Below are 51470 nucleotides of genomic sequence, written 5' to 3' on the forward strand. Positions count from 1 at the left end.
CATGAATGGCAGCCCTGTAGTGCAATGTAAACAATGTAATAGCAGCATTAAAGTTAAAGTTATGAGGGGTAGTGGAATCAGTGGGGGACAGAGTTCAATAATGAAACAGCTCTGGGAAAAAAGCTGTTTCCTAGTCTGCTGGTTCTTGTCCGGAGGCACCTGAAGCGCCTACCGGAAGGCAGGAGAGTAAACAGTCTATGAGCGGGGTGAGAGGAGTCCTTGAGAATGCTGCGAGCTCGACGCAGACAGCGTTTCTTTTGGATGTCCTCAATGGAAGAGAGTGTAGTCCCTGTGATGCGCTGGGCTGTTTTCACCACCCGCTGCAGTGCCTTGCGCTCAGCAACAGAACAGTTCCCGTACCAGACTGTGACACAGTTGGTCAGGATGCTCTCTATCGTGCAGTGATACAGGCTTCGCTAAATATTTTTTCACACAGTTCAGATAAGTTTAGGAACATTATAAGTATAAAGCATACAATTAATATTAGTATACAAATAAGATCTATTTCCTCAACATGTTCATCAGCATCAGGATTGGCACCTTTATGTTTAACAGTGTGTTTATGTATTTATTTTCTATTACATATGTCCATTTATCTATATAACTGACCACCTACAATATTGCGTTTTTGGGGGTGTAGTCTACAACGTTCTCTTGCGTTAGTGTTGTGTTAGCACCTACCATGTGAGATTGTTTGTCCTCCTTGTGCTCCTCATGCTTACATTGACTAAATCTTAAGCATTACTAAAAATTGATTGATAGCGACGTGGGGCCACCCTCCCGTGGACCCACCACCTGCAGGAGGGACCGTAAGGGGCTGGTACAAAGTGGATCGGGCGGCAGTCGAAGGCGGGGGCCTCGACAACCCGATCCCTGGACGCGGAATCTAGATCTAGGGACATGGAACGTCACCTCTCTGACGGGGAAGGAGCCTGAGATTGTGCATGGGGTTCAGAGATTCTGACTAGAGATAGTCAGGATCACCTCTACACACAGCTTGGGCTCTGGAACCACACTCCTAGAGGGAGGATGGACTCTTCACCACTCTGGAGTTGCCCATGGTGAAAGGCGGCGGGCTGGGGTGGGTTTGCTTATAGCCCCCCAGCTCAGCCGCCATGTGTTGGAGTTTACCCCGGTGAACGAGAGGGTCGCTTCCCTGCGTCTTCGGGTCGGGGATAGGTCTCTCACTGTCGTGTGCGCCAAACGGCAGTGTAGAGTACCTGGCCTTCTAGGGGACTCTGGGAGGGGTGCTGGAAAGCTTCTGTGCTAGTTACAGCTTGGCCATAACGAACACCATGTTCAAGCATAAGGCTGTCCACCAGTGCACATGGCACCAGGACACCCTTGGCCGGAGGTCGATGATCGACTTTGTGGTTGTTTCATCTGACCTACGGCCGTATGTTTTGGACACTCGGGTGAAGAGAGGGGCGGAGCTGTCAACTGATCACCACCTGGTGGCGAGTTGGATCCGATGGCGGGGGAGGAAGCTGGACAGACTCGGTAGACCCAAACGTACTGTGAGGGTCTGTTGGGAACGCTTGGCCGAATCCCCTGTCAGAGAGATCTTCAACTGCCACCTCCGGCAGAGCTTCAAACAGATCCCAAGGGAGTCTGGAGATATTGAGTCCGAGTGGACCATGTTCTCCAGCTCCATTGTCAACGCGGCCACTCGGAACTGTGGCCGCAAGGTCTCCGGTGCCTGTCGAGGCGGCAATCCCCGAACCCGGTGCTGGTCACCGGAAGTAAGGGATGCCGTCAAGCTGAAGAAGGAGTCCTATCGGGCCTGGCTGGCTTGTGGGAGTCCCGAGGCAGCTGACAGGTACCAAAAGGCCAAGCGGACTGCAGCCCGGGTGGTCGGGGAGGCAAAAACTCTGGCCTGGGAGGAGTTCGGTGAGGCCATGGAGAAGGACTATCAGTCGGCTTCAAAGAGATTCTGGCAAACTGTCCTGTGCCTCAGGAGGAGGAAGCAGTGCCCTACCAACGCTGTTTACAGTGGAGGCGGACTCGTCAATCACCCGGGCTGAAGTCACCGAGGTAGTCAAGAAACTCCTCGGTGGCGGGGCACCAGGGGTGGATGAGATCCGCCCTGAGTACCTCAAGTCTCTGAATGTTGTGGGGCTGTCTTGGCTGACACACCTCTGCAGCACCACGTGGCGGTCGGGAACAGTGCCCTTGGACTGGCAGACCGGGGTGGTGGTCCCTCTTTTTAAGAAGGGGGACCGGAGGGTGTGCTCCAACTATCTGGGATCACATTTCTCAGCCTACCCGGGAAAGTCTGTGCCAGGGTACTGGAGAGGTGAAAAAGGAGCTGAACCGCAAGGCGAAGCTCTCGATCTACCAGTCAATCTTCAATCCTACTCTCACCTATGGTCATGAGCTGTGGGTCATGACCGAAAGGACAAGATCCCGGATACAGGCGGCCGAAATGAGCTTTCTCCGCAGGGTGGCTGGGCGATCCTTTAGAGATAGGGTGAGAAGCTCGGTCACTCGGGAGGAGCTCAGAGTAGATCCGCTCCTCCTCCACATCGAGATGGGCCAGCTGAGGTGGCTCGGGTATCTTTTCCGGATGCCCCCTGGAATCCTTCCAGGGAAGGTGATAGCTCAAAAAGATAGCTTTATGAATTAACTTATGTCAAATTAAAATTAGTGTTCAGAAAAAATAAATTCAACCATCCCTGGACAGAAATATTTATGTGTGCACAGTTTAGTGTATACCACTGACTTTTCTGACTAACGAAAGAGGAAGATCATACCTGTAACAACGGGAGAAAGACGAAGACGAACGGAGGAACACCAGGTAAAGTCCAAGCTTTTTAATAATAACATGAACATGAACGGGAACAGGAACAGGAAGACATTGGAGACACAACCGAGGTTTACGATACAATACTCAACCAGGGATACAATGAAGGGGAGAACTTAAATACACAGGGAAAACACTAAGGAAAAACAGAATCGGGTGCGGGACTAATTAACAATGACGAGGGACAGGTGAAAACAATGAATAAGTCAGAAACACATAGGGAACACAGGGTGAAGTGTTACAATACCGAATAGTTTTACTAATCCCACTAAATTGTTTGCAAATCTCTCTGGTGAAACAGCTGTCTAAACCCCATCGCATTCTTTCAAATCACAAAACTAACGACGGATTGTACAAATGATACGTTATGTAAATTGAGGTCCAAGGTATGCAAATGTTATGGTAAGCTAGACTGTAAACACACAAGGGCGGTGTAACAAGATTCAAGGTAGGGAAGGAAGGAGACGGGAACCGGAAGACATTTAAACATATAATCAAATAATAACAGAACAGAATCATTCACATTCACCGAAAAACAACCTGGAATCCCTTCCTCTTGGCCTCCCTTCCTTGATCACCATTAGCGTCAAAAAGGTACAGCCCAGAGTCACTGGTGGTAACATTATGACTAGCCAGGGGCGCTGCCTTTCCCAACTGTCCCATCAAAAGCTTTACATAACTCTAATTAAAGGCTTGCAACTGTCTTGCTTCTTGTAGTTCAATACTAGTACTAGGCTGGTGATTTGTACATGCATGCAAGTCTAGTATGCAGATCACTATTTGATACAAGATAAAAAGCAACCATAAAAACGTGCTGAAGGCCATTTCATTCTACAGTCTCAGTGTATCTGTATTGTGAAATTTGACAATGGAAAATTCTCTAAACAAAATTATTAAAATGTATTATTATAATTATTAAGGAAAGATTTAAAAAAGAAAAACGAACAAACTTAAATATATATTAACTTTTCAATCAAAATAAATTAAAATCATCCTCTCAAAACAATAAAAAGAGCGGATTTTTTTACTTAGCTGCACATATATTAATACAAATATCTTACTAAACGTTTCCCTGCTCTGATTAAATAGTGATTAAATGTAGGCTAACACTCACATCTAGTCTATTGAAGAGTGTAGAGTTCTTTTTGATTTGGTTCAGCTTCATCTCTCTGTAAATAAAAACTTGAACAGATTAATGTGTTGATAAATGTTATTGCAAACAGAAAATAACCTAATATTCATAATTTGATAATTTTTTTATTAATATGATATTACGATAAATGTTTCATCTTGTCAATAGTTATACAGAAGGTTACTACACGTGCACGCGCTCGTGGACTGCCATTAACTTCCTAGACACATTCACAAACAATAGAATGCCTGTAGATCATTTCTGATAACAAGCAGAAGAAACAGACAGGAAACGTTACTTGTTAAACTTGTCTCTCCAGAATTTTGAAGTTAGACTCCGATACCAAGCTCAACAGCTTGATATCAATGTACCATCTGCTTTAAATGCGACCAAACTACAGGACCAACTATTTTATTCAATAAAATAATAATATAAATGAATATAAAATATTATTTGGATTATTTGGATATAAGACACTAGCCAGACTGATAAACAAACATAGACCAGACGTTCACCTCAGTCCATGTTTGCGTATCATTTAAATATATAAATGACAAATTTGGCTTAAGCTATGAATAAATCTCTTTCTTGTGCATGCTCACACACACACACTAACCATTAAATCCTTTAAATGTTGTGTTGTGTTTTAGGCATCCTTCTACTGTTTTTTTTTTGTAGGAGGGCATCAAACAGTTGTCATGTTTGAAATGTCAAAGATTTGGTAAATCATATAATTTAATAAATGGTTGAAAGGGACAACACAAGTTGTGTTAAAAGTAACGTTAAATGTGTTTTCCCAGAAAAAACACAGAGATGTGTTCAGTTTAGACTGTGCTGATCGGCAAGAGTTAGAAGCTATGGTGGAAAAAATGAAAGAAACTCACCTGTTCTCATAAAGTTGTTTGAGAGCAGCACAGTTTTATGCTCTTTGCGTCTCTTCTTCTGTCTTCTTCATACTCTAATGGTTTTATTCTCATGAGTTCATCTTGATGCTGTTTGTCATGGTACATGTTAGCAGAACCCAGACGCAGGTAGGTAAATGTGACAAAGAGACTTTTATTAAATAAAACAAAACAAAACCCACGATGGGCCAAAATAGATACTTGTGTTACAAAACAGAAAACTTTTTACAAAACGGAAAGACAATAAAATGAACCGATGAGGTGTGAGGGGAAACAGAGATATTAAATAGGGACATGATAACGAGGGGAGATTGCGCATGGATGGAGAAGGGCAGGTGACAAGAACTAACACTAATGGGAAATCTGGCAGGAAGAAGAAGGAACAGGTGAGAGAGATAAAACACTAATGGGACACTAACGGAGAAACAAGGGGGCGGAGCTAAACGAAAAACAGGAGGACACGCGGCGAATTATCAAAACATACCGCCACGTGTCTCCACATAAAACAAAACATAGACACAAGACATGGTACTGTAACAACCCTGTCGCCAAGGCACGAAATCCAACAACAGAAAGGACAGGATCGTCACAGTACCCCTGCTCCAAGAGCCGATCACCGATTGGCACAAGGGTGAAAAAAAAATCAGCGGGACAAGATAGACAAGAACGAAGACAGACACCACACAGACAAAACACAACAAACTAGGGGCAGGGCCGACATAACTATGAAGGGATGGGGTTACACAATAAGATAAACATCAACGGGAAGGGAGGACTAGGGGGGAATAGGCAGACCAAACTTGGGAACGCTAGGCTTAGGTGGGACATGATGAGTGAACTTAGAAGGACCGGACGAGACCAATGGGGACTTACAAAAATCGGGCGAGGCCAGTGGAGACTTACAAAAAACAGGCGAAGCCGGTGGGAACTTGGGAGAGCTGGGGTGATGGGAGTGTCCAAACAAATAAGGCAAATTACAATGTCCCGGCTGGAACAGACTAGGGTCCGGCTGGAATGCTGGCTGCATCAACGGCTGAGTCACTGGCAGGTGACACCATAGTTTGATTATTGATTCTTGAGGTGAATATTCTCTGGATCTGTTCTGATTCTGCTTTGTCTTCCTCAGTCAGTGGTCCATCAGAGATAATGAAGAGAAAAACATGAACTCCAGGATGACAGATAGACACACAGTGCAGAGACTGACGCATCACTTCCTCTTCTGAGAGTCGAGGGTTAAACAGAGCTGGAAGATCCACCAGAGAGATGAGATGACCACACGCCTCTAACCTCACATACTCTGAGCTTCTGATCTCATGATCTTCTGTCTCTGATCTTCTCTCATTCTGATTCACAATCAGCTTTAATATGGAGGCTTTTAGTGTGCTGTCACTTCCACACAGAACAACATTCAATGATGGCAAAGTATATAATATAATATATAATATAAAAAACAGTCTGTTAAAAGGAATTCTTGATATCTTTAATCCCTTGCACTTTTAACCCATATGTCAATGAAGGGATTTTGGATTCTTCAACGAGTCCACCAGGCGTTTAACTTGTTCATATTGACTGAGTAAGGCCATGTCAATTGTTAAAGATTGAAATTGTATATATTACATATATTACTGAAATCATTTGGTACATTTGGGAAATTGGTTACCCGAATTTTTATATTATGCAGGCTTTAAACTTTGACAATTCTGTGATGAGAAACACTGCCAGCAGTCTTTATATGTGCTGCTATTCTTCTCTTGTTTCTGATTTTTCTGTTACAGATTTTATTATCATAGAGCCTACTTTGTTTCAGTTATTATTAAGCTGAGGTGCAGGTGTATTCTCTCTGGGAACTGTATTATATCATAAATATTTGTCCAATTCAGTTAAAATTTAATCTTTGAAAGATTGATCTCACTACTGCTGTTGTAGTCTACACCTGCATTAGCAGTTCATATTCCAGGAAGAACACACAGACCAATTCATCAAACTGGATGCACTGTAGGCGACTTTTGATAAATGCATCAGCCAAATGTATTAATGCAAATATTATACTTGCATCCTAAAATGATACCATTGAAAATGGTGTGTTAACAATGTTTTGTGGTAAACACTTGCTGTGGTAAGTTAAAAGCACATACTGTTAAAAACATTATAAAATGCATTAATAAACTGTATAGTAAAACGTCTATTTGGTAGAATTTCATTAAACTGGACCTTTAGTGTATTTATGTTTGGTGTTTGATTTGTTTACCGTAAATCGAAGCCATTTCATCCTCATCTCATTGTCTGTAAAAGAGAAAGAGAAACTAGTTTTGCAAAAGGTGGGTCGTTTAGTGTGAAGTGAGTACTTTAGTCATTCAGCTTTAAATAAAACATCTTAAGTTTGACTTTTTTTTCAACAACTGCACGGTTTCTGAATCTGAACACATAATGGAGCAAATCCCCAACATCACTCAGGTAAAGTCATGTCATTTTTATAATAAAATTGATCTGAGTTTCATTCCTGAACAGTGTTCAGTAGCCTAATTCAGCTTTAATTTAGCTCAAATAATATCATGGATGATTTATGTTTTGCATATGCAGATCCGTGGGCGTGGCTTGTTAGTTTTGACTAATCGGTGTTTTAAGTCTTACGAAACATTTAACCTAATCTTACCAAACTGTAACTATATAAACTACTAAAAATTGTTGAACTTTCCAAAAACACGGTTGCGTGTGACGTTAGACGCGAAACACTAATGAATATGTGAGAGGCGTAAATTGGTTTGACTTTGGATATTCGTGAATTTAGGGACCGTCTCTTAAGTAAAATACACATTAAAAATACCAACCATTGCTGTATTAAAGTGTAAAACGTGCATTTTACGTGAAAACGTGCACAAAACCATCGTTTTAATAAATGTTTTTACAATGTTTATTGACATATAATGTTGATAAATTGCTCTTTTAACATGCTTAGAAACTGAAAATGTTTTAATGTTGAGAGAAATTGTTCCCTTTCAGCTTAGAGGATACTTATCCCCTAAAGCTTTGATTTTCCATTGTCTACAGTCTTTTGGCTCCATCTGGTGGAGTGACATTGATTCATCACAAGCGTCTCTCACTCATAACAAAAGATTTGGTGTGTACTTACATGTTGCACTGTTTATTAAATCTGAAAATAAGTTTCTTGTTTTAATAGAATCATAATAAATATTAAGTAAAAATTAAAAAAGTAGTGAAAGTTCTTGATTAGTGCTTGAAAATAAAAAGGAATGCTTGTGTCTTCACATGGTTGTTGTTGCATCCCCAGGCGTGATCTAATAACGTTGGGATGCAACATTTAAAAGAATAAATACCTGCAGGTGTTTGTGTGATGGACAACAACAAAACCCGGAAATGTTAAAGTTAAGAAATTTATTGAATACAAAAAAAAAGAAGTGCAAAGGTGTTCAGGAAAGCAATCCTCTAGGACAGGTGATAGTTATAATAATAAGGAATATTAGTATAGTAAAGGTTACAATATTTACAGGACCCGAAAAAAACAAGACCACCGGAAAAGGTACAAGAGTGGTGCTAAAATAAAACAACCAAACACTATAAAACTTACACATTTGAATGCCCTCTACCCTAACTGATGAGTGAATAAAACAAGCAGGTCTTCTAAACTACACCAACTAGCCCAGCACAAAACATACATGGGGTGGCACTCGCTCATAGTCTATTGTATGCAATACAGAATAATTATAAAACCTAGGTGTGTAAAATGTATGTTGTGCCACTTTCTTGTCTTCCTGTGTACCGCGAAAAGCAGAGAGGCAAGTCACAAACAACATTAAACAAATGAAGACAATGACTGACATGAAAATAAGAATGTTGGTGACACACTGGTGGAACAAATAGTAAAAATATGACACAAAAGCCACACAATAACAAAAAGGCAGATCTCAAACTGTTCTAGCAAAGGGCAGCAATAAATGTGAATGACACCCGTGCACTCCGGCGTCCTTTTACAACTGAGTGATGTCCACGATTGGCAAAGCGATACGTGACGTCAGCTATAAAGCAGGGAGATTGACATCTCAGTGGGCCAATGGGATGGATTTGAGGAAAGGTGGAGAGAGATGCTGCGTCCTAATTCGCTTCATTATACTATGCACTAAAAGTAGTGTTTTTGTTATGAAAAAGTATATATATTTAAGTGTGTCGAAAAAAACTTTTGCACCCACTGGCACATACTAACAGGAAACAGAAGTGGCCATTATTGCCTATAGAGACAACATTGTACCCATTAACTGTAACACACATCAAAATACACCTCTTCTTTCCATTTAAGAATTTATTCATGTATTGTTTCATATGTAATGTTAACTTTATAGTTATAATTATTAATTGAAGGGATTGCATCAGTAATTTAATTTTATTAATGCAGTGGAGCAGCACTTAACTCCACCTACTCGCGGTGAGTTATGGGTAATTTCAGCTGTTAGAGTTTATATCATTCTGCACATCGAATTTCTTCCGGAAGTAGTAGACCATCCGGGAATCTTTGAAAAACTCTTTTCAACAAACTATGATTTGGGACATAATAATTCTACTTTCAAATATTATTTAGGACAGATAGTATGTGAATTGGGAGCTAAAGAGAAGCTAGAGAGAAGAAAAAACAAAGAAAACAGGCACACCCACACAGAAATAACAGCTGTCATAATCTTAGCAAATCTGCTGAAGTTTGGAGGTTAATTCCACCACCGACAGACGCAGATCAAAGGTTCTCATCAGCTTCATTATCACAGTCTGAAGTCTGGACAGAAGAATGACGTTTCTGCAACAGTAAAACAAATCAAGTGAAAGTGATGTATTTGAAAAGCTACAAGTATGTCCAGTGGTGTGAATTATTGGAACAAATGTAATTAGTTACTGTATTGAGCATCTTTTTGGCTGCTTTGTAGTTTTACTGGTTATCAAAGAAATTTGAAACTTTTACTCTCTACTTGACTTCTCCATAAAGATCTAGTGCAATTGCACATTACATATTGAATGGCATCTAACTTTATCTTCACAGAGCAAGCAATATTCCCATTTACAGGGTATTGAAGGTACTACATCTTTTGCATTTTGCCCTTACTTCCTGAAACTTGTCAACTTAACTTCATGTGAATGTGAATGTGAGTCCATTATCAGGTATTTCACATCGCTGGTGTTTCATATGTGAGATGATGAGATGACAGCAGCCATCAATGATGCAAAAACCAGCTTTGACTTTTATTTTAACTGAACATTGTTATATTTATCTATTATATTTGAGAGACCTTTTTGAAGGAAATTGGTTTAAATGGAGCACTTGAGCTTAACTGAGACTTGTTTTTTTTGTAATAGACGTGTTAGGCTATGGTAGGGGTGGACCCTGATTTGTAACACTTTAGAGGTGTTCAGTTTTATTATGATTTCAGAAAATGAATGTTATTACTCTCTTCACAAAAGAGTTTCTTGTTTTCACTGACATGTCTCAAGTGTTGAGGAATAGTGCTTCTTTGAGCTTCCATTCATTATGAGTAAAATAATCTGTTAAAATAAAATAAAATCAGAGACTTTTACTCAAGTCGTTTTGTAATTCGTGATTTGTCATTTGTAATGGAGTCTTTTTTTCATTGTAAGGTAGCAGTACTTTTACTCAAGTATGGTTTCAGGAACTCTTTACACCTCTGGGTATGTCTCTGCTCTCTGTCGGACAGTAAGTCATTACATTAAGTAATTTTTATAGATGCCGTATCCAAAGCTACTAACAAAGGTGGTGCAAATTTTGTTTTTTATATGATTGAGTCTATAAATTGCTCGATTCACAGAATGACAGAATTTGTCTCTTTAAGCAGCTCTTTAATAAACTGCACAAGGTTCAGCCAGTCAGTTATAACTGCAAAATATACAACAAAATAGTTACATTTTGAATTATAATCTACAAGTACATTTTAAATCAAATGCTTATCAAAAAGACAAATCATACACATGGTCTACTTCCTCAAAAAAAGAAAAATTAGATATAATGAAATTTTCTTGCAATAATACTTGCCTTTCTACAAAAGATGAAATAGACTGCAGTTCCAACCAGCACCAGCAGCAGCAGGAAAAGTATGGGTAGGAATATTCTTAGAAATAATGTTTTAAGGGAAGAGTTGTCTATGCCGCTCCTAGTTTCTAGAGATTTGGGGAAAACAAACAAGAACAAAAACTATTAGTACAATTGAATTGGATTCAATTTATTGTCATTACACATATAACGAGTAATGTGTAACGAAATGGATTTGTTATTGTACCTCCTCTACAACACCTAATAACAAACCATTTAAAACGGACCTTCAAACGTGTTTAGTGGCATAAAGTGAGTTTACTTGGTGTAGCTTGTGTATTTTGAATTGATTTTAGTATATTGCAACTGTGTCACAGATTGTTTACCCAAATGGCCCATATAAAAAGTCCCTTAGGTGAGCATTTCAGATCACAGGTTTTTCATGGGAAAGGTCCTTTCAGGTCATCCTCAGGTTAAATTCTCATGAGTTTCCTTTGGGGCTCATTGTGTAGTTTGCATCACAAATGTTGTTTGAAAATATTTATATCTGAATTTATGGACCTAAACATTTATTTTATAAAACAAATATTTTTCCTTCAGCAAAGGACAAAATGACCAGGGCCCCGTTTTAGAAAGGAGGTTTAGGTTAAACTGAGTATATTAAACCTGAATTGAGGGAGACTATGGGTTTTCCATTTCAAATGTGAGTTATCTCAAACCGGAGAAAGCGGGGTAACTCAGAGTCAGAGTTTGGTTAACCCAGTTTCTTTTCATCTCCTCCCCCTTTTAAAGTCCAAGTGGTGTACCTCATTTCTTAATACACACACAGAGACTATCTCAGTGACTTATATGTCATGCTTTTACAGAGGATTCAGTACGAAGAGGCTGCATTCATTCATAGGGATGTACATTGATTTCAGGAGTGCAATTTAGGACAGGAGTGGAATTTTGTCATTTCCCTGTGCATTTTTATGAGTTCACATTTAACTCTGTGTTGGTTGAACCTCCTTATTGAAACGGGCTCCAGAATAACCACTTAATGATTGATCATAATACTTTAGTTGAAAAAATAAAGAGCAAACAAGTTAATACACACACAAACACGCATTTCTATTAAATAATAATACAAATCAAAAATATTTTATAATTAAAACGTGTTTTTTTTTTTTTAAAGACGCTGAAATAAGGTAGTAGATAAATGCAAGCAAAATAGTAAATAATGTTAAATCCGTCTGCAAACCTGTAACCTATAGCCCTATCCAAAACACTAGGTCTTTACCAAAGAAAATGGCTTAAATGGCAAAGCTCGTCAAGCTGGCATTAGCTAGTGCAGACATCCCAAGTCTCCCGGAAGTTCCGGGAGTCTCCCGCATATTGATAGCGGCTCCCTGATGCCCGCAAATGAGTTAAAATATCCCGGAATCTAGAGCGAGTGATCAAGAGCGCGCATGCGAGACAGAGACTGTGCTTCAACACATGTAGCGCGCGCACGGCAGAAAGGTATGGCGCTCCTTTTGTGTCATTCCGTTACTGACCAAGCTCACATGCGTGTCGACGTGCGTGTAGACATGCGTTTGGAGAACGCGCGACGTGTTGACGTGCGTGTAAACATGCGTGTGGAGAACGCACGTGCGTCTTAACGTGTTTTTGACTATAATAATAAGTATAGGCTATTATGCTACTGTCACACTAGAAAGCAAAAATTGGAGAAATGCATGTTTAACCAAAGTCTGTGAATCAAAAGCAAAGCTTTACTACAGTAACCATGTGAGGCTATGTGTTTTATTCATTAAATAATTTTGACCACCTTTTGATTTTTGGATAAAAATCTGTCATTCTTTATTTTGGAATATTTTCTAATTATTCCCTAAATGTTAGATAGCCTATCTGTGGAAATTTGAGGTTATATCCCGTGCCTCTTCCTACGAATAGATGGTTCAGTGTGAACATTTTCTGATTTGTAATTGGAGCCATTCATAGTTTACTTCTAACTGTGACATGTTTGTTTCCGTTCCCTTTCGAGAGCGGTCACTTCGACATTGCGGAGACCGCATATGAAACTCCTCCTCTTTTTCACTTTTCCTGAAATCTTATAGGATAACGCCAGTAAAAAAAACTGGCCAATTGTCGCAAGAATGCAACCGTATGCAAATACTGACGAATCCAGACAGTATAAATACAGTGCATGTGACGACAATCCTCAGAATCTTCTTTTTCACGCTGCCATCGTTGAAGACGCAACTGGATATTTTTCACCGCATCCGATGGCTTCATACTGTCGTCTTTGCGCGGGTCCCATTGACCCGCAGGATACGCACGAGCACTGCATTGCCTGCCTGGGCCTGGCTCATGCGGAGGCTGCATTCTGCGAGTCCGATTGCGCGCACTGTGCGGACCTGCCGGCGCGTGTCTTGAGAACTCGCAGGAACATCGCTCGTGGAAATATAGGGTCAAGGCTCACTGCCACCAACGAGTCGCTGGTGAGTCTACCCGCTCCAAGGGGGAGCGGCGACGACACGGCTCCGGGCCGCTGTCCTCTGCCGTCACCCCATTCCCCAGTCCTCTACGCCGACGAGAGTCTTCGTCCCCCGCCTTCCGTCTTGGGCGCCGTTTCCTTCGGCGCTGAGGAGGACGACGACTCCATGTCCATCTCGGCTTCAGACAAGGACTGGGCAGGGTCGGAGCGGCATCGCCCCGACCTAGAGAGCACCCCGGACCTCCACGAGGAGTTCATGAGGGTCCTCGAGAAGGCCGTCAGCGAGCTCGACATCACCTGGAGTTCACCTGAGGAGCCGGCAAAAAGTAAGCTCGACTCGTGGTACCTTCAGGCGGGCCGCCGTCAGGCCACATCAAAGAGGAGTGCGCCATTCTTTCCAGATGTCCACGAGCACGTGGTGAAATCGTGGTCTGCTCCTCAGTCGGCGCGCGTTCACGCCGCTACGCAATCCATGTTCGCCCACGTGGTCGGAGCGGAGGCCCACGGTTACGTGCGCATGCCACCCGTCGAGGAGACCCTCGCCGCTCATTTGTGCCCTTCTACCACCTCGCTGGGCTCGGACCCAGGCCTGCCGTCGAAGCCGTGCAGGTTTACCGCTCATCTCGCCGGTAAGGCTTACGCATCCGCCGGAGAAGCCGCTTCCGCTTTGCACGCAATGGCGGTGCTGCAGGTGTTCCAGGCTAAGATCCTTCAGTCGCTGGATAGCGGCAGCCTGGAGGCGGACGCCACGAGGGATCTGAGGGCAGCGACCGACTTCGCTCTGATGGCAACGAAGCGGACCGCACAAGCTATCGGCCGATCCATGGGGTTCATGGTCGTCCTACACCGTCATCTCTGGCTTACGTTGGCGGACCTGAAAGACGCTGACCGTAAGTCTCTCCTCAACGCCCCGATCACTCCCTCCGGCCTCTTTGGTGACGTCGTGGAGTCGGTGGTGGAGCGCTTCGGGGAGACGCAAAAGCGCGCCAAGGCCATGAGTCACGTGCTCCCGCGACGCTCTTATCAACCGTCTCCTAGAGCCCGTTCTTCATCCGCGTCGCACTCCGCGCAGAGGCCGACCAAACAGCACGCTGCTTCCGCCCAGGCTTCTCGAGGTCGTGAGCCGGATGCACGGCCTAAACAATGGTCGGGCCCGCCTAAGAAGAGGTACGGGCCGAAGGGAGGACCGCAGAGAGGACCGTCGCGCCACGACGGCGGAGCGTCATCGTCTGCCAAGCCGTCATCCTGACGGACCTATAAAGAGGAGGAGAGAGTTTGTGAGCGTTCCGGTGGCCCCCAAACGCCGCTGTTTGCATCAGTTTTCCCCCGCGGTTGCGGGCGAACATTGCAATGTTGTAAATGTCTGTGTAAATGCAATAAAAACACATACCTGTTCACAAAAAGAGCTCTTTCCCCCTCACACGACCAATGCTGCGTTCCTTGCCCTGCCACGGTGCAGCGCGAAGCCGCAGTTAATCCCGACTATAACCAGCCTTCCCTCGTCCACGGTCTTTCCCGTGGGCGAGAGACGGCTGGAGTCTCACGCACGGGCTATTTCCCCGCCAGTGCAATTAGCCTCGCTGCACCAGCGTGCTTCCCTAAACAGTCCGCTGACGGTAACGCCCGAAGAGATTCGGCCATTATGTCTGTTTCTGGACGCGTGGAAGGCCATTCCGGACATTTCTCATTGGCTACTAAATGTGATAGAACACGGGTACACCCTGCAGTTCAGACGAAGACCTCCCCGCTTCAGCGGTGTGGTTCCGTCGCTTACGTCAGCGCAAAATGCGCCTGTGTTGAGGCAGGAAATCGGCAGCCTGCTCGCGAAAGGAGCGATCGAGCGTGTCCCTCCGAACGAGCGAGAAAGCGGGTTTTACAGCCGGTACTTTGTAGTGCCCAAGAGAGATGGTGGTCTGCGTCCGATTCTGGACTTGAGACCCGTCAACCGAGCCCTTCACAAGCGAGCGTTCAGAATGACAACTCTAAAACAGATCCTGGCACAAGTGCGTCCCGGGGACTGGTTTGCATCCGTGGATCTGAAGGATGCGTACTTTCATGTTCAGATAGCCAAGCGCCACCGAAAGTTTCTGCGATTCGCTTTCGCGGGTTCAGCGTACCAATTTGCCGTACTCCCGTTCGGACTGGCATTAGCACCGCGCACATTCTCGAAGTGCGTGGACGCGGCGCTTTCCCCTCTCAGAGCGAGCGGTATGCGCATTCTGAATTATCTGGACGACTGGTTAATTTTAGCCCACTCACGGGAGGCGCTATCCGGTCATACGCAAATGCTGCTTCGTCACTTGACATCCCTGGGGCTACGCGTGAACATGCAGAAAAGCAAGCTCACTCCGAGTCAGTCAATAACGTATCTGGGGGTATGTTTCGACTCAGTGGAGATGCGCGCTCGCCTCTCTCAAGAGCGGACGGAGTCCATCTCTTCAGCTCTACATCTGCTCAGGCCGGGTCGGTCTGTTCCACTGAGGGAGTTTCAGAGGCTTTTGGGTCTCATGGCGTCAGCCTCGGCGGTCTGCCACCTGGGTCTTCTGCACATGCGACCGCTACAGTTTTGGCTGAAGGCTCGGGTTCCATGGAAAGCATGGTCCTCGGGTCGAGTGCGAGTCCCGGTTACACTCAGTTGCCTCAGTGCCCTGAGCCCATGGCGCGACCCAAGCATGTTCAGTCGGGGAGTTCCCCTGGGGCTGGTTACGAGACGCATAGTCGTTACGACGGATGCGTCGTCCTCGGGATGGGGTGCAGTGTGCGAGGGCATGCCGGCATCCGGCCTTTGGACACAGTCACAGAGAAAATGGCATATAAATTGCTTGGAGCTGATGGCGGTGTCTCTAGCTCTCCATACTTTCCAGTCGAGACTGGAGAAGAAACATGTCCTGATTCGCACCGACAACATGTCCGTGGTTTCGTACATAAATCGCCAGGGAGGAGTCCGCTCAGGAACTCTTTTCAAACAGGCTGCGAGTCTCCTACTGTGGGCAGATCGGCATCTACTCTCTGTCAGGGCAGCGCATATCCCCGGTCGTCTGAACTGCGGAGCGGACATGCTTTCGAGGGAGGGTCTTCCGCACGGAGAATGGAGGCTTCATCCAGACTCAGTGCGGTCAATTTGGGAGCGCTTTGGGACGGCGGAAGTGGATTTATTCGCGACGAGCGAGAACGCGCACTGCCCGCTGTATTTCTCGCTGACCCATTCCCCCATGGGGAGCGACGCTCTGACGGTGCGATGGCCGAACGTTCGGCTTTACGCGTTTCCTCCGGTGAAGATTTTGCCCCTGGTGCTGTGCAAAATCAGAGTGGAGACGGCGACGGTGATCCTCGTCGCTCCGTTTTGGCCGAATCAACCGTGGTTTCCGGACCTAAGCGAATTGTTAACGGCACCGCCGTGGCGGATTCCCCTCAGGAGAGACCTGTTGTCCCAAGCGAACGGCACGATATTTCACCCCAGCCCGCAGCTGTGGAGTCTTCATGCCTGGCCTCTTCGGGGGTTTTAAATGCACTTCCTCAGCGTGTACTTGACACTATTTCGGAGTGTCGAGCGCCTTCCACCAGGCGTTTATACGCTCTCAAATGGGGGGTGTTTGTTAAATGGTGCAGTAGTAACAATATCGACCCGATGTCCTGCCCCGTGTCTGATATTTTATGCTTCCTGCAGCACAGGCTGGACAGCGGCGGACTCCCGTCAACACTGAAGGTTTATGTGGCTGCTATCGCCTCGTTTCGTTCCCCGGTTGATGGGCAATCCATTGGAAGGCACATGCTGGTAGTCAGATTCCTCAGAGGAGCGAGGAGACTTTTTCCACCGCGATCCCCTTCGGTGCCGCCTTGGGACTTAGCGCTGGTGTTGAAGGCTCTCTCCTTTCCCCCATTCGAGCCTCTGGACGCGGCTTCCCTAAGAGAGCTCACTCTAAAAACCGTTCTCCTTCTTGCCCTTGCTTCGGCTAAGCGCATAGGGGATTTACAAGCGCTCTCAGTCGGCGCTGATTTCATTCGTTTTGGAACCGGCGACTGCAATGTCACTCTCCGGCCGAAATCGGGTTATGTGCCAAAGTCTATGTCTACCCCATTTAGAGCACAGGTCATTTCTTTGCCCGCTTTGTTTTCCGAGTCGTCAGACTCGCAGAATTCAAACGCTCCGAGAGCGGTCTGCCCGGTAAGGGTTTTGCGGGCTTACATTGATCGCACGGCCGGTTTTCGGCAGTCTGAACAGCTCTTCGTCTGCTATGGTGGGGGAACTAAAGGTCGGGCTGTATCAAAGCAGAGGCTCTCTCACTGGGTGGTGGACGCTATTACCTTAGCGTATGAGAGTCAGGGACAGAACTGCCCATTCGGTATCAGAGCTCATTCGACTAGGGCTATCGCCTCTTCGTGGGCTTGGTCTAGGGGCACATCTATTCAGGACATATGCTGTGCGGCTGGCTGGTCTTCGCAGAACACTTTCGCCAGGTTCTACAGATTGGACGTGTCCTCTTTGTCGTCTCAAGTCCTCTCGGTGAGTGCTGATGACTCTTTATCTTCTACTTTATAATCGCTTATGCTACACAGTGGTTGCCGCGTTGCTGTTTATGCTGTGCTTGGTGTACTTTTATATCTCTGTTATATCCGCCCGGGATACCGTGCTGGCTCTTACTGTTGTGGTGTCTGCCCTGTTTCAGCGCAGCCCGCTGCATTGGTTGGGTTTGGATATGCAAATTTGGCAGGAGCCCGATATAGCAGTTCATTGGCCGGTTCAGTGATTTAGCAGTTTATTGGCCGATTTAAGCCAATCAGCTGTTGACGCTTAGCGACCTCGTGAATGGTTAAAATAGTATGCTTCCCATGCTTGTGTGTTTTAACCCAGTTTTCTGGCTGATTTTGCAAGCTCTCACGGCGGGATTGTACTACCGTTCCATATGCGGTCTCCGCAATGTCGAAGTGACCGCTCTCGAAAGGGAACGTCTCCGGTTACTTTCGTAACCTCGGTTCCCTGAGAAGCGGGAACGAGACATTGCGGAGAACGCCGTGTTCGCCGCTTATCACCGTGCAGGCGTTCTCTCGTAGATTCTGAGGATTGTCGTCACATGCACTGTATTTATACTGTCTGGATTCGTCAGTATTTGCATACGGTTGCATTCTTGCGACAATTGGCCAGTTTTTTTTACTGGCGTTATCCTATAAGATTTCAGGAAAAGTGAAAAAGAGGAGGAGTTTCATATGCGGTCTCCGCAATGTCTCGTTCCCGCTTCTCAGGGAACCGAGGTTACGAAAGTAACCGGAGACGTTTTGTTATGTATGTCCATTACCATAACCAGCGAGGATACAGGGGCGGAGCCAGCCGATTTTGCCGGGGCTTCAGCCCCGGATGTTTTGAGTGTAGCCCCGATTCCCGAACGAGAAAAAAAAAAAAAAAAAAACGTTTTTTTTTTTTTTTTTGAGCCTATGTAAACCCGCGAAATCATAAGTTGTCCTATTTGCGCTTTGGCTTTGCACGTACTGCATAGTGCATACAGCCTGTAAAAATAGACCTTAAAAATAATCTAGCCTAGAGTATAGGCTACATTTCTTTGCTGTCGTTTCTTCCTGTTGAATATGCAGCAGGTAGGGGAGGAGCTAGCAGCAAAGTCAAGTGTCTGAGAGAGTGTTGTTAATAACGACAGACAGCGGGCAGGAAAAATGAAGCAAACGAGACTTTGGGGATTTTTTGGAAAGAAGTCAGTGGGTAAGAATTCATTTTTTTTAATCCTTTAAATCTAAAGATCATCATCTGGATGTCTTCTTTCACTGTATGTCTATTTGTTTAACTAGCTATTAGGGTACTAGCATCACTTGTATGCAGGGGCGGAGCCAGCCGATTTTGCCGGGGCTTCAGCCCCGGATGTTTTGAGTGTAGCCCCGATTCCCGAACGAGAAAAAAAAAAAAAACCTTTTTTTTTTTTTTTTTTTGAGCCTATGTAAACCCGCGAAATCATAAGTTGTCCTATTTGCGCTTTGGCTTTGCACGTACTGCATAGTGCATACAGCCTGTAAAAATAGACCTTAAAAATAATCTAGCCTAGAGTATAGGCTACATTTCTTTGCTGTCGTTTCTTCCTGTTGAATATGCAGCAGGTAGGGGAGGAGCTAGCAGCAAAGTCAAGTGTCTGAGAGAGTGTTGTTAATAACGACAGACAGCGGGCAGGAAAAATGAAGCAAACGAGACTTTGGGGATTTTTTGGAAAGAAGTCAGTGGGTAAGAATTCATTTTTTTTAATCCTTTAAATCTAAAGATCATCATCTGGATGTCTTCTTTCACTGTATGTCTATTTGTTTAACTAGCTATTAGGGTACTAGCATCACTTGTATGTTACTAGCATCTGATAGAAGTTAGTAGGGGTGTGTGCCAAAAAATCGATTCACAGAAGAATCTAGATTCTCATTTGCAACGATTCAGAATCGATCTGAAATGTCCAATAATCGATTTAATAAATTAATTAGGGCTGGGCAAATTAACGCGTTAACGCGGGCGATTCATATTTTCAGCTTAACGCATTAAAAATATTTAACGCAAATAACGCAGCGTCCGTTTTTATATCCATTTTGCTTAGCGTTACATGATCATCACGCTTATTCATGTAAATACTTCCAAGCGTGACAAGACACAAGAGAACGCGCTGTATGCCAATGTCCTGTGTGTGTGTGTGTGCGTCTTATGTCAGCTAATCAAGGGACACACACACACACACACACACACACACTCCACGCACAGACAGACTCGCGTCAGTTTCCTGCTCACAGTTGCTCACCTGCTCGAGTTCTCTTTTGCTCTTGAACAAACAATAACATAGAGGATTTTGAGTATTCTCATATCAGGAGTCATAATTAGTTAAATAACGTCTTAAATGAACTTAAAGAGTTGTGAGGAAATGAGATGCGCGGGACATCGCGTGAGATGCGCGGCTGTTCTTAAAGTGACAGGAGCACTTGATGCCTGTCATTAATGTTCATCACAGAACAACGGGAACAGAGAAAATTGAAGCTTTAATGATGATTTATCTATATTTAATTACTAATAATACTAATCATTACTACTAATGAGTAGCAATTGAGAACCAGACTGTTTTTGATAAAAGGCACTTTCCTGAGAATTGAACTTAATAAATGTGAAAAAGACACTTTAATGTCTTCGTTTGTCATTCTGTATAGCAAAGCAGATGAGAGTAGATCATGATCAGAAACCCGATTAGAAATCATTATGGATAAAATCGAATCGTTTTGAATCGAAAATCTTTTTGAATCGAAAATCGATTATGAATCGAATTGTGGCCTCAAGAATCGGAATCGAATTGAATCGTGAGATGGTAAAAGATTCCCACCCCTAGAAGTTAGTGATACTAGCAAGTGATAGAAGATTGCTCAATCCATGCTCAATCAAATATAAAATAATGTGATCATCATCAATTATTAAACAGTGTGTAAATCAAAAGTAAAAAATAAAATAAAACGCTTAATATTACCAGATGAAATGAAGGGTAAGTTAACCCACAAATAGCCTAGAAAACTACTGTCTGTGAAGGTTTGGACTTTGGACTCGATCTACTCCATCTGTGTTTTTATTATTATTCTGAATCCGTTCTGAATCTGATCAAGGTGTAGTCTTCAACTTTTTTTTGTTTAAAATGTTGCCTTTCTTTATGAAACTTACCAACAATCAAGTGTTGATAAAAAATGCAACATTAAGCTAATGTCATGTTTTTAAAATTAAGGTACAGTTAAAGTTTTTTTTTTTTTTATATAAAAAAATATCTACATTTAAACACAATAGTATACTGTGCAAGTGCAAACATAATACAACAATAGTGAACTATAAGTAAAGGCAAAACTTGCAAGTATACTTGCAGTATACACTACTAAACTAATAGTTTACTGAGAGTACACTTCAGTGTGTACTTTCATAAACAAAAAATACTACTTGTATTAAAATAGTAAACTACTACTTAAGAGTTAACTTGTAGTACAGATGCATTAAAAATGAGACACCTACCTAGCCTAGTTTACTACTCTTACACTTATAACTTAAACATATACTTTTATAAAAGTGGGCCAATTTAGTCCCAAGCTGTATTGAAATAGTACACATTGATATTGGTATACTTAAATATACTTCAACATTACTTAAGTATACTTCTTCATAAAATTAACTTGAAGTATACTTCTTTTTCATAAGGGTAGCTTACGAAAAAGTTTTATCCCTAGTTTTATCCCACTCTACTGAATACTTTCCTTGTTTATCAGATGTTGTTTTCTCTAAGGATATAACCAATAAGCGTTAACATAAAATGTATGTGTGACTTATGTGTTATTAGTTTGTAGTAAATATACACTTATACACATGGTTTTGTAGAGGGTAGCAAAGATGAGCTGCAGACTGAGGAGGAGCCAGCAGCAGCAGCAGCTGCAGCAGCAGCTGTGCCAGGATCAGACATGGAAACTGGTTAGTGGTAACAATAAATCAATTTTACTTTGGAGAAAGTTAAAAGTGAAACATTGATATACAGTTCGATGCCATGGTGTGTCAATGAACTTTGACTGAAGTCATTCATGTATTGCTTTAACTTAGTTGTTGTTTGAAGCTGAAGTTGTTTGAAACTGATTGGCAATTAGTTATGTGTTGTATCTGTTCTTTTGCATCACAGATGATTCAGGGAGGAGAGAGGCTGAGTTAGTTGAGGTCGCTAGTACTGTAGTGGAAGATTTAGGGACTGTAGAAACAGGCCCAGCCAGAGCAAAACTAAAAGAATACCCTCTCACAACCTTTGGACTACAGAGAAGGTCCTTCCAGCAAAAATGGTTTGAGACATTTGACTGGTTAGAGTACTCTGCTAGCCGAAATGCAGCCTTCTGCTTTGCATGCAGGCTCTTTGGGAAACAAGTGTCTAGAGTTAACAAAGATGTGATAACCAGCTCTGTTGGATTTTCTAACTGGAAACGAGCCTTGGACAGCTTTAGAGAGCACGATAGTAGCTCAGGACACAAAGCTTCAATGCTTGCATTTTATCCAGTTTATCACATGGCAGTGTAGTTGAGCGAATGCATGTGGCCAATGTTGACCAGATAATTGAAAGAAGAGAATACCTTCGTCGTATCACTGCTGTCGTTAGCTTTTTGGGAAAGCAAGGCCTCACATTCCGTGGCCATGATGAGAAAGAGTCCTCTGACAATCAGGGAAATTTCTTAGAAATGATGAAATTTCTAGAGGAATTCGACCCCTTTCTCCAAAGCTACACACCTCCCGCCCATTCCACATATCTCTCTTCAGGCTCACAGAATGAGATGATTCAATGTTGTGCAGAGGAAGTTACTGCATCCATCATTAAAGAGATGAAGCATTCAAAAATGTATGCAGTGATGGCTGATGAGGCTCGAGATGGTCATGTGGAACAGCTTGCTGTGTGTGTTCGTTATGTGGGATATGAGAACACTGTCAAAGAAAGTTTTCTGGAACTTACAAGTCTGAAGTCTTTCGATGCACATTCCATTACAGAGGCCATTGAAGAAGTTCTCAAATCAAAAGGCCTGGAAGACCTGCAATGTGTTGCTCAGGCTTACGATGGGGCCTCCGTCATGAAAGGTGCTGTTCGGGGTGTTCAGGCTCAATTCCGTGTGAAGCATCCAGAAGCAGTGTATGTGCACTGCTATGCCCATGAACTGAATTTGGTGCTTTGTCACACTTGCAGGGCTGTGCCAGAAGCCATTGATTTCTTCGACACACTGGAGAGTGTGTACTGTTTCTTCAGTGTGTCTTTAGTTAATCATCAGTCTTTCTCTGACATGCAAAAAGCCTTGGGCTTAGAGAAGAGTGAGCTTGTTCAGCTCTCGAAGACACGGTGGGCATGCCAGCTCAAATCAGTCACTGCCGTGATTGCAAATCTGCCAGCATTGTTGAAGTCCCTCACAGAATTGACCAGTACCACCACAGCAATTGGACTGCTTTCCAAACTTTCAAGACTTTCAAATGTCTATATGCTTGTGATGTTCAAAGCTTTGCTGTCCACTACAGAGGGACTTCACAAGTACCTTCAAAAAGAGGATGTAGACTTAGCACAAGCTACATGGTATAAAGATGCGGTCCTTGAAACACTTAGGTCCATGCGGACAGAGGAAATGGCAGAGAAATTCTATAATCAGGCCAAAGAAATTCTTGAGGCCAACCATCTGTCAGAGACCCCAGCTCCAGGAGGTTCTCAAAAACGCAAGCAGAAGCGATTAGATGACTATGTGGTAGAGTCCACCAATGGCACAAGGGCTTATGTGAGCACTTTGGATAAGATAAGAAATCACATATTTTACCCATGCCTTGACAGAATGGTGAGTGAGCTGGAGGGGAGATTTTGTGGTGTTGGTGCAGAGCTAATGAAAGGCATCAAAGCTTGACATCCAGCAGCAAATGACTTCCTGTGTGAAGAATCATTAGAGCTGATTGCCAAACATTATAACATGAAGGTCAGTAAAGAAGAGGTTGCAGTGGCTAGACAGTTCCTGATCAAAAGAAGAGATGAAGGTGTCATTTCAGATATGGCAAGTGTATACAAGCTCCTTGACCCTGACATGTTCCCAAGCCTGAGATCAGTCTTTCAAGCAGCACTAACGATTCCTGTCAGCAGCTGCAGTTGCGAAAGATCATTCAGTGCTCTGCGTCGCCTACACACATGGTTGAGAAGAACCATGGGTCAGCAGAGGCTCAATTACCTGGCAGTGATGTCTATTGAGAGGGGACTTGTGTGTGTCACAGACCATAACAGTGTCATGAACCGATTTGCAATGCTCAAACCAAGAAAATACCCTTTAATGATACCCAGCAAAGCAAGTGAAAAAGCAAGTGATGAGAGAAAGACTACAGCAGGTGATGAGAAAGACTAGCAAGTGGATGAGAGACTACAGCAGGTGATGAGAAAGACTAGCAAGTGGACGAGAGACTACAGCAGGTGATGAGAAAGACTAGCAAGTGATGAGAGACTACAGCAGGTGATGAGAAAGACTAGCAAGTGATGAAAGACTACAGCAGGTGATGAGAAAGACTACAGCAAGTGATGAAAGACTACAGCAGGTGATGAGAAAGACTACAGCAAGTGATGAAAGACTACAGCAGGTGATGAGAAAGACTAGCAAGTGGATGAGAGACTACAGAAGGTGATGAGAGACTACAGCAAGTGATGAGAAAGACTAGCAAGTGGATGAGAGACTACAGCAAGTGATGAGAAAGACTAGCAAGTGGATGAGAGACTACAGCAGGTGATGAGAGACTACAGCAGGTGATGAGAAAGACTAGCAAGTGGATGAGAGACTACAGAAGGTGATGAGAGACTACAGCAAGTGATGAGAAAGACTAGCAAGTGGATGAGAGACTACAACAGGTGATGAGAGACTACAGCAGGTGATGAGAGACTACAGCAGGTGATGAGAAAGACTAGCAAGTGGATGAGAGACTACAGAAGGTGATGAAAGACTACAGCAGGTGATGAGAAAGACTACAGCAAGTGATGAAAGACTACAGCAGGTGATGAGAAAGACTAGCAAGTGGATGAGAGACTACAGAAGGTGATGAGAGACTACAGCAAGTGATGAGAAAGACTAGCAAGTGGATGAGAGACTACAGCAGGTGATGAGAAAGACTAGCAAGTGGATGAGAGACTACAGAAGGTGATGAGAGACTACAGCAAGTGATGAGAAAGACTAGCAAGTGGATGAGAGACTACAGAAGGTGATGAGAGACTACAGCAAGTGATGAGAAAGACTAGCAAGTGGATGAGAGACTACAGAAGGTGATGAGAGACTACAGCAAGTGATGAGAAAGACTAGCAAGTGGATGAGAGACTACAGCAAGTGATGAGAAAGACTAGCAAGTGGATGAGAGACTACAGCAGGTGATGAGAAAGACTAGCAAGTGGATGAGAGACTACAGCAGGTGATGAAAGACTACAGCAGGTGATGAGAGACTACAGCAGGTGATGAGAAAGACTAGCAAGTGGATGAGAGACTACAGCAGGTGATGAGAAAGACTAGCAGGTGATGAAAGACTACAGCAGGTGATGAGAGACTACAGCAGGTGATGAGAAAGACTAGCAAGTGGATGAGAGACTACAGCAGGTGATGAGAAAGACTAGCAAGTGATGAAAGACTACAGCAGGTGATGAGAAAGACTAGCAAGTGGATGAGAGACTACAGCAGGTGATGAAAGACTACAGCAGGTGATGAGAAAGACTACAGCAGGTGATGAGAGAGAAATATAACTAATATAGAAGGACATACCAGATAGACAGCAAGAGGTGAATAGTGTATGTTGTATGTTGACTCTGTGTATATGTATTGAGCATAATGTTAAAGATGTATAATGTTATCATGCTCAGTTGAGCAATGGTTATGCTCTTCATATCCAAAAAAAAGATTGTGCTCAGTTGAGCACTGAGAGGATGTTAGCCTGCCTTGAAGATAATGTTAAAGATGTATTTTGACTGAAAGTAAAGTGTTACTGACTGTAATAAAAAAAAAAAACCTCTTCGAGTGATCCCTGTATTTGCATTAAATGTTCTGGGCTAAGCCCCGGATGTCCTTCAATGCTGGAAACGCCCCTGCTGGAACCGTGTCCTGTGGTCTGACGAGACCAGGATAAACTTATTTGGTTCAGATGGTGTGAAGCGTGTGGCGGCAACCAGGTGAGGAGTATAAAGACAAGTGTGTCTTGCCTACAGTCAAGCACGGTGGTGGGTGTGTCATAGTCTGGGTCTGCATGAGTGCTGCCGGCACTGTGGAGTTACAGTTCATTGAGGGAACCATAATTCCCATCATGTACTGTGAGTAACAGTTTAGGGAACCATGAATGCCATCATGTATTGTGACTGTCTGAAGCAGAGCACGATCCCCTCCTTTTAGAGACTGGGCCGCAGGGCAGTTTTCCAGCATGATAATGACCCCAAACACACCTCCAAGATGGCCACTGCCTTGCTTAAGAAGCGGTGGGTAAAGGTGATGGACTGGGAAAGAATGTCTCCAGACCTAAACCCTATTGAGCTTCTGTGGGGCATCCTCAACGGTGGAGGAGCACAAGGTCTCTAGTATCCAACAACATGTGGAAGAGGACTTCAGCGGCAACCTGTGAAGCTCTGGTGAACTCCATGCCCAAGAGGTTTAAGGCAGTACTGGTCAATAATAGTGGCCACACAATATATTGACACTTTGGGCCCAATTTGGACATTTTCACTTGGGGGTGTACTCACTTTTGTTGCCAACAGTTTAGACATTAATGGCTGTGTGTTGAGTTATTTTGACGGGACAGCAAATGTACACTGATATACAAGCTGTACACGCACTACTTTACAGTGTAGCAAAGTGTCATTTCTCCATTGTTGTCACATGAAAATATATTATAAAACATTTACTAAAATGTGAGGGGTGTACTCACTTCTATGAGATATACTGTATATGTTTGCTTTAGTTGGACTCTTGAGTGTTGAGCTGTTAAAAAGTTGATAAATAATACAAAATAGAGTTGATGAACTGATTTGAGTGTTCTCGTTCACAACGCTACTGTGCCAAATTAAACCAAGTTTAAAACAAGTTTTTCCTGACATCAACACTCATCATACAAACCTTAACAATGGTGACAATCATCAAAATAATTCAGTTGAACAGATGAAATGTTACCCAGTATGCTTGCAACATGCTTTCTTTAGTTGATTGTCACTTTTGCTGAGTATCACACACTGATACTTGATGTCTGATAGATTCGCTGATTAACTTTTTTTTGTTGTTGTATTTTCTTACAATTCAAAGAAGTATAATAAGCCATACCACTGCTTTAATCTCACACTGTAGCATCAGACAAAACTTATAATTTAATAACACGATGCACTCATCAGCAAATATATTTAGGCAACTGCACAAAGACTACAATCATTATTAGCTTATCACAATGGATCTTCATAGCCTGAACAATTGTATTTTAGCACACTATCATAAGAGACAATAAAACCTTATGTTAAAACGCAAGAATCAAGAACCCAACTAAAGCAAATAGTGATCAGAATGATGATGATTTTTTGAAACTTCTACATTTTTCCAACATTATTTGCGGTTGATAATGTGATGTTTATTCAATGCAGTTAACACTGACAAGTCAACAAGCTGAGTATGGGCATTCAGCCCAGAATGTAATTGTTACAATGCAATAAAAAGACTGAAAATCTGAAGTTGCACTTCGGCTTCATGTGACTTTGTTGAAATTGTTACACCTAAAGTAAATAAAATGACTTAATTTGATCCGCTTTTTATCATTACAAATAAAGATTGTGGTCTTGAAGAAGTTTCTGTCTCTGTCTTGACCGTCTCATTTGACTAAACTCTTAAAGTCTTCCCTGAACAGACCAGAAGTACATGTGTTCAAGCAGAAACACAACAGTAGCAAGTCCCACCAGAGCAGACAGAATCAAGCGGATCAGAACTTCAACATCTCCACAATGCTTCAGACAGTCTGTAGATGAAAAGATTCTGCTGGAGTCATTCTTATACACATTCTCTTTACCAGGAAACAGTTTGTCTGTGTGAAGTGGCACAAATGTGGTTGTGGTAGGAAGAGACTTCCTGATGTACGTCTGTGTTATTTTACCTTCATAATGTGGACAGAGGTGTTTCATGTGTAGACGGATGCTTTTATGGCTCACTGGGTTTGCAGCGGTGCAGCTGTATGATTCTGTATCATTATAATGAAGTTTTAAAGGTAAACTGAGATTAATGCTGAGATCAGAACTACTGCTGTGATTCACTATTTCATCTCCTTTATACCATGAGATGAAGACGTCTCGATCATTTTTCACAGAGCAGACAACAGAGCAGAATTCATACTTCTCCTGTGATGTACCTGTGACGTTCATTCATCAGTTATTCTTCACGCAAATCTCTGTAAATGTAAAAAACATGAATTTAACTTCAGAAACTGCAGGACAATGGCACTCACCTTGAGTCTGGGTGTCTGTAAATGAGTTGCTAACAGCCGGAAGAGAAACTGATGCTTTAACACAAGAAACATCAGTTATTCAGAATACTCTGTTTTTAAACATCTCTGTTCAATTATACAGCTGATACTCACCATAAACATCAACTTTGATCTTCTTCCTTGTGACAAATCCATTAATGGTGAGTGATGCTGTGTAGAGTCCAGATTCAGTGGTGCTGATGTTATAGATGCTCAAAGATCCTGTATGTGGATCCATCTCCACTCGGTCTGTTAGACTCTTATCATAAAAGGGTGAAAATCCTTGATACATCTGTGCAATACGGAAAGTTCGGTCACCTCTTTCAAACAGCCACATCACGTCTTCAAGACTCCTGGGTTCAGTTTTTCCTGTTGGTAGATTAAGAACGTCTCCCTCCATCACAGTTTTCATCTCGTGCCAGTCACCAGTCACTGTATGAAAATAAAATCATGTGGGTTACATTTAACAAACTGCTATTCCAAACCTTTATCACTACACACAATCTATTTAAAAACAGCATACACATGTGTGATGTCAGTAAAAATCTTTTTCAGCACCTCTGAAGCAATCTGATGTTTTTTAGATGTTCTGAACTTCAGGAAGTTATCTGTAACCCACACATCAGCACCAGTGTTTTAACAGATGAGATCAGCGTCATCACAATGTGGTTTTGTTAGGAAGGCACGATGGCTGAGGGGACATGAAACTACAGAACTACTTTCACCTTCACAACTAAACTGCTGTCAGAACCCGCTCCAATCTCTAATCTAAAATTCACATTTAAATGAACGTTCTGTTTACATATACTACTGTATTGTACTATACATATATTTTTCAGCCGTTAATTTCAGAATAAATTCAATCTATGACATGGCCTTTCTCAGTCAACATGAAAGACATCAAGATTACATTTTGACAGAAAGTTCCTTAAATATGTTATGGCATGTTTAAATTACATATTACAGATTTTTATTCAGAATCTACTTGTGTGAGTGAAACTGCTCTTATGACAACATAAGTAGTTTTTCAGAAATCTAATTTAGCTTGAAACAACTATAAATGTACAGTGTAACATTAAACCTATCTTATGATTTAAAGTGTGTGTATGTATCTGTGATATTACTTATTGAACAGATGACATGGTACCTGTATTATATTACACATTTTCAATATCATTGGCTGAGTTCACATTTCATAAACACTAAATATATGTAAAGACACTTTAAATGTTTTATTGTTTGAAGCAGTTCTGAGTATGATTTATGAAAGCATGCTTTGACTAACAAGTTGTTTTATCAAGCCACTTGATCACAAACACAAAACAAAAGTGTGCTAAAGAAAGAAAGGAATTAGTTTTAAATATCTTACCCTTCACACTGATGAACAACACAGTGAAAACACATGAGCTGAAGATCATTATTAAGGATTTCAGGTGTTTCTGAGTTTGTCTTGTTGAAGCGCAACTTGTTTGAGCAGGAAGAATCAATACTGAAGATGTCTGTCTCTGTCACAAGGAAGAGACGCTTGTGATGAATCAGTGTCACTCCACCAGATGGAACCAAAAGACTGTTTCACAACCCTTTCATGAAGTAAAGAAAATACATCCAGTTTGTTGTTTTATATATTGTTATATTTCACTTCTAATATACTTTTCTCTTTTCGTCTAATGATGTGAGGAAAAACTCTGGACTTTTAGTAGTTTCTAGGATAAAATAATCTCCAAAAGAAGGTAGACCTTTCTAAGGAAAGCCTTCCTGACCCTGTTCGGGGGTCAGACTTACTCTCCCAGTTTACTAAAAGCACGTCTCTTCAGCCAATTGCATTTTGTAATTTTGCATCCCAGTTTAATTATTATATAGATGAATTGTTATCAATTGTTCTTTGCGTAAAATGATATGTATAGCAGCTATGCTAATTATTCCTTCATCTGCTCTCTACACCAGCTCCAGTCGGGTTCCAGCCTCCCACAAAGCCGTATGATGACCCAAAACCTGTGGAAAGATGTTTTTTTTTAATCTAGTCATTTAGCAGACGCATTTATCCAAAGCAATTTACAGAGAGTTCAGGGAGCACTTAGCGATATGTCGTAATAGCAGTAATAGTTGCTAATACCAAGTAACTATTCAACAAAAGCTAGACCACTACCTGTTGAGAGAAAGAGAGAGGGTTAGGGGTTTTTATTTAGTTTATTTTCCATTTAGCTGTCAAGTATTCTCAGAAGAGATGAGTTTAAATCAGATTTTTGAACATTGTGAGGGATGTGATTGACCGGACTGAGTTAGGAAGAATTCCACCATGAAGGAGTTGTGAAGCAGATATAGTGGGAAAGTGATTACTGTAAGAGAAGCCAATACAAGATGCTGCTTGTGTCCGACAAACACGTGCAAGGGCCTCAGAGGATACAGTAGAGAACCAGAGCGAACCTTGGATGCTTTTTAGCATATCAGCCACTAGGCGGCGTTTAGCGCCATTTTGGGTTGAAATGCCAACTGGACAACAGATTTACAGAATAGTGCAAAATAAAATGATCAAATTAAGTCATCAGCAAATTTTATGATACATACAGCTCATTTTGGATGGTCAAGTTTTATTCTATCACTTTTGAAATCCAACCATTAAGTAGCCTACACATTTGAGGTATAGTTCTAGCTTACATGCTACTTTATTGAGTTTTTCCATTTTATGCATCTTTACCTTTACTATTATTAGTTACTATTACTATACTAGGTCGGAAATATATATATTGTACATTTTATTACTTTTATATAAGACCAGGCCTACTGAAAAAAAGGAATAGAACCCTGCTCAAAAAACAATAGAAAATAATGGAATTAATGGTTGTGATGTCAACTCCAAATGCTGTTAAATCCTATTGGAATAATACTCAAAAAACTCAGGAGTTAATTAATTAAATAAATTAATTTAAGTAACAAAGTAATTTTGTTAAGTAATTTTGGAGACAAGACATTTTTTATACGTGCAGAGTTTTTTTTTAAAGTGTATATAGTGTTATTTCCTCTGTTTTAATATCTAATCAACCATCAAAAACTAAGCATAATTTGAAAGTTACACTTAACACTTAACATTCAATTTAGGAGCATGTTCTTGCAATCAATACAATACTCAGATATGGAGGGTTTATAAGTGTTTATCATGATAATAACTGATAACTGACATTTTGGGCTTTTGTCATCATGTATTATAATCATTCAGGGTGAATTTCAGTTTGAATATTTTTTAAGGTAGCTGATATTGCCATGACAGCAGCAACAAGTTATATGGGACTACCAAATCACTTTCACCGCAAAAAAGGAGGAAGGACTGGGCTGCTGTTGGGCACTGGTGTTACAGAAAAATGTTCTATTGAGTCTTGCCGTTTGGTATCTAAATTCTAAGAATATCTGGCTTTATTGTTTATAATGTTTAAATAAATACTATTTAAATAAATACTATTTAAACTAGCTTGCGATCTGAGAGAACAAAGATTTGGGAACACATAGCCTACAAGTGATTTTTAAAATTTCTGTATATCACAAAGTCATTAGAGATGAAGTGGAGAACCGTTAAATTACACAATTTCAATGAGGTCTTCTGTAGCTGTAACTTTTTATTCTTTTGAAAAATTGTAAAAATCGTTATTTTATTGTTGAATAATTATTAAAATTCAGGGAGTGTAACAATTACTAGTTTTAAAACTTTAGATTAAACCAAAAATCATAATTACTTTACTCTTACTCTAAAAAAACATGTTTAATTGTCACAAGATATAGGTTGTCCAGGCGTTTAGGCAGACGCACGTTCTCCAGGCGTTTTGGCAGACGCACGTTCTCTGTGCATATATCTCAAAGACGTAATCTACACGTTAATTTCTTACGTGACGTCTGTATAGACGTAAACTACACGTTGATTTCTTACGTGACGTCTGTATAGATCAACAGCCACACGTTACTAACGTGTCTACGTGACGTGATATATGCGTGTACGTCTCCATATAAAACAAATGGAGACGTACACGCACGCTTACACTTGTGTTATAAGTCGTGCTTGTGAGTCTCGTTTGCTAATGATACAATCCGAGCGCCATAATGATACAATCCGAGCGCCATAGACACTGCAGCTGCCGTGACGGCCCGACCACAGCGTGAGGACGGTTGGTGTTATTACCATTCCAGGTTTGGGGCCAAAGCCAAGCAGTGTCGCCAACCTTGCAGTTTCAGAGCCCAGGGAAAAGCCAGGGCTGGCGCTCATTAACAGCTATGGGCGCTGGCCGTGACTGCAAGCTGTTATTCATCACTGACACCTTGTCTGGCCGGCGGCTGCTGGTTGATTCAGGGGCTCAACGCAGCATCCTGCCCGCGACAGCTGTGGACACTATGGTTGGCGGGCACGGCCCCCCGATGGACGCTGCCAACGGCACACCCATTCGTACCTATGGTACAAGGTATGTGGAAGTGTGTTTCGGCGGGCGGCGTTTTGGCTGGGATTTTGTAATGGCCGCCGTGTCTACGTCACTCCTGGGGGCAGATTTCCTTTGCGCTTACAGACTGTTGGTGGATGTTACAAACTGCCGCCTAATCGACGCCCTGTCTTTTGCTTCATACCCCTGCACGCTTGGAGGGGTGGGGGCACTTTGTCTGTCGAACACGCTTGCCACCGGGGACTTGTATCAACGCCTGCTATCTGAGTTCCCTGATATCACCACGCCCACTTTTTCATCGGCGGTGGCTAAGCATGGCGTGGAGCACTACATCACCACTGTTGGCCCCCCAGTCTATGCACGGGCCCGGCGCCTCGACTCTGCCAAGCTTGCGATAGCCAGGGAGGAGTTCGCTACCATGGAGCACCTCGGCATCGTGCGCCGCTCTAACAGCCCATGGGCCTCCCCCCTACACATGGTGACCAAGGCTGATGGCGGTTGGCGTCCCTGTGGTGATTTCCGTCGCCTGAACAACGCCACCACTCCCGACCGGTACCCAGTGCCGCACATACAGGATTTCTCCGCTCACCTAGCTGGTGCCACCGTCTTTTCCAAGGTGGACCTGGTGCGTGGTTACCACCAGGTGCCTGTCCATCCACAGGATGTCCCAAAGACAGCAGTCATCACACCCTTTGGCCTTTTTGAATTCCTTCGGATGCCTTTCGGCCTCAAGGGTGCAGCGCAGACGTTTCAGCGCCTCATGGACTCTGTGTTGAGGGACATGCCATTCCTTTTTGTTTATTTGGACGATATTCTTGTGGCCAGCGCGTCCACAGACGACCACCTGACACATCTCAGGCAGCTTTTCGGCCGGCTCAATGAGCACGGTCTCATTCTCAACCCGGCTAAGTGTGAGTTTGGCCGGTCGTCCATCACTTTCCTCGGCCACCACGTCACCCCACAGGGGGCTGTTCCCCTCCCTGCAAAGGTGGACACCGTCGCCAGTTTCCCACGCCCACGCACTGTGAAGTCCTTGCAGGAGTTCCTGGGTATGGTAAACTTCTACAACCGTTTCCTCCCCCATGCGGCCCAACTCATGCGACCCTTATACGACGCCTTGCGGGGTGGGAGGCCGGCGGACATGTTGGATTGGTCCCAAGAGATGACTGATGCTTTTGAGGCTGCTAAAGCCGCACTGGCCAACGCTGCTCTGCTGGCGCACCCCTCTCCGACCGCCCCTGTTGCTCTTACTTCGGACGCTTCTGATTATGCCGTGGGGGCGGTGTGTGAACAGTGGGTGGGTGGAGCTTGGCAGCCGCTTGCCTTTTTCAGCAGGAAGCTCCGTGACAACGAGAGGAAATACAGCGCTTTCGACAGGGAGCTCCTGGGTCTTTTCCTCGCCACCCGTCATTTCCGGTTTCTGTTAGAGGGACGGCGTTTCACGGCTTTCGTTGACCACAAACCGCTGACGTTCGCTATGGCCAAGGCTTCGGAACCATGGTCTGGTCGACAGCAGCGTCAGCTCTCTGCCATCTCAGAGTTCACAACTGACATTCAGCATGTGGCAGGTAAAGACAATTTCGTCGCAGACTGCCTTTCCCGGGCTGTTGCTGGGTCTGTCCATTTAGGCCTCGACTACGCTACGATGGCTGTGGATCAGACCGCGGACGCTGAGGTGCAAGCCTACAGGACGGCCCCCACGGCGTTGCTCATGGAGGATGTGGTTTTCGATACGGCCAACGCTACACTCCTCTGCGATGTCTCCACTGGACAACCGCGCCCTATGGTACCTGCTGGCTGGAGGCGTAAGGTTTTTGACGCCATCCACAGCCTTTCCCACCCAGGGGTGAAGGCCTCTACAAAACTGGTGGGGGCCAAGTTTGTCTGGCCAGGCTTGCGGAGGGACGTCAGGGCCTGGGCTGCTGCCTGTGTGGCGTGCCAGCGAGCAAAGGTGACCCGGCATACCAAGGCCCCTTTGGCACCGTTCAAAGTGCCAGAGAGACGTTTTGATCATGTGAATGTGGACCTGGTGGGCCCACTTCCCCCCTCCCGTGGTTACACCTACCTCCTCACCATGGTGGACAGGACCACCAGATGGCCTGAAGTGGTTCCCCTGTCTTCAATTACTTCAGCTGATGTGGCCCGGGCGTTCATTATGGCTTGGGTGGCCCGTTTTGGCACACCATCCGACCTCTCCTCGGACCGAGGTCCACAGTTCACATCGGAGCTTTGGACTGCGGTCGCCGAGGTCCTGGGGGTGAAGGTCCACCGTACCACGGCCTATAACCCACAGAGCAATGGACTTTGTGAGCGGTTTCATCGCGACATGAAGGCCGCGCTAAGGGCCAGCCTTACGAGCTGCGACTGGGCTGACCGCCTCCCATGGGTCATGCTTGGCCTTCGCTCTGCCCCAAAAGAAGATCTTCAAGCCTCATCTGCCGAGCTGGTGTACGGACAGCCTTTGCGCGTTCCGGGGGAATTTCTTCCTGATGCCGCGGCCCGGTGGTCGGTGGCCTCTCATCATGCTGGGTCCCGGGACATTGCTGATGCTTTTGTCCCTATTCCCACATCTCACCATGGCCTCCCAAAGTCCTACGTGCCCAAGGATTTACTGTCGGCCAAGTATGTGTTCATCCGCCACGATGGCCATCGTACCCCGCTGCAGCCCCCCTACGATGGACCCTTCCGTGTCCTGGTGGGGGGGTCTAAGAACTTCGTTGTGGATATGGGGGGCAGGCCTGAGCGGGTGGCGATAGACCGTCTCAAGCCTGCTCATCTGGATATTGGTGCACCACTTCAGCTGGCCCAGCCCCCACGGCGAGGGCGCCCCCCTTCGGCAGCCTCGGCCCCTGCCCTGGCCCTTCGCCCTTCTCCTGTTAAGCGAAGCCGTTATGGCCGCCTTATTCGCCCTACTGTACGTTGACTTTCCTAAAAACTGTCAAATCTGTTCTGTGTTGTTATTATGTATAGAGTCCTATTTTTTATTAGGGGTGAATTCTGGGGGGGCCTGTGTGGCGAACCACAAGTATTATGTTTAATATGAGACATTCACCAGGGTACTATACCTTTAAGGGAGGGAGGAGTTAGAGCAGAGTTGTTCCGGTTTTTACGTGTGTTGTTGTTTTTGATCTCACTCGCTGTTCAGAGTGAGAGATATTAAAGTGGATACTAAGCGGACTCGACGCAACTTCGTCTCTAGTCTCCTCATTTCTTGTACTCCACACCATAACATATTTAAGGAACTTTCTGTCAAAATGTAATCTTGATGTCTTTCATGTTGACTGAGAAAGGCCATGTCATAGATTGAATTTATTCTGAAATTAACGGCTGAAAAATATATGTATAGTACAATACAGTAGTATATGTAAACAGAACGTTCATTTAAATGTGAATTTTAGATTAGAGATTGGAGCGGGTTCTGACAGCAGTTTAGTTGTGAAGGTGAAAGTAGTTCTGTAGTTTCATGTCCCCTCAGCCATCGTGCCTTCCTAACAAAACCACATTGTGATGACGCTGATCTCATCTGTTAAAACACTGGTGCTGATGTGTGGGTTACAGATAACTTCCTGAAGTTCAGAACATCTAAAAAACATCAGATTGCTTCAGAGGTGCTGAAAAAGATTTTTACTGACATCACACATGTGTATGCTGTTTTTAAATAGATTGTGTGTAGTGATAAAGGTTTGGAATAGCAGTTTGTTAAATGTAACCCACATGATTTTATTTTCATACAGTGACTGGTGACTGGCACGAGATGAAAACTGTGATGGAGGGAGACGTTCTTAATCTACCAACAGGAAAAACTGAACCCAGGAGTCTTGAAGACGTGATGTGGCTGTTTGAAAGAGGTGACCGAACTTTCCGTATTGCACAGATGTATCAAGGATTTTCACCCTTTTATGATAAGAGTCTAACAGACCGAGTGGAGATGGATCCACATACAGGATCTTTGAGCATCTATAACATCAGCACCACTGAATCTGGACTCTACACAGCATCACTCACCATTAATGGATTTGTCACAAGGAAGAAGATCAAAGTTGATGTTTATGGTGAGTATCAGCTGTATAATTGAACAGAGATGTTTAAAAACAGAGTATTCTGAATAACTGATGTTTCTTGTGTTAAAGCATCAGTTTCTCTTCCGGCTGTTAGCAACTCATTTACAGACACCCAGACTCAAGGTGAGTGCCATTGTCCTGCAGTTTCTGAAGTTAAATTCATGTTTTTTACATTTACAGAGATTTGCGTGAAGAATAACTGATGAATGAACGTCACAGGTACATCACAGGAGAAGTATGAATTCTGCTCTGTTGTCTGCTCTGTGAAAAATGATCGAGACGTCTTCATCTCATGGTATAAAGGAGATGAAATAGTGAATCACAGCAGTAGTTCTGATCTCAGCATTAATCTCAGTTTACCTTTAAAACTTCATTATAATGATACAGAATCATACAGCTGCACCGCTGCAAACCCAGTGAGCCATAAAAGCATCCGTCTACACATGAAACACCTCTGTCCACATTATGAAGGTAAAATAACACAGACGTACATCAGGAAGTCTCTTCCTACCACAACCACATTTGTGCCACTTCACACAGACAAACTGTTTCCTGGTAAAGAGAATGTGTATAAGAATGACTCCAGCAGAATCTTTTCATCTACAGACTGTCTGAAGCATTGTGGAGATGTTGAAGTTCTGATCCGCTTGATTCTGTCTGCTCTGGTGGGACTTGCTACTGTTGTGTTTCTGCTTGAACACATGTACTTCTGGTCTGTTCAGGGAAGACTTTAAGAGTTTAGTCAAATGAGACGGTCAAGACAGAGACAGAAACTTCTTCAAGACCACAATCTTTATTTGTAATGATAAAAAGCGGATCAAATTAAGTCATTTTATTTACTTTAGGTGTAGCAATTTCAACAAAGTCACATGAAGCCGAAGTGCAACTTCAGATTTTCAGTCTTTTTATTGCATTGTAACAATTACATTCTGGGCTGAATGCCCATACTCAGCTTGTTGACTTGTCAGTGTTAACTGCATTGAATAAACATCACATTATCAACCGCAAATAATGTTGGAAAAATGTAGAAGTTTCAAAAAATCATCATCATTCTGATCAGTATTTGCTTTAGTTGGGTTCTTGATTCTTGCGTTTTAACATAAGGTTTTATTGTCTCTTATGATAGTGTGCTAAAATACAATTGTTCAGGCTATGAAGATCCATTGTGATAAGCTAATAATGATTGTAGTCTTTGTGCAGTTGCCTAAATATATTTGCTGATGAGTGCATCGTGTTATTAAATTATAAGTTTTGTCTGATGCTACAGTGTGAGATTAAAGCAGTGGTATGGCTTATTATACTTCTTTGAATTGTAAGAAAATACAACAACAAAAAAAAGTTAATCAGCGAATCTATCAGACATCAAGTATCAGTGTGTGATACTCAGCAAAAGTGACAATCAACTAAAGAAAGCATGTTGCAAGCATACTGGGTAACATTTCATCTGTTCAACTGAATTATTTTGATGATTGTCACCATTGTTAAGGTTTGTATGATGAGTGTTGATGTCAGGAAAAACTTGTTTTAAACTTGGTTTAATTTGGCACAGTAGCGTTGTGAACGAGAACACTCAAATCAGTTCATCAACTCTTTTGTATTATTTATCAACTTTTTAACAGCTCAACACTCAAGAGTCCAACTAAAGCAAACATATACAGTATATCTCATAGAAGTGAGTACACCCCTCACATTTTAGTAAATGTTTTATAATATATTTTCATGTGACAACAATGGAGAAATGACACTTTGCTACACTGTAAAGTAGTGCGTGTACAGCTTGTATATCAGTGTACATTTGCTGTCCCGTCAAAATAACTCAACACACAGCCATTAATGTCTAAACTGTTGGCAACAAAAGTGAGTACACCCCCAAGTGAAAATGTCCAAATTGGGCCCAAAGTGTCAATATATTGTGTGGCCACTATTATTGACCAGTACTGCCTTAAACCTCTTGGGCATGGAGTTCACCAGAGCTTCACAGGTTGCCGCTGAAGTCCTTTTCCACATGTTGTTGGATACTAGAGACCTTGTGCTCCTCCACCGTTGAGGATGCCCCACAGAAGCTCAATAGGGTTTAGGTCTGGAGACATTCTTTCCCAGTCCATCACCTTTACCCACCGCTTCTTAATCAAGGCAGTGGTCATCTTGGAGGTGTGTTTGGGGTCATTATCATGCTGGAATACTGCCCTGCGGCCCAGTCTCTAAAAGGAGGGGATCGTGCTCTGCTTCAGACAGTCACAATACATGATGGCATTCATGGTTCCCTAAACTGTTACTCACAGTACATGATGGGATTCATGGTTCCCTCAATGAACTGTAACTCCACAGTGCCGGCAGCACTCATGCAGCCCCAGACTATGACACACCCACCACCGTGCTTGACTGTAGGCAAGACACACTTGTCTTTATACTCCTCACCTGGTTGCCGCCACACGCTTCACACCATCTGAACCAAATAAGTTTATCCTGGTCTCATCAGACCACAGGACATGGTTCCAGTAATCCCCTTGGCAATCTTCTTATAGCCTAGGCCATCTTTATGTAGGGCAACAATTCTTTTTTTTATCCTAAGAGAGTTCCTTGTCATGAGGTGCCATGTTCAACTTGCAGTGACCAGAATGAGAGAGTGAGAGCCATAACACCAAATTTAACACACCTGCTCCACATGCACACCTGAGACCTTGTAATACTAACGGATCACATGACACCAGGGAGGGAAAATGGCTAATTGGGCCCAATTTTTGACATTTACACTTGGGGAGGCTCTGTTTTTGCAAGCAGTTATGACACCAATGGCTGTGTGTTGAGTTATTTTTAGGGGACAGCAAATTTGCACTGTTAAACAAGTTGTTCACTCCCTTCTATACATTGTAGAAAAGTGTCAATTCTTCAGTGTTGTCACATAAAAATATATAATAAAATACTGTATTTACAAAAATGTGAGGGGTGTACTCACTTCTGTGAGATATTGTATACTTCATAAATGTTTCTTCGTTGGAATGAGAGTAAAATCATCGGACTCGGTCGAGACCAACTTGATCAAGTCCGAGTGCAGATACCAGAAAAATGTCTTGAGTCCGGACTCAAGAATTACACCACTGCATTATGGTTATATCTTATTCCGTGTGTGGGCAGTGTTGTTTTTCTTGGTTTAGCTTTTCTTGTCCAGCCGTGTTGCAAATTGTGAAAAGCGCTTCATAAATAAACTGAGTTTAATTGACTTGCTTTCTTGTGTCCATGTATTTCTCAATCCCTGTAAACATTGAGCTGTGTTCAGTCATTGGTTCATTTTGTGCACTGTTGATGAAAAAAAAATGAAAAAAAACCCCTCTAACTTAGCTCTGTATACTGTGTTAGGTTATATGACGCCAGTCTTCTTTTTTGATTGCACTTATGCTTTTGTTGTTCTTATGCCGACCCAATTGCTAACCCCACCTGTAAATCGCTTTGGATAAAAGCGTCCGCTAAATGACTAACTGTAAATGTAAATGTAATGCGAAAGAGGGATACACATAGTATAACAGAGACATGGGCATAGACACAATGCGTTTATACAAAAGACTAAAAGTTCAAGTTCAGATGGTTGAGCAATAAGGGTTAGTAACTGAAAATCTGTCCAATTACATACCACCACTGTGTTCTTGAATGAGCCACAGAATCAATAAAATAAATAAGTAATGTGTAAAAGAAAGGCCATCATTTTTGGCGAAAGAAATTCAAGCCGTTGAGGTGAATTTCAGGCTTTTACCCTGTGCCAATATAGTTTTAACTAAACTGAAAAACATCATAAAAGATAACAGATTCCACATATTATAATCATATCTTGTGTGTATGTGTCGGAAAAATGTGCTTGTTTATAGTTTGGTTTAACCATTTCTTTAGCTTTAAGGGGATTTATAGTAGGAATAGAATGTGTTATCTAAACTTCAACAAACATAAATAATTAATATTGATGAAGCCTTAGATCCCAGTATTATTTTATAGTGATTTTAAAGTCTTTAATTCAATGAAAACAAGTTGTAAGTCCTGTGTATAAAATATCTGCTCAGAGGAGTGACCAGGCTGAGCTATCTCTTGTCTGTGTTGCTCCTTGCAAGAAAAAAACTTTTGAACATTACCCTGAATCTTTTCAAGTGATTTGTATGTGACATCAAATTTGCTGAATTATAGTTATGCCCACGTTTAGGCTCCTGATAAAAAAAAAAAAACACTGGAGAGATTTTTTATGTTGAAATAGTTTTTATAGAATATATTACTTTATATAAAATATTTATGCATATACAAAATATAACATACAAAATTATTTATGTATATACAAAAATATAAATATTGATGACCCAGTGAAGGGCTCTCCTGTCTGCCCCAGCAACTGTTATAAAACACAGAAATGAAGTACACCAGAAGACTGTTGTAGGAATAATGATAGATTCTCTCTTCAGTCCATTTTGACTGAAGATCCTCATGTACCTACTTAGCAATTGAGGTGGTGTTGATAGGCCATGAGAGATACAAATAAATATGTAAGTCTCAAAACATTTCATAATGACTGGTGTAAGTGCATATAATTGTTCTAAGGCTACAAATAACTTCGTTTTAGCAAAAGAATAATTGTGGCATAATTCAGACAAAATGAAATTGTGGATATACACTGGAATTGAAGATAAAAATAGCGGAGTTTGGTGGTCTGTCTTCAGATGTGTCTTGAAGGTTGTGATGCACTCAGCAGACTGTGATGTCGTCAGGACCTGAGGTATTTACATCACTGGCAACAGAGGTTGATGGTTCTGGGGACTTTCATTGTCTATGGTTATGACAGAATCCGTAGATGTTTCGTCACGTTCTGAAGAGTTGGCAGACATGCCACAGTGTGTTTCCTGTACCCTTTTAAACCAGTTTTTGATTTTCTAGAGTGCAAGAAGGAAAGAAGAACAAGATCCAAAGAAAATTATTTAATAATTAAACAGAAGTGTTGAAATCTAATTATTTCTAACCCAATATAGAAGATTATAAATCATTTTTTTTACAAAGTTAAGATTAAAACATATTCTTGTACTTGCCTCTTTATTTTTGTACATTAAATAAATCAGCAGCAGCAGGACAACAGCTAATATGGATAAACGTATGGCAAGTGCTTCGCTAGTTGAAGAGGTGTTTGGTGATTCAGTTTCTGTTCTTGGGGTGGAATTTTCTGTAACAAACAAGCAATAACGCAAACCAGTTAAAACTTACCTACAACTCCAAACATTAACAACAAAGCACTACATAGAGATATTTAAACAGATTAAATGTCAGGTATCTTCATGAATCCAGCTTTAACAAACAAAGTTAGTTGGATTACTAACAGTTTGTGAAAATTGCATAAAACGGTTTTACTTTCGGCCAAGAAAACAAACACAGAATTGAGTAAATGCCTGTTACTAGACCTTCATGTGTCTGAACATTATGTGTTGTGCAGCTACTCCTGCTTATCCAAAGAATCTAAACAGCGATTTAGATTTAAGATGAAATAGACACAACATACATTGTCAAGTTTACAGCGGTACAGTCATGACATAAGATATAAGAATGCTTACCGACAATAACATTGAACGGTTCTTCCTTGTCACCGGCAAATTGAAAAACATAGCTCCCAGCGTCACTCTCCGTCACATTATGAAGAACTATAACGTATTTGTCATTGACCGTCAGGACAGAGAATCGAGGAGATGTCGAGTAGTTTCCACATCCTCTACTCTCTTCCTCAGGAGAACACCATCTTAAGACAACACTCCCGTTTTTTTCTAATGTCCACCTGCCATCGGGTTTTATCTTAGAGATGTTTCTAAGATGAGCCTCTTGCTCGCCTTCCTTTAACGTCACCGATCCATTGACAACATCACCTGTTAATGTAAATACTGTTGTTTACCGAATAACTTTCATAGTGTGAAGTATTTGATTTAATCATGTCATCAATTTAAAAACGCGTTTTATAGGAGAACAAAACACGAAACAAAAGCACGATGACCATTGCAATACGTACCCTTAACTTTGATGTAAAGAAGAAATATCACGGCTACGTATTGGCCCACGCGCATTTTTAATGTTTTTATGACTTTAAATGCGCAGCGATCAAACACGTGGAGACATGTAGCGGCCGGCGGAGATGTTCCTCGCGCGAGCCCGTAATACAAGAAGAGTTTACATCACACGCCCACCATGTGACCATGCGCAGGTAGGCTACATCAGGTTAATGCTAGTATTTACCCACCCCGGAAAACAACTACCTTTTATTAAATGTGAATTATAATTCTTAATCTTTATCGTTTATTTTGTTTTTAGACAACAAACCAACTGCTTTGCAAATAAAACGGGTTTAAACACCAGTGGTGACATCATCTGGTCCGAGGCCTAAGACACTTCTGGAATGTTCCGTCAGTCTATGCCACCCGAACCGGTTCGAACCAGCTATTAATGGGTCCGTTGGTTCACCGCTATGCTCCTTTATGTGTTTTAGCTCTAATGTGTTTTTTTAAATGTTTTTATTTCATATGATTGAGTTTAATAGCAACTAGCAGTAGCGGTTTGTTTGTTTATAGGCTAACCTGAAAGTAATGAGAATTCGGTATTTCATCATTATTTTGTTTTGTATATCGTGTATTTAGGTGTTTAACTGTTCAGCGATGATGAAACATTGAATAAATGTGTTTAACATAATTTTTTTTAGCTTCTGTTGTGTATGGTTTTCTGTGCTGTATAACTGTGATACTTCACATTGACGCTTGTTTACAAGTGAAGCTTGTCTAGTTTTAAAGCTAATGTACAGTACACATATATAACTGACCCCACAACAAGCTGTAATTGAGTAAAGAATTTGTACACAAACTATTACAAAGAGAATGAATTTATTTATTCTGCTATTAAAGTCAATTAATTGATGCATTTTGAAGAGACAGAATGTAAGCTGTTCAAGTGTTTATGGAACAAACACAAGATAGAGAATAATAATCATATATTTCTCATCACCTGTGTGTGGGTCAAAGGGATGTGCAGATTTATATAAAAATTAAATACATGTTTGTCTACTATGATGTTTTAAATATCGTAGTGAAATATAATGTAAATATATTGGTGACACAATGTTTCTAACTATAAATTGTAATTCAGGGTCATCCATTGTAAACAGTATAACATCCATGTTGTTAAACTTCATAAATATTCACATATATTAGTATTTTAATGCATTTCTGTATATGCATATATAAATTTTAGAGACCACAGTTGCTAGTTGCCCTTTGAATATAAAGCATTCACTCCAAACAAAATGCTTATGGCAAAATGCAGTTACAGTGTATGGTAAAAAAAAAAAAACAGTAAACATACAGTGATCATCAACTTCCACCATTTGAAACAGATTTTAATGTCAAATTGACTGTTGAGTTTGATTGCATTGAGATTGATGCTTGCAGAAACAATGCTATGAATTCCATTGTAAAACCGAAAGCTGAATTCAAAGAGTATAGAGTGCAAAAGTCAATGTATCCTCGATCAAGCCATGAACTCAATAAACAATCTTTTGTAAAAGACTATATTCAAGCAGGTTAAAGTGACAATGTTGTTTTTCCTTGTACCAATTGATAGATATGATCGATTATACTATCTTGTCATTGATCCAAATGATACCATGCTGTCGTTCCATATTGTACGCCACATAAAAAACAAACACAAAATGTATGCCTGTACTCTTGTTCAAAATGTCATCGTCCTAAGAAAATACAAAATTGTTTTGCACAAATTTATAGAATATAATGCATATTTGAATACAATGTATATACAAAATGCACAGAATTTATAAATATACCTAAATATACCTATACCTATTTATAAATATACCTATACCAACTAGGTTGCCTTTTTACAAATATAAATACACCTGTTTACATTTACTCATTAGGCTTTTAAATAACTGAGGAATATTGTACGCATAACCCTTACAGAATAGTAAAGAAGCTACAGCCAAAGTAAAAATTCAGAGAAAATAGAGAAAGTGTTTATGGAGGTCTACACACATGTGTCTTGAATGATGTGATGGTCTCAGCAGATTGTGATGTAAGGAAGCCTGGAGGTTCATTCCACCACTGAGCAACAAAGATCGAAGGGTCTTTACAGTTTTATTGTCAGCTGTTGTGATGGAATCAGCAGACGCTTCATCTACAGCACTGGTTTTCAATCCTGAGTACCTGAGCCTGGGGACCCACCACTCTACACATTTTGTATATCTCTTTTAAATGACACAGCTAGTTCAATTCATGGATGTCTCACTTAATGAGCTGATGATTTGAGTCAGGTGTGTTAGATAAGGGAGACATTCAAAATGTGCAGAGTGGTGGGTCCCCAGGCTCAGGTATGAAAACCACTGATCTAAAGGACAGGTGATTACTATAGAAAACTAAATGACTGTGGTCCAGCAGCCGCTGCATCACGCAAACAATTCCAGCAGGTGGTGAGAATGTACCACGTGTCACAAAAAAAGAAAACACGCAGAGAAAGAGCAGCTCATGCTTTGAAAAGCAGTAAGTGTTGTGATGTTGTTGTTTGTTAATTTCATCATGAATGTGATTCTAATTTAATTTTTGTTTGTTGTTCGATCAGAGTATTTTTTTTCTCACTTATGGCCTGTCATCTGTCAACAAGGCAGACTTATTCACTGCCTTCGCCAGTGTGTCAAACCTCAATCTTTAAGCACTGACTGAAACATGGATCTGTAGAGAGAACACTGCTACTCCATCGGCCCTCTTCACCAACTTCACCCACACTCCCGTCATTCTGGGCGAGGTAACACCTGGAAATTCACTCTTCTTATCTCTGCAATAACTCCTTATTCAAATATCATGCTATTACCATCAGTAATGCATCAGACATGTATAGTGTTGTCATCTATCACCCTCCAGGTCAACTGCAACTTCTTAGAGGAGCTTGACATGCTGTTGTCCTCAATCCCCGAAGATGGCACCTTGTAAACCCCTCCCACCCACAGAGGAGGACAACAGCTAGATCTTGCCTTGACTCGTAACTGCACATCTAATAATAACATCTAGTTACTCCCTGCATGTCTCTGACCATTTCTTTATCCAGTTCAGTGTAACTCTCCCTGTAATATAACCAGCCACCCCAACTCTGTTTCTTTCCATCGTAACCTATGTTCCCTCTTTCTTTCCCACCAGCTGTGCATCCCTGGTGTCTTCCTCCCTACTGACCACAACCCTTTACTCCTCTCTTAACATTGAGGAAGCTACAGATAGTCTTTGTGTACCTTTAACATCCTGACTTGACAATGTCTACCCTCTCAACTCCAGGCCTGCACGTGCATCACCCTCTTGTCCCTGCCTTTCTGAGGCTCTTCGTGACCATCGGACCGAGCAAAAGGCTGCAGACACCCTGACCTCACTATAGGTAGCAATCTCTTCTTACTCCTACTTCTCATCTAACTAAATCCTTTTAACTTTCACGTTTCAAGTTTGCTTTCTTTCTAAAGCACATTTATAAACAGCAACCAGACTGATGAAAAGTGCTGAACAGTATGGACAATAATATAAAAATAAGATGTATATGAAACCCTAAAACCGTGACATTCAAACGCAACAACTCATCACTATAAAACAAAAGAGACAATGCATATAAGAGCAAAATTCATCCTTAATCAAATGCAAAGTCGAAATAGTATACCTTTTAAAGAAGATTAAAAAAAGCGTGGACAGACAGTGCTGATCTGATATACGCAGGCAGGCCATTCCAGAGCCTGGGGCCAGCAATGGCAAAAGCTCTTTCCCCCTTTGCTTAAGCCGGGCTCTAGGGGTGGATAGAAGGCTCTGAGCCCCAGACCTCACAGATCGTGGTGGAGTATAGGGATGGAGAAGCTTGACAAATAACCCGGTGCCACGTTGAGTAGTGATTTTAAAACATAAGGTAAAATTTTAAGCTCAATGCTAAAATGAATAGGCAGCCAAGGTCTGACTTTTGTTTCCCTGGAATTAAATTTGCAGCATCATTTTGCACCAATTGAAGGCGATGTATAGAAGATTTGGATGCCCCAATGTAAAGGGAGTAACAATAATCCAATCTGGATGAAATCAGTGCATGAACAGCAGTCTCAAGAGATTTAGTAGATAGAATAGGTTTAATCTTAGAAAGAAGACGCAATTGAAAGAAGCAGGAGCTGATCACTGCGTTAATTTGCCTGTCAAGACGAAGCTAAATAGTCCAGATCAATATTGTTGCCCTACGCTTTCCGGTTGAACCAAAGACAATAACCTCAGTTTTGGATTAATAAATATACCAATTTACCAATAAATTGGTAAAACCATATTTTTACCTAGTCAAAACAATCAAAAAGGGAGTTCCATGTATAAGGATCATTGCGTTTTATGGGGAGTACATTTGCATATCCTCCGCATAACAATAAAATGATACGCCATGTTTTCTAAAAATGGAAGTAAGTGGGGAGTAAGTAAAGGGCCAATGTGTCAATAGTTTGTTTTAAGAAATGGGGGGGACATCATGTGGAGAGTAAGACGGTTTTGGGTAAGACTGATTGACTGAAGAGAAACCGTGTGAAGACAGTCCAAGGTACCAAAGATTAACATATTTAGATGGTGCGTTCAAATACACTCTTTGCAGCTGCGATTTCAGGGTAACTATCTTTTCACAGAAGAACTCAAAATTTAAGGATTTAAGACAGAGTTAACAGAAAGTAAGACTTTAGAGCTATATACCATTAGAAAAATATTTATAATTAGCAGATTTTAAAGCATTCTGAAAGGAAACAAGAGAAGATCCGAGCAGATAAAAATGGTATGTGCAATTTGTTTTTCTTCCAGACTTGTCTCAACATATGAATATTCTCGTTATGTTCTCGAGTTAAGCAGATTTAGATGCTGTCCAGCATCCAGGTCCGGTGAAGTTGATTCCAGCAACAGAGACGTACTAGCTTCAAGAAAAGATGGTAGCGAAGTCGTCACGATAAAGGGGAGAGAAGAAGTGAGACAGTTTTACAGAGGATGCTGCAATAGGTCTAGACTGCATAGAAGACATATTAAATAAAACAGGTAGATGATCAAAAACCACTGAGTCAGCAGTCTGTACATAAGTTATGTGGAGACCATGAGAAAGAACAAAATCCAAAGCCTATTTGTGTGCATAGGAGCTTTCACCCACTGCACCAAATCAAAAGAATCAATAATATTAACAAAATCTTTTGTGAACGGTTAAGATTGACAACACGCATGTATGTTAAAATCCCCAAGCAGCAAAAACTGATTTTACTTGATAACACAGTCACCCACAAAAGCTGTGAAATCAATTATGAAGTCTTTGACCAGATGACTATCAACTCCCTTCTTTCTCTCCTCTCATGAAGACTGATTTCTCCAAAATTCTTCCACTCACCCGGCCTACCACGTGTCCCCTCGACCCAATCCCCATCATTGAATCCCATAGTGTCTATTTTTCCTACTATGGCAGTAAATGGGTGATAAGACCTGATTGGTTACTGACATTCTTCCAAATATCTCCCATTGTATTTAGCCGAATGTATATGGGTTTAAAACTACAGTACTAGAGAGTGAGTAAATGTTGATAAATTTTCAGGAAACAAAACCTTAATCTTCACATAAATATAATGATATGATCGTGATTACACTTTTTTTAGCATGAATATTAATGTGAATCATGAAGTTAAAAGTTGTCTTGGACAAGAACTGTTTCTCTTGCACACTCATCCCACAACACGCATGAATGCTGAACATGTGACTTCATCAATCTTCCAGATTCTTGTGTGTTGTGTTCTGTGATTAATTGTTAAATTAAACTGAACTATGGATAGTAAAGTCTTTATGGTTTTAAGGATATAAACGAATAAGATTCAAGTTTTCTTTACTGTAATTAATACAGAAGCAGTTTATTGAAATTGTGAGAATGGAGAAACACACCCCACAGCAAACAGTCCTGTAAATGTTGAGCTCTTTTAAGATGCCAGAAGTCATATGAAGTGAGTGAGTGAATGGGTGATTCCAGTATATAATGTGGATCTGCATTGTTATTGGCAGAATTAAACAAGCTATTGACATAACATATTTCATATTGCATTAGGGGAAACAGTAATTCAGAGTGCACTGTATATAATATGTTTCTACATAAATTTGGAAATATTTACAGATGTTAGAAAAATCAAATTAGGCACTTTCTGTGGTTTTTGTTAAATATTAAATATGTACTCAATGACCGTAAATTCATAGTAGTATTTATCTGATATAAGTAAATTACTGCATTAATGTCTATATACAGTGAAAGCTTTTCTTTCTTTTTTTAAACCTCTCGGTGTGTTCTGTATTTTTTTTTAACCTATTTTTAGTTTTGTACATTACATTTACATTTAGTCATATTGCAGACGTTTTTATCCAAAGTAAATGCATAAAATTAGAGTTTGAAGTACCTGCAACTGCTCCAGCCGCCTCAAAAGAATATTTATGTTCACAGTAATAAAATCCTAACACAACAATCTGCCGCATCCAGGTACTTTCCTAATTTATGAGGGTGAGGGTGGCATCTTCAACTGCACGCTCAACTCTATAGGCAAACTGCAGAGGATCCAATTTCCCAATCATCCGTAGACTTACAATAGGATCCTTAGCATGTGACTTTTTTGGCAGTGGCATAATAGTACTCTCTTTCCAGGCCTGAGGTACGACATTACAATCTAACACCAGCTGAAAAAGCTGTGTTAGCACTCCCTCCAGTGTTGCACAATCCCTCTGCACCTTACACTTTATTCCATTAGGCCATATTATGTAAATATGACCACCATCTCTAGCGCTTCACGCTCACACCTTTATAAACAGTAACTTCATATAACCGCTGTAAAATGTATATTATTTTGCTTATGATGTAGCGCTAAATTGTGCATTTTTAAACCCTTATGATGCTGCTCAATATAAATTGGCTCCAGGTTTTGACCAAGAACAAACATTTTGCTTTATGAATTTACAATTTTTGTTAAATAAAAATGAGTGGTCATGAGTAATAATGTCAATCATCTCTGGAAATACATAATTATGTGTGTACAGTTTAGTGTATACCACCGACTTGTCTGACTAACGAAAGAGAAGATCATAACGAATAGTTTTACTAATCCCACTCAATTGTTTGCACATCTCTCTGGTAAAACAGCTGTCGGTTTCATCTAAACCCCATTGCATGCTTTCAAATCATAAAGATAACGTCGGATTGAACAAATGATATAAAAGTTATCTAAATTGAGGTCCAAGGTATGCAAATGTATATAAATGTTATGGTAAGCGGGACTGTAAACACACAAGGGCGGTTTAACACACAGGGTTACAGTCTAGTTTCATTTTGTCTCAAGATGCACACCAGTAATGTTTTCTTGTAAGGCATGTTTGTAAAAAATACTCAAATGTCCTAATTTAACATGTCTTTTGATATCGTGAACTCCGTGATTTTACAATTTATTGCCAATAGATGAATAACATGTTTTTCTTGTGCAATTATATAGCTTAAAAAAATCATTAAACATAATTAGATCCTTATCTACACACACACATTATGTTTGTTTATGACTTAACAAGTGATTTGTTATCCCTATGTTAAAGCTACTTCAAAAACACAATTTGGACTTTTTTTTGATGATGATGGGTAATACTGTTTTATTTTTCAAAGCATTGTATATACATTATTATAATGTTTATACAACGTAATACTGTTCATTTAAAAACATTTTTATATTTATAAAATATAATCAATATTTGTATACAGTGTATACGAGTTAAAAAATAGTAAAGAAGCTACAGTAGAACTAAATTTTGTGAAAATTGAGAGAAAGTGTTTGTAACAGGGATTCTGATGTGTCTTGAAGGTTGTGATGGTCTCAGCAGATTGTGGTGTTGTGAAGGTTGGGAGCTCGTTTCATGGTTCATTGCAGTTTTTTTGTCACCTGTTGTGATGGAGTCATCAGATGCTTCATCTTCACAATCTGAAGACTGGACAGATGAATGATGGTGTGGTTCTAGTTTATTCTGCAACCGCTTAAAAAAAAAAAAATGAGTGAAATAAATCAAGACATGTATAAAACGTGTGTGGATGATCAGGAATACAAGCATCTAATGATAGTATGATGATTTCTTATTAAAATGGGAAAATCAATAAAGCTTAAGATTAATGAAGAATTTTTTTTAATACTTGCCTGTTTAATATATAGAGATAATTTATAAGAAATGAAACAAAGCAGGCCAACAGCTACGAGGGTGCATAGTACGACAACAAGTGTGATGTAATTGATAGAGGTGTCTGTTGGGGTAAGAGGTGGATGTTTCGTGATTCTATTAAGTTCCAATGGTTCTGTAATGGAAAACAAGTACAAAAACAAATATTTTCACAAATTTAGCCTCAAGCTGCATCACTAGATAACAATAATGGTTTCACTAAATGATATTAACTGGGCTTTCCTTGTTAAAATGCAGAAGAACAACCACAAAGTGTTTTAACCTGCATTTAAATATCAGAGCACATATTTTGTGTTGTGTTGTGACTGACACAATACATAAACCATAAATAAAGTACTAAATAAACAGGTTAAACCACTCAATCATA

General features: G+C 41.5%; 5 protein-coding genes and 1 long non-coding RNA gene across 18 annotated transcripts in view; 3 read left to right on the plus strand and 3 right to left on the minus strand.

Moving 5' to 3' along the window:
* Positions 1 to 7185: 7185 nt before the first annotated feature.
* On the plus strand, positions 7186 to 38104 carry LOC130409237 (CD48 antigen-like). 6 transcript variants are annotated; one of them, XM_056733092.1, is made up of 5 exons: positions 35859 to 36377; positions 36504 to 36821; positions 36900 to 36953; positions 37050 to 37301; positions 37437 to 38104. In XM_056733092.1, the coding sequence occupies exons 2-5, from the start codon at positions 36524 to 36526 to the stop codon at positions 37562 to 37564; spliced, it is 732 nt and encodes a 243-aa protein (XP_056589070.1). In that variant the 5' UTR covers positions 35859 to 36377; positions 36504 to 36523; the 3' UTR covers positions 37565 to 38104. The 6 variants fall into 6 exon arrangements, with proteins under 6 accessions (XP_056589069.1, XP_056589070.1, XP_056589072.1 ...); XM_056733094.1 differs by having other exon boundaries at positions 37218 to 37301; XM_056733090.1 differs by having other exon boundaries at positions 35859 to 36025; positions 36328 to 36377; positions 37050 to 38104.
* LOC130409590 (zinc finger MYM-type protein 5-like) lies at positions 19290 to 22405 on the plus strand. The gene is made up of 3 exons (XM_056733631.1): positions 19290 to 19576; positions 21728 to 21817; positions 22020 to 22405. The coding sequence occupies exons 1-3, from the start codon at positions 19531 to 19533 to the stop codon at positions 22403 to 22405; spliced, it is 522 nt and encodes a 173-aa protein (XP_056589609.1). The 5' UTR covers positions 19290 to 19530.
* On the minus strand, positions 27631 to 29832 carry LOC130409236 (CD48 antigen-like). 7 transcript variants are annotated; one of them, XR_008904833.1, is made up of 6 exons: positions 29721 to 29832; positions 28466 to 28783; positions 28334 to 28387; positions 28162 to 28237; positions 27986 to 28069; positions 27631 to 27850 (listed from the first exon to the last, which is right to left on the minus strand). XR_008904833.1 is itself a non-coding variant. In XM_056733087.1 (5 exons), exons 1-5 carry the CDS (start codon positions 29767 to 29769, stop codon positions 27723 to 27725), a joined length of 633 nt encoding a protein of 210 aa, XP_056589065.1. In that variant the 5' UTR covers positions 29770 to 29832; the 3' UTR covers positions 27631 to 27722. The 7 variants fall into 7 exon arrangements, 6 of the variants coding, with proteins under 6 accessions (XP_056589065.1, XP_056589066.1, XP_056589062.1 ...); XM_056733087.1 differs by lacking the exon at positions 28162 to 28237; XM_056733088.1 differs by having other exon boundaries at positions 27631 to 28069.
* Positions 38105 to 41176: 3072 nt separating the features above from the next.
* On the minus strand, positions 41177 to 43035 carry LOC130409484 (uncharacterized). Its single transcript, XM_056733484.1, has 4 exons — positions 42850 to 43035; positions 42404 to 42709; positions 41888 to 42018; positions 41177 to 41734 (listed from the first exon to the last, which is right to left on the minus strand). The coding sequence occupies exons 1-4, from the start codon at positions 42902 to 42904 to the stop codon at positions 41585 to 41587; spliced, it is 642 nt and encodes a 213-aa protein (XP_056589462.1). The 5' UTR covers positions 42905 to 43035; the 3' UTR covers positions 41177 to 41584.
* Positions 42593 to 43523, plus strand: LOC130409485 (uncharacterized). The gene is made up of 3 exons (XR_008904856.1): positions 42593 to 42717; positions 42936 to 43041; positions 43149 to 43523. It is a non-coding gene; the product is annotated as an uncharacterized LOC130409485 (long non-coding RNA).
* Positions 43524 to 50507: 6984 nt separating this feature from the next.
* Positions 50508 to 51470, minus strand: part of LOC130409507 (uncharacterized) — a 1892-nt gene continuing 929 nt past the window's right edge. The window contains exons 3-4 of one of the 2 annotated variants that reach the window (XM_056733521.1): positions 51064 to 51218; positions 50508 to 50896 (exon numbers count right to left, since the gene is read on the minus strand). In XM_056733521.1, coding sequence (XP_056589499.1) covers positions 50666 to 50896; positions 51064 to 51218 — 386 coding nt within the window. In that variant the 3' untranslated portion in view covers positions 50508 to 50665. Of the gene's footprint in view, positions 50906 to 51063; positions 51219 to 51470 lie in introns of both variants that reach the window. The other variant, XM_056733520.1, reaches the window with a different exon arrangement.

The sequence above is a fragment of the Triplophysa dalaica genome, chromosome 20, assembly GCF_015846415.1.
Source record: "Triplophysa dalaica isolate WHDGS20190420 chromosome 20, ASM1584641v1, whole genome shotgun sequence".
Lineage (NCBI taxonomy): Eukaryota > Metazoa > Chordata > Actinopteri > Cypriniformes > Nemacheilidae > Triplophysa > Triplophysa dalaica.

What these genes read in the sequence shown, in the direction of transcription:
- LOC130409590 (XM_056733631.1), top strand. Translation starts at nt 19,531, where the DNA reads ATGAAGCAAACGAGACTTTGGGGATTTTTTGGAAAGAAGTCAGTGG. An exon ending in TTTTGGAAAGAAGTCAGTGG is followed by an intron (nt 19,577 to 21,727) that starts GTAAGAATTCAT and finishes ATGGTTTTGTAG; the next exon opens with AGGGTAGCAAAGATGAGCTG. An exon ending in AGGATCAGACATGGAAACTG is followed by an intron (nt 21,818 to 22,019) that starts GTTAGTGGTAAC and finishes TTTGCATCACAG; the next exon opens with ATGATTCAGGGAGGAGAGAG.
- LOC130409236 (XM_056733082.1), bottom strand. Translation starts at nt 29,769, where the DNA reads ATGATCTTCAGCTCATGTGTTTTCACTGTGTTGTTCATCAGTGTGAAG. An exon ending in GTTGTTCATCAGTGTGAAGG is followed by an intron (nt 28,784 to 29,720) that starts GTAAGATATTTA and finishes ATTTTCATACAG; the next exon opens with TGACTGGTGACTGGCACGAG. An exon ending in TACAGACACCCAGACTCAAG is followed by an intron (nt 28,238 to 28,333) that starts GTGAGTGCCATT and finishes TGAACGTCACAG; the next exon opens with GTACATCACAGGAGAAGTAT.
- LOC130409237 (XM_056733091.1), top strand. Translation starts at nt 36,524, where the DNA reads ATGAAAACTGTGATGGAGGGAGACGTTCTTAATCTACCAACAGGAAAA. An exon ending in GATCAAAGTTGATGTTTATG is followed by an intron (nt 36,822 to 36,899) that starts GTGAGTATCAGC and finishes CTTGTGTTAAAG; the next exon opens with CATCAGTTTCTCTTCCGGCT. An exon ending in TACAGACACCCAGACTCAAG is followed by an intron (nt 36,954 to 37,049) that starts GTGAGTGCCATT and finishes TGAACGTCACAG; the next exon opens with GTACATCACAGGAGAAGTAT.
- LOC130409484 (XM_056733484.1), bottom strand. Translation starts at nt 42,904, where the DNA reads ATGCGCGTGGGCCAATACGTAGCCGTGATATTTCTTCTTTACATCAAA. An exon ending in TCTTTACATCAAAGTTAAGG is followed by an intron (nt 42,710 to 42,849) that starts GTACGTATTGCA and finishes TTACATTAACAG; the next exon opens with GTGATGTTGTCAATGGATCG. An exon ending in TAATGTACAAAAATAAAGAG is followed by an intron (nt 41,735 to 41,887) that starts GCAAGTACAAGA and finishes CTTGCACTCTAG; the next exon opens with AAAATCAAAAACTGGTTTAA.